Consider the following 72,089-nt stretch of genomic DNA (forward strand, 5'->3'; position numbering starts at 1 on the left):
CTTTGACAGTTTTCTATCTTGAGCAGCTAACCACTCTTCTGAAACTTAGTTTGTTGATCTGTAAAACAGGTTTTATTATTCAGAAGCATTTAAGAGAGTGTATAGCATAGAAAAACACTTAATACATATTATTAAAACATCTGTCTTACACTAAGCAGCTATATGACAGCCCCATTTATATCTATCTCTTGCACACATATAATCCATGACTATACTGGAAGACTGACTCAGCTCTAACATTTAACCATTGGTGATAGCGCCTTGCTACTTAATTAGTGATAAAGAGCTCTTTCCTACTAAACAGGAGTACAAATTTTAGACTTTAATTGAAAAGCACCCTACCAAGCAAACAGATCTGGGGTCAAATGAAAGCAGTCACATTTCTGTTAGCTCCTCTTAGGTCTAGAATCACCCAGAGCCACAATAAGTACATTATAGTAAAGACTTTTTGAAATTCTACAGGAAAGAATCTGTCTTAACTCTGTTTAATTCTGACTTTCCCACACTTATTTGACCATTGAGCCATTTTTATCATTGAAGTACTTACTAATATTCAATGGGACTATGGTACCTAGGGCCTTACTTAGGTTAAAACTATGGAACAGGGCTGCAGTCATCTTAAAACTTGACTGGGGCTGGAGGATCTACTTCCACACGGCTGTTGGAAGAGGCCTTGATTCCTTGTCACATGGGCCTCTCTACTAGGTTGCCTGGGTGTCTTCAGGACATGGCAACTGTCTTCCTTCACAATGAGTGATCCCAGAGAGACAGCAAGGCAGAAGCCACAATGTTCTTCATGATGTAGTTTTAAAGTGACCTGCATGGTCACTTCTGGCATAGTCTATTCCAAGCAAGTCGCTAAGTCCAGCCCATGCTCAAGGGGAGAGGCATGAGGCTCCAGCTCTTGAAGAAAGGAGTGTCAGGGGAGTTGTGGACATATTTTAAAACCATCATACCGCCCTTTTGAATGCGGGTAGAGAAACTCAGAACCCTGCCTGCTTGGTCATCTCCTTGTTCCTCACTGCGTCTTTAAGATTTCACTCTGGAAATCCCAGCCTCCCTCAAAAATTAGCCTAGATAATTTTTAATTTAGAAAACGTTGTAAGTAAATATGATATACATCATCTATTTTCATACAGATAATAATTTTTGTAAATTCTGATAAAATTTTACTGAGAAAGACTTCATTCCTTTAAATACCCCGTGAAATAGAACCTGAGAGTTCGAGTTCTGTTTAGTTATCAATTTAATAAACAATTCTACTAACCACGAGTTTGTGGAATTCTGAGACAATTGATAAATGTAGGAGATGTGATTTATGAATGGCTCCTTATGCTAAGCATTGAAACAAGAAAACATTCCCTAAGCCAGGTTAGGCCCTTGTATTTGTAGATAAAATTGCGCTAATAACAACTTTTTTTTTTAATTTTCACAAGATTATTGCATATCTCTATGCAATTCTTCTAAAAATGTAAAGGTACCAATGGAACCTTTTGTATAAGAAATGTGACAGACAGACATTCTGCATTTTGGTCTCAATTGTGTGAACTTGAGCAATCACACCACTCTCATTAGCTTGATCTTCTTCTGTAAAAATAAAATAAATAAAATATATTGTTGAATTAGATGGTCTAAATGCCCTCTGCTGCAAATAGTCTTTGTTCCTAAAACTGCCGCTTCTAATTTAAAGTAAATTCTCATAAAATCTTAAAGCTACAAGTTATTTCTATTGCTAAGGTAACAAATAAAAGATAGATGTTTTAAATGAATAAAAATACATGAGGTAGTACTCAGGAAAGAGTATTTTTTAATTTGTCTATTACATGCAAAATACATAATCCAAGTGTTATACATGATTCCATGGAAACCACACAGCTATTCTTAATATTAATAGAAAGCTTTATCTTTTTTTTTTTTAAAGTTTGTTGATTTTATTTCAAAGCCACAGTGAGCACTAATTTATTTTTGTCAGATTTTTTTTTTCTCCCTAAAGCCCCAGTGCATGGTTGTATGTCATAGTTGTAAGTCCTTCTAGTTCTTCCATGTGAGCCAATGCCCCAGCGTGGCAACTGACAGGTGGTGTGGTTCTGCGACCAGGAAGCGAACCTTGGCTGCCAAAGCAGCAAGAACGCTGAAATCTAACCACTAGACCATCAAAGCTGACTCTTTTTTTTTGTCAGATTTTTAAAAATTGTTCTATTGAAGTCATACTGGCTTACACTATTGTGTAAATTTCAGGTATAATAAAATATAAATTTTATTATATTTATACAAGGTTCAAATAGATATTTTTCCCTTTTAAAATAAACTATCCTGATAATTGAAATGGCTTAATCTAAAGACCAAACAATAAAGCAAACTACCAGTGTGTAGATGAGTGATGGACATTTATGTCAAGAAGCAAAGAGATTCAAATTATGTATCCAGGGCTTAAAATAATACATTACAGGCAATCTTAGCTCACCATTTGTAACTAAATGAAACAAACAAACAATATGTGGATGTAGTGGTAGTTCAATACTAAGGAATTAGGACTTTGGGGTCTGATCCAATTATTGATTTGCTCAATAAACTTCCATCTCCTGAAATGAAAGGCTGAGAAAATAGGATGCTTTTCATGAGCAAATATATACCGTCCACTGTGTGCAGGGCGCCATGACCGAGCAGCACCAGTCAGCTAATCAGGCCTGTAACACAGGTCTGATGAAAAACCATTCTGTTTTGGCCATATTGTGGAAGTTTTTCAAAAACTAGCAGCTCTAGGGCCGGCCCGTGGCTTGGCAGTTGGGTGCGCGCGCTCCGCTGCTGGTGGCCCGGGTTCGGATCCTGGATGCGCACCGACGCGCCGCTTCTCCGGCCATGCTGGGGCCGTGTCCCACATACAGCGGCTGGAGGGATGTGCAGCTGTGACATACAACTATCTGCTGTGGCTTTGGGGGGGAAAATAAATAAATAAAATCTTTTAAAAAAAAAAAACTAGCAGCTCTAAAGAGAGAAAGCACTGATGTGTGAGCTCCCAATGGCACTTCTCAGTGTGGGGTAGGCAGGTATTGCGGTTGAAATAACCTTCCCTTCCCTGAACGGACCCTGTTGAACTCTTTTGCTGCATGTGGTTTCTTTACCTAATGACCTAAATAAGTTCTATTTTTGGACGTGATAGATCTTCACTTTTTTGGTTTGGATTCACTGTTTCTGTGAAATTTACCATGAAGTGTCAGGCCACCTAAAGACAATTAAAACTATATGAGAATAATATGTCTCTCTCTCATTTTTAGTGAACATATACTTAGCGCATAAATTGTGCCAGGCCTGATGCTAAAATATTTATGTCAGTTAACTCAATTTGTCCTTACACTAAGCCCCTGTGTTAACTCAGGTAGGTCAAGTGCTATTTATGGATGAGGAAACAGTGACTTAAAGAAGTTAGCAATTTGCCGCTCTTTGCTGCTAAGTGTTAGAGCATCCGCCTAAAACTGTTTAGCTACAGATCCACACTCTATGCTGTCCCAATTCCAGTCTTTCTTATTCAGAGATTCCTCTGGGTGTATTTTCAGCAAGATGTAGAGTTTTAGGTGTTTAAAAAATGAGTTGTAGGGGCCGGCCTGGTGGCGCAAGTGGTTAAGTGCACGCACTCCGCTGCGGTGGCCCAGGGTTCGCCAGTTCGGATCCAGGTGCGCACCAACGCACTGCTTGTCAAGCCGTGCTGTGGCGGCGTCCCATATAAAGTAGAGGAAGATGGGCATGGATGTTAGCCCAGGGCCAGTCTTCCTCAGCAAAAAGAGGAGGATTGGCAGATGTTAGCTCAGGGCCTATGTTCCTCACAAAAAAAAAAAAAAAAAAAGAATTGTAGCTGCTTTAAGAGAGAAAGTCTGTACAAACCATTCTCAGAAAAACAGAAAAACAATAACCATACTGACACACACACACAAACAGATATTCACTCACGCAAACACTGTTCATGTGTATGTATTCTGTGTAATAGCAGAACACAGAGCTGAGTCTACTTGGTCACACCTGTAATGCTTCTTCCATCTCTGAGTTCACTAATAAACCTTGTAAACTTGTTAGTGACCATCTACTAGGGGAGGCTGCATAATCACTTTTATATAATTACCAATACTATCTTAAATCATCTATAAAATATCTACATTGTCTATACCACCGTGAGTAATTAGCATAAGAAAATCAGTAAGAACAGGACAAGGATTTGAAACTATTTAGCAAATCTTTTGAGAATCCATGTTTCCTGGTAGATAAAATAGTCTTCCATAGACATCATGGAGTATGTTTTGGTATCCAGAAAATCGAGAGTTTTAGATTAAGTTTATAAAACTTAGACAATAGGTCTAAGGGTCAATGAACAAAAACCAATGATATCCCCAATCATTGTAGCTGATTTTGAGTGCAAGCCTTTATGGTACAGAGACTACAGGGCCCTAAACATTTGGGTACAAGTGATGGGTACCAAGTACAAGTACTGTATACAAATTTATAGATGATGGAAAAGTATCTATTCAGTACAGCTACACAGTGGGATACCAGGAGTATGTGATTTCCCAATTTATCTGACAGACTTAAAATTCTAAGAATATTTCAAATTCTCTACTATTAATTTCCCAAGAAGCCTTCCTTTCTATAAAATCGAATATCCACTTTATTCTTCATCAGACCCAGTCACAACCCAGTCTAATATGTCTCCTCTCAATCCTTTATTCATCTGCCTCCTTCTCTAGGCAATTCAAGTATAAATAGTGTACTTGCATGCTTCTTACTAAAGGCTTTTCTGCAGCCCTTTTCTCAAGGCTTCTCTTATTCCTCTGATGGCAATCACACCAATAAAAGATGACATCTGTGCCTCAGATCATTGTGAGCCATTTCAGGTAGGCCATGTGTTGTACCTTGACCTAACATCTCATTTCTGTTCCCACCATTGTGGCCAATTAAATGGGGGCCTTGTAAGGAGCCAGTTGACTGGTCGTGTGCCGGCTATCACCACAAGAGCTTAAGGGCCACAAATCTCTGTTATTACCAAGCTGTTGCTGCCAGAAACATGCTGATTCCTGACAAAAAGAATAGATTAGGATCAATCAAATCTCCCCCAGGCTTGTCAGTGGGATTTTTAACCACACCTTCTACCTCAAACTTTCCCCTTCACCTCCTTCCAGACACCTACGCAGCAGCAAGCTAACAAGGTGTCTGCCAAACCATATGTTCGCAATTAGTTAACTTCTTGCCTGTCGCTAGAGGCACCACTGATTCAGCAACAGCCCTCAAGGGTATTGGGCATCCAATAAGACACCACCAACTAGCATCAGCCCCTCCCCTCAGCGGTAGGAGAAGAGGCATACTTAATTCCAGCTGTGGCATTGTTAAGTGAATTAACTTTATCCTCAATTTAAAAAGCCAGCATGAAATCAAAGGAGATCCCAGAAAAGAAAAACAGAGAAAATGAAAAAAAAAAATGCTTGTAGGTTAACTCAACAAGTCTGATGAATGAAACTCAACTGGTTGGCCCCATTTAGCCAATCACTGCAAAGCAGGTTTCTGGCACCGTTGTTACTTCTGGTATAATTCTTCCTTTTATTTCCTATTTCTGTGGTTAAGGTCTCTTGTTACACACAGAGGGGATTGATGATATAATTGTTTATGAGCCAGTGGAACACATTTTTAGGTAGTCGTGAGGTTACCACCGGGCAATGAGAAATTAATGTTAGAAATAGCAGTGTACGTACGATGCTGGCTAAGAAATCTCATCTCAAGGTAAGAATGCTGCATATAAAATTAAATTTGCAATCTCCTGTTTGAGCCTATACATGTCTGAGTGTGTGGTTTTCTTTATGGGAAAGAGTTGGCAAAGAACATTTTTCAAAAATTTCTAGGGCAATGAGAATTCTGAAATCTTTTTTGTTCCCATTGACTAAAAAAGAAATGTCTAATATTTTGGAAAAAAAGTATATTTTCATTAAATTTATTTAAATAAGAATCACTGGTGAATTACTCGACTATCAACAAAATTATTATGCAGATGCTCCAATAAATTTATCAATATAACTTTGCTTAAAGGATTAAAAATTAATACTAAAGGCATGTATGATCCTGAATTTTAGTAGCCAAAATTGAGCAATATCATTTCTTGTTTTGAAACTTTCAAGACTATGGAGAGTAAATTTCTAAACTTGAAAAAATTTAAGGATATTTTTCCTATAACTTGAATGTTATAAACTTTATTTTAAATTTGCATAAATTAATGTAATTATAAGAAATATTAGTTAAGCAAAAAATATGAATTCTTAATTTATGCTCTTAAAATAAAAATTGGTGTAAAATTGTGAAGAACAAAATGCAATTGTGTAAAAAACAATATTTATGTTTACAAACAACACTCATGAAACCAAAAACGTAGATATAAACATGCAAGAAGATAGAAAATTTAAATTAAAAAAGTAAGATTAAAGAATTTCTGTCGAAAATAATTACAAAGGAGAAAGCAGGTTATTATTTTAAACAGTGCTAATCCTAGGATATTGTGATTTTGTTATTGTAGTTATTGTTATGAGGAAATCCTCTTGTGAAGTAATCTAAGAATTTTGGACGATATAAAGAAAAGGGGCAGGACAATCCAAGATCTAGGTATCTACCAAGGATAGGTCACTGTTTTAAGTATCAGCTTGAGATCTAATTTCATTGTCAATCACATAATCTCTGCTATTGTGTTAAATAACCATTGAGGTTGGCAAGGGACTCAGAGGTCTTGAGTAACAGACATTGTCATGATTATATGCGGCTTAAAGTGAATTAAGAAACAACTGATGTGGTTTGGGCCCAGGGAATTAGAAAACATAAGCCAAAGAGAAAATGCAGAAACCACAGATTGGTACAAGTTACAGGCAATTTTCTTAATAAACCACTTTATGATAATGTCAGACAAGACACATCCCTACCCTCAATGGAACAAACCAATTAAAAATCAGAGTCAAATTTTTACTTTCGTAGACAAGTTGCTATCATAAAAAAATAATTTTTTACAACCTAATTGTCACTAAGCAAGTAACCCTTAAAAAAAAAAGAACAATAAAATAACCTGCTAAAAAGTGCCCATAGATTAATAAACTCTTTTTTTAGTATCTCCAAATTTTCACCTTTGATGTATTTTAAATAAAATAAAGCATGATTCAACTAAAAATATAATATAGATTCTATAGCCAAGGATATTATTTATAATTCCATAGTAAGAGGTCTTTATTTTTTATTTTTTGGACTTTTTTATTTTATTTATTTATTTTTTTAATTTTTTGTTTATTGCAGTAACATTGGTTTATAACATTGTATAAATTTCAGGTGTACATCATTATACTTCTATTTCTGCATAGATTACATCATGTTCACCACCCAAATACTAATTACAACCCATCAAGCACCATGTCTGACTGGGCAAGAGAAACAATAGAAAAAATAAATAAATGGGACTACATCAAACTAAAAAGCTTCTGCACAGCAGAGGTCTTTATTATAGCTTTCAATGAGATTAACTTATAATGAGATTTAATTTATAATGAGTATTATATTATGGAACATGAAGATATGCAGACTCGCAATGGGAAATAATGTTGATTAGATTTTACAAATTGATTTTAAGGAATATTAAAATCTTGCCACCCTATTGCAATAAGAAATAGTGGACTGATGAAGAACAGAAAATGGTGATCTAATATGATGAACAAGATGCTTAACAAAAACTGAGTAGTGCAGATTGGAGGAAAACAAGAGGCTTATTGAAGATGCTGTGTTCCATATTAGTGATAAGCACTTGGCCGAGGACAGTGCAAATGGGAATGGATAGAAAGAGACAAACGAGGTATGTTGAAGACTGACTCGGATGGCTACAGCCAACAGCAGGAGGAATTCAAGATGAGAATACCAAATCGGCAAGCTTAGGTAGCAAAAAATATGACAGTGGCAAAAGTCATGTGAAGACAAGGAGCTCGGGAGTTGTTTTTTTGACAGAGAAAATGCTGAGTGTAGTTTTAGTCAAGTTAAATTTGAGGAATGATGTGCACAATAGGACTAAATGACAGGTCTGGGGTTCTGATGAGCAGATGCGCAACGTTTCAGTTTGGGGTTATGAATACGTTGAGAATTACTAGACGCAGGGGAATGGGTGTGCTCTGCAAGGGAGTGCATATAAACTAAGAGAGCCATAGGCCGGGCCCTAAGTGTTAACTCCCAGAGAAAAGGGGCAGAAGGAAAAAAAGTCAGAAAGGACAACATAGGAAGAGTGTTAAGAAAAGATTAAGGTGACAGAATCTATGAGACTGAATGTAATACTAAAATGCAAGAAAAGGTAAAAAGTGGAGCACAGAGGTCACATATAAAGAAAATAGCTAAAAATCCAATTAAACCCAATTAAAGATCACTGACATCTTTCAAATTCCATTTCTAAAGCATAGGAGCCAAAGTGCTCAAACAATATGAGATTCTTATAGACTGTCCCCTTAGCGCGTATCACTCCTTGAATTTAATATGGAAGCAGTAGTAAACAAACAGAGGCAACAGTGTATAATGTATTATTTAGTAGTTTACGACTATGCTTGTAAGTGGGATTGGTCACGAATTCTTTCTTATGCTAATCTTCTCCAGATTTTGATATGAAGGTTATACTAGCTTCATGAAATGAATTAAGACTTGTTCTCTCTTTTACTCTTCTCTACAACTATTTGTAATAATTGAGATTATTAGTTCTTCGAAAGTTTGATTAAAAACTCTTATATCTTATAAAACACCTGAGGCTAGTGTATATTTTGGAGGGAGATTTTTGACTATGTATTTAGTTTCTTTACAAGTTATCCAGATGGGGGCCGGCCCAGTGGCTCAGCGATGAAGTGCGCGCGCTCTGCTTCGGTGGCCCGGGGTTTGCTGGTTCAGATTCCGGGTGCGCACCGACATGCCGCTTGATAAGCCATGCTGTGGTGGCGTCCCCTATAAAATAGAGGAAGATGGGCACAAAAAAATAGTTATCATCACAATAATTTGAGTTATTTTCTTTTGAGTCATTTTGTTAATTCATATTTTTAGAAGACTGAGCATTTTTTCTGTTTCCAAAATTATTTGCATTAATAAAGTCATAATATGATTTTTTTAAAAACTCAATTATATCTGAACTTTTAGCTCCCTTCCTGTTTCTAACATTTAAATCTCTTTTTTCATAATCAGGAACCTATGTATGTCTATTGGATAAGTTTCCTTTAAAAACCTGTTGAGGTCATTGATTAACTCAATATTTTTTTCAGTTCTTTTTTGCAATTACTCCTATTCTTTGTTTATTGTTTCCTTTCTTCTACTTTTTTATTCTGTTTTCTCCTAGTTTCTTAGATTAAAAGGTTAATATTTTATTTTTCTTGTTTCCCAGTATTTTTATTTAAATTTATAAATCACCTTCTAAAACCTTTATTTCTCATAAATTTTTATATAAAATATTTTATCATATGTAGTTCTAAATATTTTGTAATATTCATTGTCATTTTTTCTTTAGCTCATTTATTATTTAGACATGTAGGCACAGGTTTTCCATTTTTTCAGTTGTATTGGCTTTGGTTTATCTGATTAATTTCTGATTTTATTAAAGAGCCAGTAAGTTACCAGAGACTACTCACTAATCTCTGAGTTCAGCAAGGCTAGAGAATGATATTTACTATCATAATAGTTTAAGACAAAAAAGTTTAGAAGCTTGGACCATGTAGCGGGGTGGGAATGGAAATAATTAGAGTATTAGGAAAGGCATATAGGATTGAGACTTCATGACTGACTGTAGAAGGTGAGGGTGAGGGAGGAGTCAACTATGACCTCCGTGATAGATTCTGGCTTGAGCGACAGGACGGATGGTGTCACCATTTACTGAGATGGAGAAGGCTGAGAATGACGGCAAAGATTGCGTTCAGTTTTGGATAGGTTGTGCCTGTCTTGCCTGTGACATATCCAGTGGGAGATAGCAAGAATGTAATAAATGTACAGACCTTGAGATCAAGAGAAAAACTCATGCTAATTATATAAGTTTTGAAGTCATCAAGATACAGAAAGTCATTGAAACCATGGCAGTGGATCAGTTTGCTCAGGAAAAATTCATAGAATAAGTAAAGGGACAAGACTGAAAGGCTGAACAATTCCAGTGATCTGCTAGAGGAGGAGTTGGCAATGGACACTCTGAAGTCACAGAGTGAGTGAAGAGGAAGAGTACTATGGTATTGTGGTGGACAAGAGAATGGAGCATTTGGAGAAAAAGCGAATCATGAGCAAAGAGATGTCGCTAACAATGAGGTTAAGAATAATTGAAAACTATATCGACACATATATTAAAGGAAATTGAATTATAAACCTATGATTTCCAAACTGACGTTCTCGTTAGTATTATTGGTAATAATACTAGTAGAGATTTTGATAGTTCAGGAAGTCTTATGAATTGTACTTATTTTTGTGTGTGTGTGTGAGGAAGGTTAGCCCTGAGCTAACCTTCAGGTTAACCTTTAACATCTGTTGCCAATCCTCCTCTTTTTGCTGAGGAAGATTGGCCTTGGGCTACCATCCGTGCCCATCTTCGTCTACTTTGTATGTGAGATGCCTGCCACAGCATGGCTTGAGAAATGGTGCATAGGTCTGTGGGATCCAAACCTGCGAACCCTGGGTCGCTGAAGCAGAGAGTGTGAACTTAACCACTACGCCACTGGGCCAGCCCCCAAATTGCACATATTTTATTGATAGGATTGATTAAGTCTAGTAAAAATTCTGATAACAAACTACCATGTAGTGAGTGCCTACCAAGCTCCTAATACAAAGCACCTTATGCAAACCAACCTTGAAAAATGTGTAGTTTCCATATGGAGCACAAAATGGTTTAAACAGGTAAATGCCCCCTTTAATAAAGAGATCAGTAAATCTCTCAATTTCGTTTCATGATTTATCATTTGCCAAGCACTTTTCACATTTTTTCATTTAATTGTCACTGTTTTGGAAGGAAAAATAAATCTCTCCTCTTCTCTTTGTATATCTACTTTAACCCATAGAGGATGACACTTCTGTCTACAATTCTAACTTCTTTCTTCACTCCCTTTCTGGTTTCTGCCCATAGGAAGAGGGGTTGGTCATTGACTGTTCTGAACATGAGTCAGTGACCAGCTCATGTTTTGCTGGTAGGCAAGGTTTCTTTCCTGGCAAATGCCCTGCTTTCTCTTTTCGTTCTTGAACTCAGGTGTGGCATTCTTGATGCTTCCTGCTCCCGTGTGTGAAGCACACTAGTCATGCAGCTGTCAGGGTCTACCCTTGCATGAAGGCCCTGCATTCATTCTCTCAGTTCTGTCTGTGCTACAAGGTGAGGCGGAGCAGCCATGAATAGTTATGTGACTAGCTGAGTAAATGGAGTTTGTGCCACAGCACTAGCCATTCTAGATTCAAAGGAATCTTACTTAGACATCCAGGCCTAAATCCTTCATCATATTTCACCGAGGAACCCTGCATTGGCATTATCACGTGAACACCCAAATTACACACCCACACACGCACGCACACAAACACTTTCCTCATTGGCATATTCTTTTTGTGTGTGTGTACACTCCTTTAATATGTAAACCCAGAGGAGAAGAAATGAAATTATTATTCATGTATTATAAATTTAAAAACTGAAGTCCCGAGGTCTTAGAACTTAACCAAGGTCAAACTATTAATAAAAAGCAGACCCAAGATTTAAATCCAGATCTTCTCAGTTTGTTGTAGTATTCTTGTACCCAAAAAATATTTTTTCACATACTTTGTAATTAGTTAAATTTGATTAATCAAAATGTACATAGCATTTTCCTTATATGAAATTGTTGTCAATTTGTATTCATCAATAACTCCCTTAAATATATCCTATCTATTTTACTAGCACTCAGTAATATATGGCTATATGGATTTCAGGAAAAAAAATAGTGCTCCCAACTAGAGGAACAGCATTTTGCCAGTGGAAGCAAGAGCAAGAGAGAGGGAGAGAAAAAACGTTGAATGTTAACATTATTTCCATACCTGAATAGGAAATGAAATATTACCAAATACATTAGTTAGCTTGTCATCTTTATACAAGCATTATCCAAGTGTGGGATTCTGGCTTACGTTCCCACATCAAAACTTTGATAGATCAGAAAAGACAGAGAAAGAGAACAAATGCAGAGTCACAGTTAATAAAGGGAACAAAACTATTTCCCAACCTTGGAATATTATAGTCACAAAAGGCAGCTGATAGTCTGATGTGAATGATGATGAGTTCACAGTAAAAATCCTTGAGACTTCTGAGAAGTATAAATATTCTAAAAGATAAAAAATGGAATATTTGGTATTAAAGAGTATAGAGCTAATAGAACAGAAAAAACAAATATTTAAAACACGGATATAAATATTCTTAGAAATATAAGGGAGGATGTTGGAAAACAAGAAGCAACAATCAGTTGGAGATACTGGTTTTAAAAAATATATAAACGACTGAAAGGATTGGTTGGCTAAGAGAACGGATACAGTGTAAAAAAGAACCAGAGGTTGGACGGAGACTTGTTAAAACTCTCATAGTAGGAATACCAGAAATGAAGGAAAAGAATGTAAAGGAAGGAATGAATGAAAAGAATAACTGAGAATTCCTCATAAAGAAGCCATAAGAGTTTCAAGACTTAAAGATAAGAAAATCCCAACACCTAAAAACTTACTGATGTATAAGAATATCAAAGATAAAATCTAACAGATTTCAAGAGAATAAGAAAATAGTCTGTAAAAGAAGCAAAGAATCAGATTAATGTCAGCTCTTCTTGATCTAAAGATATGTTGGACTGTTTCTTAATTTAAAAAATAATAATACAAATACAAATTAACTTCTCACCTCAATTCATATTATCCTTAGGATGATGGATAGATCTTTATTTGTTCTTCACAAACTTTCCAAACCTGATTTCTCTGGAATTTAAAAAATAAACTCATAGTACTTTTATTTTTAAATGGCTCTTTATCAAATTGTAGTTCTTTATTTTCTATAGCATGCTCTTCAAAAAGTACACAGGACCATCATAACTCTCCTTTTACAATATCGTCAAGCAAATAAATATCTTAGTTGCAAATAATGGCTTTCAGAATCCTACTCTCATAACTGCACTTCTCTTCCATTGGTTTCCAAAAGTGCTTCCTCATATTTTCATAAATCTAGAGATAGAGGATAGAAAACTCTTGATCTGGTTGGTTTTTAAAGCAAATTAAATTAGCCTTATGCCAGAAAGTATATTAATACAAAATGTTATAATTGCTGCAATATGTATTTCATTCACATTTACTTTAAAGTAAAAAGTGGAATCACATTTCTCAATCAGAATGTAGATTATCATTAAGAGACACTCATTGCTTGCTTAAATTTGGGAAAATTAGAAAAGTCTTCAGGAAGCCCCCTCTAGTGTCTGAAGGATGTAAAAACACACTGGCAAAGGATTTGAGAAAGACGAAGATGTGAGAATTTTAGAGTGTTTGGCTCAAAGGGACCATGGAGATCATCAACTCCCATACCCAATCTGTTTACAGACAGAGAAAATAAAGGTCCAGAGAGAAAATGCCTTGTCTAAGGTCATACTAAAAGACGATGTTATGTTAAGTAATAGAAATCAGGTCTCCTGACTCCCAGTTCACAGAACAATCTATTCTACCTTGTAGACTTGGATTTGGGCCAACCAGACCCAGCGTAGAATAAAAGCAAAGAATTTGGAGGATGTGGGATTTTTAAATGGAAGGGGTAAGAGATGAGGGAAGGGTCACTGGGATAAAGGAGAAAACAAGAAGGCTAGCAAAAAGGGCTAGGGAACCCTAGTTCTCTATTTAAAGAACAGGAACCCAGAGGTAGGGGTATCAGGATGATGGGTTAAGGTTTACAATACTTGAGAGCTTATTGACAGGTGATTGGAAATATTCTTAAAATGAGCATATATCCAAAAATATGAGTTCTATTTGTGGTTCTGAAGATAAGATCACTAGTGAAGTTTACCTACTAATTTCCCACTTACTAAAATTTGTCAGTTAGCTATCATTTTCTTATTCTTGTCACCTGTCTCAATAGAGCATAGTGACAATGCAAAACATGAAAATTTCATAGCAAGGCAATAAACCTTGGTTTCCTGCCCCACTCCAGCTCACGATAACGGACTGGCAGTGGAGTTGTTAGTTAAAAACGATCATGATGTATTATCCTTGAATGGAATGTTCAACTTTTGATCTCCCCATCCTTCCCCCAGAATGCGTAAAGGGCCTCTCTGGAGACAAACTTCAAGAACTACCTCTAAAGACATCAATTTGAAATAGCCTAGTTACTTTATCCTTAAGTGTGTGACTTTTGCCTGCATACTTTTGCCAAGAATTAGTTTGTGAAAAATATTTAACTATTTCTTTATAATGAATATTGAATGTGAGAATGTGCTGTAGGGATAGAGATGTGCAACAAGGAGCTCTTAGTCTGGTGGGGAAAACACAAAAGTATGGAAGAGAAGATGGGAACATACTGTGTCTAGCACCTTTCAGTTCTTAGCCTTTTCTATGTCTTAGCAATTGTGGAATGTGATGCTGGAGCACTTTGGAGATGTGGTCCCAAAATACATATTGCCAGGTAGTAAGGATACTTGACAGGTGCGTTTCTCCTCACCCACAATACCTGTTTAGTAGGTGAGTGAACAAGGAAAATAATGCTTGAGTGGGAACATGACAGACAGATAAAAATATTTTTGACAAGAAGCTTCCATTGGAACAAACAACGTTAAGTAAGCCTTGAATTAAGAAAGTGATGGATATGCTATGGGAATAGGATGTAAATGGATGAGAATTCTTGAATCTCTATGATATATTTCATGGCATAGAATAACAAAACTCCTCAAGGCTGGCTTAGTTACTCATTAATTTAGTCTTTTTGTGCCAGGTAAGAATGTCAGGGACTTGGAGATAAATAAAATGTGGTTGCTTCTGTTAACTCTATCTATAGCTCTCTCAGCATTTGTATCAAATTGCTGTGAAGTCCCTTTTAAAAATAAAAGGACTTTATAGGAATCTCATTGTCTTCTTTATCTTCAGTTTTCATTATCATTATCATAAATGAAGGTAAATACCTACTAAGCTAAAATATATTGGGAACGAAACTTGTGCCGTGCACCAGTCTCAGTACTTTTACAAGCATTGTATCATTTCATTTTTACAAAAAACTTTCATCAATGGGACAGTCCTATTGCACTACCAGTATAAGAGAAACAGCCAAAGTGTCAGGGCATTCCCAGGAAAGCTTCTCCATCATTTCTTTCAGCAAGTTGCTGTATTTAAAATCGTATATATGATTCTTGTTTTTTAGTGTGAAACATTTAAGTGAATCTCATAGAGCTATGCTTAGGAAAATTTTATAAATCTAATGGAAATACCATTAAACCTAAAATGTTGCAGACATTTTCCAACCAGTGAACAGCTCTACCTTGCTTCAAGGAACAGGATACCTATTAGTGCAGTAGTGGAATGGAAGGTGTGATGGGTGTACCCTGGTAGAAGAAGAGATACAGAGGAGATCTAAGTTCCAATTGCAATTCTACTCCTAAGGCAAATAATGCCTTCAAGATTCCAATTTTCTCTTTTTTAAAGCACAGTGGTGTAACCAGCTGATTTCTAAGGCATGTTATAAAAGCTCTAATTACATCAAATATAGTTGACAGTTTTCATCTCTTGCCACAACTTCCCTTTCTTCCCCTCATTCACCATCCTACCCAGAAGCATTCAGTTATTCATGAGAGGGACCCAAATCCAACAAGTTATTCTACAGATGAGTACCCCAAAAGGATGGCTACAGTAAGTCCTACACCATACTCAAGAGGAAATCAAAATACATTTAAGTAGCTTTGGAACATCTTTCATAACTCCACCTTGTCCCATTATCTGGCAACAATCCACTATCTTTCCAGTACTTTGCTCACTTATTCTTACTATGTTTGCTCTCTGACTTCAGTATTTACCTAGTTTCTTTTTTCTTTTTTTTTTTGGTGAGGAAAATTGGCCCTGAGCTAACACTTGTTGCCAATTTTCCTCTTTTTGCTTGAGGAAGAGTGGCCCTGAGCTAACATCTGTGCCCATCTTCCTCTATTTTTTGTATGTGGAACACCTCCACAGCATGGCTTGATGAGTGGTGTAGGTCCGTACCCAAGATCCAAACCCACAAACCTGGGCCACTGAAGCAGAGCACGCTGAACTTAACCACTACACCACCAGGCCGGCCCCCTCTAGTTTCTTGACTGTTCCATTCTCTCTAATTCTTTCCATCCTCTTGAGACACTTTTCCTTCAGGATGCAACACTTCTACCCACTCCTTTACAAAAACCTTCAAATCTGTCACTACATTGAAGTTCCTATAAAATTTCTCAACAAACCCTCAAATACAGATACAATCCAAACATCTTTTTTATCTTTGTCTACCCCTATGCTGCTGATCACGTAATTTAGTTCCTACACATCCATGGTCTTTCTTTTTGTCTGAAGCCTTGGTGCTGATGATCAGCTCCCTCTCTCTCTCTCTTCTGTGGCAATTTTCAACCTTCGTAGCTTTCCACAAGTCTGTATCTCTGTCTCTCGATGGATTTCTTGTCTCACTCTTTATAGAGAAAATAGGAATTATCAAGTAGGTACTTCAATTTTCTATCAAAAGGTGTGTCACATCAATATTCTTCCATATATTTTTATCACCACCACTCAGTCCCTTTTCCTGTCAAAGTCTAATTCCTATTCCTTCTCTGGGTGATGAATCCTATATCCTTTCTGTTTCCAAGAGTAATTATTTTATTAATAATTTTGCATTTGGGTACACTGTGTTCGTGATTGTAAAAGTCAATGTTATTAGGATATTAATTCTCCCAAAAATGATACATAGATACAATATAATCCCAACCAAAACCCCACTAGGCTTAGGTGAAAATTGACAAGTTGACACTGAAGATGCAAATGGCCAAGAATAGCCCAGATAGTCTTTTGAGAAGAACAAAGCCATAAGATTTCAAGACTTAGTATGAAATTGTAGTAATTACGACAGTGTGGTGCTGGAGAAGAAAAAAGTTGAATTGAAAATAATAGGAAGTAAAAGTAGACTCCAATACATGATCACCTGATTTATGACAATGGTGACACTGCAGTGCAGTGGAGAAAAAGAACAATTGTCTTAATAACATACTGGATTAATTAGATGTCTATGGGGAGAAACATGAATGTTAACCTCTGCCTCACACAGTACAAACGTTACATCCAGATAGACTGTGGATATAAATGTACAAGGTAAAACAATAAAACCTTCAGGAGAAAAGATATGAGACTATCTTTATGACTTTGGAATAGCCAAAGATTTTAAAAATAAGACACAAAAGAATTAATTGATCCATTGAACTATTTTAAAATTCAGAATTTCAAGACATCAAAAGATACTAATAAGAGTGCAAAGGCAACGTACATAGTAGGTGAAGATATTTTTGTTTATTAAGAAGTAAATACTCAATAAACTTTTTTTCTTGAGGTATAATTGACATATAACATCAATAAACTTTTGATAGGATTAATGTATAATAGATTAATTTTGGGTTCTCATTAAATATTTGATTACTTTGGAAAATATGTATTAAGTGCTTACTAAAAACAGGGACTATGCACTGGCGACTTTAAATACATTATTTCACTTATTCCTCACCACAACCATGCAAAATATGTGGTAATATATTTAATTTACACATAAAGAAATCAAGGCTCAGAAGGATTGTAATTTGCTCAAAATCTCACTTCTAGCAGGAGATAGAGCTGTGATTTAAGTCAGAGTCTGAGTTCAAAGTCCAAATTCTCTCTATAATCTGCCTCCGTTGACTTAATTCACTATATAGATGCGTGCAGATTTTATGTGATCTACTCCGCAGATATAGCACATCTTAAATTACAAATAGAAAGAGATTTGAGTATCATTTTTATACCACAAAACTCAGTGGGTTCTTGAATTTTAATAATCTAACAGCTAGGCGAGCTTGACGTAACTCTGAAGGAAAAGCAGGAGACGAAAGGAAATCTTTAGTGAAAAAGAAGAAAAGGGAACCCAAGAAAAGTCCCATGTAAGGAGACATGGAAATGAACAGACAGATTGTCTGGCCGACACCCAGCTGAGCAAGCAGTGAGGGATAAGCTGGGGAGAGACGGAAGACAAGACCCAGAGACGGCATACCAGACATAGGTTTATGGGGACTTACGGATAGGGAGTGTCCAGGGCCAGCTGGCTGGATAGAGCTGTGCATCCACTACTGTGGGCAGAGAGGGGGTTGCTAATAGAAGCAGGGGAATAAAGACTATGTGCTTACCAAGAGGGACTGTCCTTGGTATGACCAGCATTCCCAGGAACAGTAGCTTACGTGGAAAAACTCTGTGTTCCTTCAAGACATGCTGTTCTTTGAGATAAGTTAAGATCCAGGTTGGCCAAGCCCCAGGATTGTTACAAATCCCAGATGGTTGGTGTTCTACCCAGAAGGGGGCCCAGAAGGACATGTGGTTGTAATAGGGCATGTAGGTTAGTGCCGGGCAAGCATGACCCTACACAGATATTACATAGCCCAGAAACAGAAAAGAAGTATTTCTCTGTAATGGAAAGATTGCACTGGCCTAGAAATCTAGAAAGATGTATCCAAGAAAGGGCTCTGCTAGAATCTCAAGTATAAGCCTGGAAAAGTCCCATGGTCTCTCTGTTACTTAGTTTCCCTGTCTATAGAATGAGAGAAATGAACCAAAGTGTCTCAAATGTTTCCTCCATCTCTGGTATTAAATGACTCTCTGTGTAGCTACCAAGGGCTACAGACAGGGCAAGGAACACTCATAGCTTTTGCAAAGTGAATACCAAATTTGTTTACAACTAATGCTTTTCTTTTCCATTTATTTTTCAAAATTATTGATTAGCCACAATTAATTAAATGCTTTAAAGAGTTGAATTTATTTAAATTATGATGCCTTTTTTTTTTTCTGTGAACTTCATGTTTCACTTCTTCCAGGCATGTATTCTACATTAAATTGTAGTGAGTTCAATATTATTAAGCCAATGACACTTATTCAGTGCCCCAGGTGACTATCTTGGCCATTTTCATATATATACATTACACATAAGTTTCTTTTATGTAAGTAAATGCAACTGTGCAGATCTCTGGGCCACTCTTAAAAAATAAATAAATAAATAAAATTGTGGATCAGCCAAAATCCCATAGAGGGCAGTATGGTTTTGGCTGACTCAGTATTAAATCCTATTTCATTGTGAAGAGTATAATAACTCTTTTAACAGAGTGAAGGGCAGAGGACATCTGATTATAAAGTAATATGTAATCATTGTAAAATATCTGCCATATACCAAAGTAAAAATAATTTTAAATTTACCGATTATCCTCAAGTTCATACAGAACTATTTTGATGTTTATGTATACTATATAATTGCTATCAGATCATGTGGATTTTTTATTCCTATTTTCTTAACATCACATTTTAAGATTTTTCTGGTATATTTAATTCTTTATATGTTATTTTTAATGCATGGGTAAAATTCCTTTATAAGGATACATGTTAATTTAAACTTTTCAGCTCTTGATTAAATTTTAAGTAAATTTCATATTTTCACAATTAATTATATGAAAAATATATTTTAATTGGAATTTATGTATGAATTTCTGAATATTTCTTTATAATATGTTCTTAAAGTGGAATTAATGGGTAAATAGGTATTAACATGTAAATATACTTTACATCTATCACTAAGCTGCTTTACAGAAATGTACCAATTTACGCTGTGTGACTATAGTTTTGACAACATTGAATTATGCCCTTAATTTTATTTTTTACAAGAAAAATAATATCTTGTTTTAATTCATACCAAGGTTTTGGTACAAATAATAGTCCAGAACTAAAAATTCTAAATTATTTCAGAAATATCTAGGAATAGATAGTGGGCAAAATAGAGTGTAAAAGCATTTCAAAGGCCTCTTGAGAGGAGCAGAGGAAAATAAAGGAAGGGGAAGTGAAAATATTTTTAAAATATCATCTTATTGGAGTGGAACAAAAGAATGAGGAAATAGAATGCTTTCCTGAGGTAAATAATTGAGTCAATGAGTATGTTAGTATATCATTTAGAGTTTCAAAGCTTTGGTTAAACTCAGTCAACCTGGTTTCAATAATCCAGTTTCCACCTCTTACCTGTATAACATCGGATAAGCCTCAATTCCTCAGTAGTTAGGTATGAAAATTATACCTACTTTCTAGGGTTGTCATGAAGACTAAATTAGATAATATAGATCATTAACTATAATCTATAGAATAATACAGATTATTAACACTTAGAACAGGCACATAATATACACTCAATAAATATTATTAATATTATTTTCTTTTAACCAAATAGTAGTAGAGAAATGTGTCACAACATGAGCACCCAGAAAGGAAAGACAACCATTAAATAACGATAAAATATGGTACAATTTTCAAATTAACACAGTGACAAATGGGATGAATACCGACTTGATCAAACAAAAAAAATAAGGATTGAAAAACAAAGGTAGGAAAGTTAAAAATAGTAAACAAAATAAATACAAACAAAAAAATGAAATATATAAAATGTGGAACAAGGGAATTTTTAAAGCAATGAAACTATTCTGTATGATACTGTAATGGTGGATAAATGTCACTATATGTTTGTCAAAACCGATAGAATATACAACACAAAGAGTGAACCCTAATGTAAACTACGGAACTCAGTTAATAATAATGTGTCAATATGGCTCATCAACTGTAGCAAGTGTATTACCCTAATGCAAGATGTTAATAATCAGGGAAACTTGGAGGGGAGAGAATAAGGGGGTATATGAGAACTCTGTACTTTCTGCTCAACTTTTCTGTAAAGCTAAAACTGCTCAAAAAATAAAGCCTCTTAATTTAAAAAATAGTGTAGAAACTTCTGCTGGATTATTTACATTATTTAGTAACAACAGATTTTGTCAGCTATACAACAGAATAAATTTATGTTAGCATTAATATGTTAATTGCTTTTTATTAATATTTCCTTAAGGTATCAGCAACACCTTAAAATTTACGTTTAAAAAACTATTTATAGATTATTTCATTATTCCAGTAATTCCAAGATGTAAACAAATGCAGGTATTATTTATACCTTATGAATTAAAAAAATGGTTAGGTACCTGCCCTATGGCTTTTGGCCCGCTCGCTTCGGCGGCCTTTTTTTTAGTTTCTGGGCGCAGACCTATACCACTCGTTGGCAGCCATCCTGTGGCAGCGACTCACATACAAAATAGAGAAAGACTGGCACAGATGTTAGCTCAGGGTGCATCTTCCTCAGCAAAAACAAAAGATAACAAAATAAATTCAAAAAATTTTTAAAAAGTAGTTAACTTCACAGAACAAGCAAGTTGTTAAATAAGAGTAAAGACTAATTGTTCTGATTTCTTGAATCTTGGAAAGATCCATATAATAAAAATAAAATGAACATTATTCTGCAAAAAATGCTAAAAATAGCAAACCAAATGAATAAAAACATAAAGCAAAATGAAAGATATAAAATGTTTTATCAGTCATTACATAAATTGGGAGTGGACTGGACTATACTCTCCTGTAAAAAGACTTGTGTTCTGAAACTGAATTTTTAAAAATTCAGCTCTTGGGGCTGGCCCCATGGCCTAGTGGTTAAGTTTGGTGAGCTCTGCTTTGGCAGCCCAGGTTTGAGGGTTCAGATCCTGGGCACTGACCCACAACTCGGCGGCCATGCTGTGGTGACAACCCACATATAAAATAGAGGAAGATTGGTACAGATGTTGGCTCAGGGCTAATCTTCCTCAAATAAAAAAAGATGAAGATTGGCAACAGATGTTATCTCAGAGCTAATCTTCCTCAGCAAAAAAAAAAAAATAGATCTACACTATTTATAAGAATCAGAATGAAAACAAAGTAATGATAATCTGGAAGTAAATGCAATAGAGAGAGAGAGGGAGGGAGGGATAGAGGGGAGAGAGGGAAGGAATAACAATATCAATATCAGAAGATGTGCTTTAGGGTTGAAAGCACTAAAGAGGGTATAAAGTGGGCTGACATGTATTGATAAGAGGCACGTTTTGTGAAGAATATGTGCAGTCACAGATCAATGTGACAAATAATACAGCAGCTAAATGTATAAAGAACTACATACTAGAATATTGGCAACTTGATGAAAATATAATTACAATAAGAACCTTTAATATGTTTTTTTGAAGTTTGAGTAAATCTAAGAACTTCATTTTAACATTAACTCATTTAATCCTTACCATAATAACCTCGTGACACATACACAATTATAATCTCTATTTGCAATTCAGGAAAAGTACAAAAGATAAATAAATCAAACAGGTTTTTTTTAAGAAATCCAATAAAAAATGATAAATCCCTCATAAGCCTGATGAGGGACAAAAGAATGAGAGTAAAATATAGAAGACTAGAGATAAGACTTAACTACAGATAAGACTTTTATTAAAAGAATAATAACATGCTGTAATATACAATTCTTTGGTACATTTGAAAACCTCAAGAAATGGATGATTTTTTGGCAAAATATATAAATGCCACACTGAATGAAAAATAAATGGAAATTTTGAAATGATTACTTATAATTGAAAAATATTGAAAGAATGGATAAGTTCACAGGTGATTATCACATATTGAAATTACAGGTACTTCAGGCATATTAAAGTGATACAGAAAATATCGGAAAATCCATAGACAGAGATACTGAAAAGGAATTTGATAAAATTGAGTAACCATCCTAATAATAAAACCAAATAAAATCAGAATGACAAGAAATGACTTCAATTTAATACTTGACTATGCAAATAAAACAATAAATGTTGTTATAAATAGCACAGCTTTAAAGTAATTTTATTTAAGGTCACAGACTGGATAGGGAGGTCTGATTTTGACATTAGTTTTTAATATTGGCTGGAGGTGTACTCAAAGCAATCAGGTAAGGAAACAAATGAGTATTAATATTGGAAAAGAAAGTTTCATTTCTTCCTGCTGTTGATATTACTGTATCAATCCCAGGAGAGTTTAGAAAAATCTATTAACATTAAAGTCTATTAAAAATCTATTTAAAAATCTACTAAAATCTATTAAAAGAGTTTGTAAGGAATCTGGATACAAGACCTACATAAAAAAACAATAGTTTTCTCTTTAGCTCTGAAGTATCTAGAAATGGAAAGAAAAAAGTGTATAATAGTGCACACACACATACCTGAAAATACTTAGAAATTCAAAGAGTGGAATAAATGAAATATGAAATATACATGAAATATATGAAATATACATATTTGAAATATATATGAAAAATATATATATAATCTTATGATGGACAGAAAATAATTTGAACAAATGAAAGACGTTGTATGCTGCTAGTTGAAACGTGAAGCATGGCAGCCAATTTAGAAAGAAGGAATCTAGGAACATCTATTAAAATTATAAAACTTTTGACCCAGCAAATACTCTCCTGGAAATCTATCCCTGAGAAATAAATTACCACTACATAAAGATATATGCATGGAAATAGTTTATTATGTAATGTTTATAGAAGCAAGAATATGGAAATAATCTGAATATCCATTGAGAGAGAAATTATTGAATATGTTATGTAATGTTATGTAACCAATATAATATTTTAGCCAATGTATTATTTTATAGCCAATAAAATAAAATGTATTAATGTTGTTTCCTTTTACTGGATGTCTACAAAGTATATCAGTGAGTGAGAAAAGAAATATTATATAAACAAATCCATATAATATCTTTCCATTCTTTTGTAAAATGATGTTAAACATAACCCTACATGGTATGTGTGCATGTATTATATCTAGATGTTTACTTGCATTTAGTTATATGGTCATGGCTAAATTACATAAGTGGGTCATGTGGGTGGGGGACAATATCCAGGACAAGACGAGACAAGTGATCACTATGACTATATAAGAACCAACCCCAAAACTCAGTGACTTAAAGCAGTGATTCTCAACTGGGGATGATTTTGCCCCCCACGGGACATTTTTTTTTTTTTTCTGAGGAAGATTCACCCTGAGCTAACATCTGTGCCAATCTTCCTCTATTTTGTATGTGTGTTGCCACCACAGCATGGCCACTGACAAGTGGTGTAGGTCCACGCCCAGGAACTGAACCCAGGCCACCAAAGCAGAGCATGATGAACTTAACCACTAGGCCACTGGGGCCAGCCTCCCAATGGACATTTTTTGATTGTCATGACTTGTGAGGGGGTTGCTACTGTCAGGAGGCCAGGGATGCTGTTAAACATCCTACAATGCACAGGACAGCCCTCCACAACAAAGAAATGTCCTGTCCAAAATGTCAGTAGGGCAAAGCTGAGTAATCCTGGCTGAAAGAAATGACAATATTTATTTTACTCACGAATCTGCAATTTGGGCGGAGCAGAGCTGAGTGAGGATAGCTCATTTCTGCTCCACTGGGTGTCAGGGTGGAAGGCAAGGCTGAGATCACGTGAAGTCTCTCTCATTCGCAAGGTTTGGTTTTGATACTGACTGTAAGCTGAGACCTGAGACTGTCAACTGGAACATCTATCTCATGTAGCCTCTTGGTGTGTCCTGGTCATTCTCATAACAGCATGGCTGAGATCCAAGGTTGAGCGTTGAGAGAGAGAGAGAGAGACAGGAGCCATATCACCTTGTGATGTTCATTTGGTTGAGGCACCCTCCAAGTCCCATGCAATTTCAAGAGGAAAGGAAGTAGACTCCCACCTCTTGATGGGAGTGGCAAGGTTCTAAAAACACATGTGGGAATGGAAATACTGCTCTGTCCATTTTTGAAAATTACAATCTGCCACACAAGCAACAATGAAAGACACACTTTTTTTGTGTGTGTGAGGAAGATCAGCCCTGAGCTAACATCTATTGCCAATCCTCCTCCTTTTTTTTTCCCCCCAAAGCCCCAGTAGATAGTTGTATGTCATAGATGCACATCCTTCTAGTTGCTGTATGTGGGATGCGGCCTCAGCATGGCTGGAGAAGCGGTATGTCGGTGCGCGCCCGGGATCTGAACTGGGGCCGCCAGTAGTGGAGCGCACACACTTAACCACTAAGCCACGGGGCCGGCCCCGAAAGACACACATTTTTAATATTACTTCTGTAACATCATCTATTAGTGTGTATGGACATTTTAGAATTCCTGGTAAAGTTAACAATTTTACACATTGGTAACCACTTGTTATTTTCTTCTGTGAATATTCATGTCTTTTGCGCATTTTTTATATTATAATTTTAGAGTTTCCTTACTTATTTGTATATGTTCTTTTATTATGTATTATCCTCTACCTCTTTTCAGAAGACACTTAAAACTTCTTAAATGAATGGAAAAAGACAAGAATCTGGCATAGAAAAAATAGAAGAGACAGAAGAAATTAAAGAAATGCAAACACATCAAACAAGACCAGAATAAGGGTAAAAATTAGTACCATAAAAGCCTTTACCTTCCTATAGGCAGGTCACAGATTAGACTCTACACTTATACATCCAATGAAAAGAGGGAAATTCTCAATGTACATATTCATTTTGATATAAAGAATAAAATTGATCAGGGAATGTTTGGGGAACCATGAGAAAAGAATACAATATTTAATGAAATACAACAATTTCAATGACATGACAAGCTTCACAGGAGCTCTTAGTGGACAACAAGAAACTAAACCTTTGTACATGTTGAATGCCTTTTCCTTTGTACATAAGACTTTTTAAATGCACTTGTACTAAAAATATCTTGAATTTCCCCTCCTTTAAAAATATGTATTCATGCTCAAAAAGTCCTCTTGCAACAAGAGTTCAGATTAATATTAAGAATATGGTGCTTTTTATGTTACAAATATCTTAGCATGGATAAGGATGCTTAAACAAGTGGCATGATATAACTACAATAACTGTAATTTAATTTCAGGATATTATGTAAGTTTTTCTCATGATATTTAGAATACCCAAAGAAAGACACCAGAAGTTTTTCACAGTTCTAAATTATTGAAAATAAAAACACAATAGCACAATACCTCATATTTAGACGGAGACTGCCTAATAAACACTGCAGAATTATTGTAATTGCTGATCATTCATAAAAGAACAACATTGATTAATAGCAAGATTGGATGAAAGTTGGGAGATCCAGTTTCTGGTTCTAGCTTTGCCCTTAACAATAGGTGGCCTTGGGCAACTTGATAAACCTTCTGGGTGTGTCTCAGGAGATGAGAGGCGATCAGATGGGATGATGTCTACAGCCCCTTTCTATTCTAAAAATTATGAATCCACAGATTGGGAATAACACAGATCAATGAAAAAGGATGTTTTTGTTTTGATTTTAAATGAGAACTAGTTCTGCACAAGAGTATAGGGACCTGTATTACCCAAGGCATTAACTGGTTGGAGGAGGTGCCTTGATGCTATAGACTCTTGAATTTGGAAGGCTGTTATTTTATCCAGTATTTGATGCTTTTGAGACAAATCTCACTTCACTCACCGAGTTAAAACCCTTCAATAACTTCCCACTGCTCTTAAGATAGAGCGTGCTGCCTGCATGACCTGGTCTCAACCTACCTCTCCGGCCCCATTACTTACTACTCTTTCTCTTTCTGATATGTGTTCAAGACTTTTGCGTGTGCTCTTTTGTCTTCCCTGTTGCATATTTCCCTCTTCTCCATCTGTTTAACTCCTACGCTTCCTTCAAGTTTTTGTTAAAATGTTATTTCCACAGAAACATATACCTTGACACCTCAGTCTACTCCCAGCTTTCTTCCCCCAGTTCCAATGGGTTAGGAACATGGGTTCAATACTCCCACAGCACCCTACAATTCCTCCTTTATTGCACTTATCACAGCACAATATTTCTCCCCTAGAGTATATACATCAAGACAGAGACTATGTCTGTTTTGTTCAGCCCTGTATCCCTAGTACTTATAAAATGCAGCATACAATGGAAGAGGTTCACTTACTTTTTGAATGAATGCCTGCTTGCATTCACTAAATAACTTCCCTGCTTTCTGGCCTTTGATGGAATACCTCTAAGGATGAAGAGCACACGACTGCTTAAGGAAAATCATTTCTTTTTCGACAACTCTGTTAAAAGTACCTTCAACTATTGAACAAAAATCTATGTTCCTGTAATTTCTACCTCATGTTTCTGTTTTGGCCTCTGACTATACAAAGAACAAGTGATTCTTGAGGGTCATCAAATATGTAGGACTTTCTCTGTTCCACACATACCTTGTCAGGTAGAATATAGTCACATTTCCAATGCAAAAGGGATAGTGCAAGCTGATGCCTGCAGGGACATGATTAACTGGAGAAGAGCAAAAGATGAGAGGCCAAACGTTATTCCACAAAGAGCAAAAGTGAAATACTTGACTTGTGGTTTATTAGCCTCAATAACGCAAAGAATTCAGTGAACCTGTTTTCACATTCTCCTTCTGTTCTTTTGGCACATTTTCTCCTTATATGCTTTTTATTTACTTATTAAATTTTGCAGTTTATGCAAGATATTGTCATCCACTTTGTGGATTTTTCAGTTTTTCGGAAATCTTAGTCTGTTTACAATCTGAAGTTCCCACAGGCATAATCAAAGCATCAGTGTGGGAGGAAACCTCACCTTGGTGACTTTTAACTTTTCCTTGAACCCTGATAAGTGAGCACTTAGTGTAACATGACCCTTGAGGGTCCTGCACTCCAAATTCTCTTTTTTCCCTAAAGCTTAAGCCCTTAAGACCTGGGCTGGACTCAATATATCCTCTCACTAAATGTGCTCCTCCTGTTTCCTATGACTAGTTCTAAGGACCGAGTGACCCTGGGAACGGAGGAAAAGATGCTCCAGGAATGGGGATTAGCTGTGCTCCTACTCTGCCATCAACATTCTCACCCACTGCTACCTCTTCCTGTCTTCCTAATCTTTCCTCATCCCAATGGAAGTTCTACTAAATCTCAGCAAAACTATCCCCATTCAGAAAGGGCAAGGAGTTCTCTGTCCCTTTAAAGGTATGCATGGAAATTAATTACAAAGACAGACTTCTAAGCTCAAAATCATGTTGAATTGTGAGCTCTTATCATTGGAAATAATTTTAAGGAGCATATCTTCTTGGTATTACCAGTTATAAAGGAAATATAAAAATTCTGAGATTACTGGTAATCCAGCTTCTTTGTGAATTCCTCTAGTGACCAAGAGCTCACTACTCACAGAGTCAAGTTCTATCTTTACATAGTACTGAGTGTTAGAAATGTCTTTCTTTTTTAAACTGAAATCTGGCAATTTTTTAATTCTACCTATTGGCACTAGTTCTATTTAATCTCTTTAATACTTTTGTTTTAATTTGAATATTGTAATCAGAACCTATTTAGTTTTCTTCTCATATATATTTCAAAAAGACTCAAACTTGCTTGTATTTTATGATTTTTTTTATCTTGTCAAAATCCCACTAAGTCTTTGTAGTTTTTGACATTTTAGAGCAATGCAGTATTTAAATAGTCTATTTTATTATAAAGTACTTTGTCTCCTCTCTGAAGATTTGTACAGTTTTTAAAATAGTTTTGTGTTTGTGGGGAAGAAAGAAGTAAAGCATTTTTCTGCCCCCACCTCACCCCTCACCCTGCAAATTTGGATAAAATTAGAAACACATGGAATACTTGTTTTAACCAACATACAGACAGACATTATCTGTGACTATTGCTCAAGTTGCTTTAATTTTAAATATGATGTTATTCCACAAAAATATATCACTGATAATCATCTGTATGATTTCGTATATGTTTGGATAACCTTTTTCTGATTATGAAAGCAAAATATGTTTCTTGTAAAATTTCAAGATTGTACAGGAAGGTGAAAATAGAATTATACTCACAGGTCTCTTACAAAACAATAAACATCATTAACATGTTCATATATTTTCCTCTGTTTTTTTTCATTTGTATAACTATACTTATATGCATTTTAACATAGTTTACATAATGTTGTTAGTCCATGTCTTTAACTTTTTCCAAAAAAATTTTCTATGGAAACACAATCCATACTATGGACATATTGTAATTTATTGAAAGAGTCTCTTATTATTAGGCATTTAGAAAGTTTTTACAAGTGTTTGTTATACTGACATGAAGAAAGTTGTACATTATTTTTGTTCAAATTTATTATTTTCATAAATTGATCTTTTTGTGCTTGCTGACTTAAAGGATATAGATATTTTAAAGTTCTTGAAATATATTTGCATATGGCTGAATTTCATATATATTTTTTTCTCCTGGTTACTATGTTTTATTACAAAGCATACAATTGTTTCTTCGTATGTGTAGGTATATGTGTGTATATATGTGTATATGTAAATAACACTCCTTTCTTTCTTTCCTGAGCTAAGAAACAAATAAGCAAGAGACGGAAAGGACAGGTACATGGAAATAAATGTTACCTTTATCACTTAAAAAAAAGAGCTTGATTGTCAAACATGACTTATATCTGTAGTTTTAATAAGGTTTCCTAATATGCATTTCTGAATAATATAGATTTACTTGCCCTATCATAGGTGACACTGGCCAGCCACACACAACTCCAGTTGAGACAGAGGCTTCCCTGAAAGCTTTCTTCATGGGGAAGCAGAGAAAGTATGTGTCATATAGATGCTGATACTAATGTGGGTAACACATTTCCTTCCCTCCTTCCAATCTCACCAATCAAATAAATCTGTCCTCATGGGAATTGTTGACCCTTTATAGAAAAGTGAAGAGTGGAGAGTAAGTCTGTTTCCCAACATCTTTGCATTTCCATCTGTAAGTATTTCAAGGCTGTAGGCTTCATGGATTCCTCCAGATATGAGCATAGGTATATATGCAAATACATAAACACGTACATTTATACACATCTAGATAGCTAGATAAATACTAACAAATACACAAAGAATAACTGCTAATAAAATTTTTTAAAAGATGCAAGTTATGCAATCTGCAACTTGAGTTTTTACCAATTGTGTTCTAGGACAATAAACCATCTTTTAGAGCTTAGTCAATTTGCTTGCTTGTCTTTTGGTGCCCTCTCACCTACAAATGACGCTACTGACATTTATTTGTGTGTTTACGATTGTTCGCTATGATTTGGTCACGTGGTGCCAATACTGCTGTTCCAGAGGTGGCCGCAGGAAGGCTTCTGGTTGAATGAAGCAAAAAAAGATGATCTGCACTGTCTTCACCATGGTCGTTTCTTTCCACATGCACAGAGGATTTTGGAGTTTTGCTTTATTACTGGCATGGTACTTTATTCATATTCTAATGCTTCTGTTCATTCATTCTAATGTCATTTAGCGTTATTATTTCATAGCAATTATAATTCTCTGTATTTTTCTCAGATTGTTTTTGAAAGTATAAATACTTCCATTGGCTAGAGGTTGGCATTATGCTTTCATTTTGTGAAAAAAAGAAATGTGGAAAACAGTTTGACTAGAAACACTCAAATTTTGTTATTACAAATTTCAAATAAGTTTCTTTGATTTAATTGTAAATAAGGTGATTTTGCCACAAATTATTGGGTTAATAAGAATTCAGTTAAATTTTATAGATTTTATGAATTACAAAAATATGGAATTATAACTTCACTGTAGCTTAACATTTCGTCTCTATATATATTTCTTTGTCTTCTTTTCATGAAAGATGTCACATTATTTCAGGTTCTCTGATAATTCCAGGACTAGAAGGAATCAGGTCATAGTTGTCCTGTTTTGCTATTATACTTTGAACTAAGCTTTTTAAAGAAACCAGGCAGGGACGTTCTTATTTCTCTTATCTTCAGGATAATGTTGGATGCCATAGTCAGTGTAAATTCACCTTTCAGGTCTTTCATGCCCAGTCAGCAATCCATCCACTAACCTCTAGATCAAAAATCCTTGAGAGAGGTTTCAGGAGCAATGAAGGCAGAGGGCTAGTTTATGAATATACTAGTGTTCCTGAGGTGGAAATTCATTTTATTTCAAAATATAGTTAGATTAGCCCATCTCTGATGTATGGTAATCATAATAACTCACTATTTTCATTATTTTCTAGTGTGGTTGGAATAAAGTAAGGAGGAATAGAGTTGTATTTGTTTTGTTTTGTTTGGAATTCCACATCTCTAATGTCATTGTAACGCCAAGTTAATTTCACTGTTTTGTATTTATGTTTATAGTAGTATTGAGATTATTTTATTCCAGTTTGGCCAGATGGGTTATCACAGAGCAGAGCTTCTCAACCAGTGCGCCAAGGCAAGATGAGTTAGATCCTGGGAGATATTGATGGCCCCTGTCCTCATGGTGGCCTGATAGGGCCTGGGAGAAATGGGATTCCCCTGCCTGTCAATAGCCAGGATAAGCCTCAAATATTTATTCCAGCTTGCCCACAAATATTATTTTTAAGTGCCATATTTTGAGAAAAGCCAGACAGCAATGCTACAGAGGGCAGAAAAGGTTTGCCTCACTTTGTGCAATGAATAGAAATCGGCATCCATTGGTTAGTTATCCCTCAAATTTGAAATAGATAGTTGTTATTGAAAGACATACCCTTAGACTTGAGAATATTCAAATTTGTGAATGTCATTGTAGTATATGATTTTCCATAATATAATACAGTCAAATACAACTGAAAAATTAAGCAGTCACTTAATGAGTCAATAAATAAAGGGCTAAAACTGGTTATAAAGCTATTGAAATTAATTCTGGCTGAAACATCCAATAAAATAGTATCATAAATCTCCCTCTCCCTCTCACCTCCTCAGTTCTATATACCACTAATCTGATTTAGGCCCAAATTGAACATTTCACTCTTTAATTTATCCAAGGCTTTTCTCTTTTCTGGCTAATAACATGATATCATTTTCTCAAACTTATTTTATTTCATTTCTGCTGCCAGAATTAACAGTTGCCTTCCTTTTATGTACCTATTGTTCATGTAGAAACAGTTTTTACCACTGCATAAGTTAGTGCATATGTGATGGTTGCTAGAAGCTATGCTGACACGTAGATGGTGCGGAGTAGGCAAGACCCTGTGCTCATCGACATGATTGATTTCTGCACATCATTCTGGAGTGGTGAAATTCAAAACTATGCCTCAACAAACTAAATGTGTCATGGTTCTCTGGATATGCTAAAATAAAATATGCAAATGTTAAATCTCCCAGTCTAAATTATCTACTGCACTTAATTTTTCCTAAGGGTTATGCTTTTCTTTACCTACTTGTGAAAGCAGAAATACTATCTTTTTATTGCCTGGAGATTCAGCTGTTGAAGCTATGGGAAAAGGCTACGTTTATAAAGAGAATTTTAAAATTGTTCTTTTATTCTATATGCTGCTGACTTCACTAATGAGGTAATTGAATAAAGTGTCCTCCAGGGGTGAAATAAAAGAACATTCCATATGCCAATCTATTTATCTCCTCGGCCCACCTCTGATCACACTCTACCCTTTTCTGTCTACAGACTTGGTTTGTGTGCAGGTCAAATTACCTTCTATTTTGTTATATCTTTGCCCTGACAGGAGGCAGTGCCCTGATTCAACAATTTGGGCTGTTATTAGCTACCTCCTTTTTGATACACAATACAAAAGGCAGTTTTTAACTGATTGTATTGTTCATAGAAGAAAAAACGTCTTCCTGGGTTGCAATTGCTAAGGAAGGTGCACATCTTTCTTTCATATGTATTAATAAAAAGTGGCCAAAGAATTTTACATTATTGCTTACTTGATTAATTTAAAAAAAATCATCAAACAAACAAAAAATAAGGCTTATACCTAAGCAGTAGATCTTAAATAAAAAGATGTGCTTAAATCAGATTTTAAGAATTTGGAAATTTTTCCATCAGTTTATGATTTCAAGACAGCTTTATCTTCTGATTTATGTTCAATTGTCAATAGCTCCTCACAGTTGAACTTTAGGATTTTCTGCCACCATATATACTCCCACTCCTACTAAGCTAAAGTAGTTAATGATTTATCAAGGATTTGTGCTTAAAATCCATCAAAGGCTTTTAAAAAATATTTCTAGCCTTCAAAAAAAAAACCTGTTTTATAAATGTAGATTTCATTTTCAGTTATTTTTAACAAGCAAGGCACAGCAGCATATATGTTCAAAGGCAGAGTCTTCCACAGCTAACAATAATAATTGCTACTAGTTATGATCTAGGCAGTGAATTAGGAATTTTCAAGCATTAATGATCAGGTTTTTAATAAACCTCTCTGATGGGTATTTCTTTCTTAATTTACCAGGGAAGCTAACTGAGGATTTAGAGACCATGATAACATAGCCCCAGGTGATTCAATCTCAGACAGTAGAGCAGGAATTTGAACCCAGGTACATTTGGATCCAAAGCCAATGCCCTTTATTTTCATATCATGTTTGCACAATTGCCCATTTTAAGTGTCAAAAAAACTGTACTTTCTAGAGGCTCATGTTTCATTTATGACAATTTCCAAAAATAAAACAACTTGATCCTCCTTTTGCTTCTCCTGCTGCTCGTCATAAAACTAATTGAAGTTTTCTTTACCCTGAACAAGATCATTGATTCCTACAGCCTAAATGGGTTTGATCTGTTTCCCTCATCATCTCAGGGTCATATTGTCAGGGCATCCTTGCCCCTTGTGCAGCGAGAGCAGAGAGGGACCACTCTCTCACATCATTCACTGATATGAGTCATGTCAAGTAACCCAGGCAGTATCTTCCAGGCAGTAATCCCCAAACCTGGTACTATTCACTTGAAAAAATGTTTGTGAATAAACAGTATTAGAGCTGGAAAAAGATACCCTATCAAGTCTGGTACTTTCCTCCTCTTCCTCTTCCATTCCTTCCTTAATTTTGGACACACAGCACTTAATGAGCATCTGCTATGTACTAGTTACTGCTAAGTGCTATGGGTGATAAGTACAAAAGAAGGCAGAATAAATACAGGTCAAAACTGGATTAGAGAAAGATCTATGCCAACCAGAACCAGAAGTTTTCTCAATGCCTATACCATGTCTGTATTAGTTTGCTAGGGCTGCCCTAACAAAATCTGCAGACTGAGTGGCTTAAACAACAGAAATTTATTTTCTCACAGTTCTGGAGGCTAGAAGTCCAAGATCAAGGCATCAGTAGGGTTATCAGTTTCTCCTCGACTTGCAAATGGCCATCTTCTTGCTGTGTCCTCACATGGCCTCTTCTCTTTGTAGGCCTTTCCTGGCGTCTCTTCCTCTCCTGATAAGCACACCAGTCTTATTGGATTGGGGCACCATCCTTAAGACCTCTTAACCTTAATCACCTTTTTAGAGGCCCTATCTCCAAACACAGTCACATTGAGGGTTAGGGATTCAACATAGGAATTTGCGGGGGAGCACAATTTAGTCCATAACAATCCCCATTACATAAATGGCTATAACGTGGGGTGGAAAAAAGTCAAAGAGAGTCAAAAACCATAGCTGGGAGCACAGATGCTGGAGTCAGAGGTTAAAATCCCAAGTTTGCCACTTCCTAATGGTGTTAACATTGTGTCAAATTTCTTAACCTCAGTGCTTCACTCTCCATCCTTTGACACAGGGACAATAAGAGTACCTACTTCCTAGGGTTATTGCCAGTTGAAATAAGAATGGCTGTTAGCGGTAGAGGAATGGTTTTGAAGATGGTATTACCCCTCTTTCTTCTCTAGATGTAACATCATGCTGTTGTGAGACTAAAATGCAAGAGAAAAGATGGTGGAAATCAAACACTTTAATTGAGAAGTATTAACACTGATTTTTCTTAATTGTAATAATTTATTCTATATAATAGTAGTTGTGAAGATAAGACCAACACAGGGACAGACACTTTTAAGTTCTTAAATTTGTAGTTTAATTCGTTCCTTGTTGAGCACCCATTACATGTTAGAAATTGTTCCAGGCACTTTGGGGACAGCAGTGAACAAAATGGACAGAAACCACTATTCTCCTGAAATGTACATTCTGGAATGGACATAGATCACCTCCACATTTAACACCCACTTCAGAAGCTGGGGAAAACGAGACACATCAAATAGAAGGAAAAAAAAAGGGAAATCAATTCACGACGTCATACAGCACGTTGATATTTATCAAGTGGCCAGAAAATAACAAGGAGCAGTATTAACTCTGGAGCCTGCTGGATGGGCTCCCCCAAGTGCTGCCCTGATCCCTGAGATGCCGATTTGAGCGTTTCCTGACCCCACGCCCCGGCACCCGGGCCGGCTTGTGCGCCCCGCCCTGCCCGGCCGCCGGGCGCCCCGCGCGAGTGGGAGCCGCGTTCGCGCCGTCGGGCCGGCGGAGCGGTCACCGCCAGCACCTGATGCCCGGCGCCCGGTCGGCGGGCCGCGGGCGGCACAGGCGCAGGGTTTGAAGCCGCGCTGCGCACCCGGAGGCGGAGTGCGCGGGCCCTGCCCGGGACCCACCGCCGCGGACCCCGATCCGCAGGTCCCAGGTCCCGGCGCGGCGGCCGCCGTGACTGCCGGTGACTTTGGCTTTGGCTGGATGTCGCCCGACCCGCGTCACCAGTTTGACAGCCTCGCGCCAAATCAGAGGGCGGCTCTCGCCGGGAGCCCCGGGCGCCACCCGGAGCTCCCGCGGATTAGAACTCGCCTCTCCTAGCTCCTCCCCTCAGTCCCATTTAAAGCTCCCACGGGCTTTACCGAAAAAATTAAGAGTGGGCTCAGTCTGCAGCGCCTTCTTCCACTGCAAGATGGTAAGTGAGGAGCTGGCGTTAGCTAGTCTGCTGGTGAAACCTGGGGGCTCTGAGAGCTAGTCAGCTTTCATTTAGAATTCTTCCACCGTGGAAGCAAGATTTCTCTGCTACCTGCCAATTACATCAGGTCTTCTCTGCTGCCCCATCTCCCTTTTCTTCTCTATCTTCTCTGGGCTTTCTCTTCTCTTCTCTTAATTCCTTCTGTCCGGCTCAATCTTTCTCTCATTCCTTTACCTTCTCTATTATTTCTACTTTCTGTACTTTCTCCCAACTTTCTCTCCCTCTTCATCTGGAATCGCCTTCATTCCACGTCTTCTTCCAGATTATGCACATATTTGCAAACACTTGGACTTGAACTAGTCTAGGGGTGTCTGGGGCTTGTTTTCTTCTCAGGTGTCAATTGCATAATAGCTCAGCTCTGATTCTGATAATATCTTCAGGGAAAGTGCCTACAAACATGCTTTTAAAATAAAAGAAAATAGCACTTGATACACCTTCTGCTGAATTTCTTTAGTCTGAACTCCCCAAGCTGGACCTGCTTCAAAACTGGACTTTTTCAAAACTAAACTGACCGGGAACATTAACAAAGGGTGACTTAATTGACTTAACTTTTTTTTCCCCTCTTCTTCTTGTTTTCTCTCTGTTTATGTTATGCCCAAGAAGGTTCTCAAGTCAACAAAAGACTTGCAGTGGTCAATAAAGAGTTTGTCCAAAGCTGGGCTCTGCTGAAATGAATGGCTTTTACCTGATTAAACATTGACAAATAATTAGGAATGGGCTGTTGTACAGATTAACCCAGGAAGGCTGCATACCCGCTCCTGCCTGGACATTTGGAAAAACTGTGTGTTTGAGGTTTGAGGAGTCGAGGGCAGGAGGATGTTCACTGGCTCAGAACACAGTGGAGAATGCATGCCAGGCATAGTGGTGGCGAGGTAACTTTGGAAGGACATTGAGACCTAGTGATGGAGAGACCTAGAGCTTGCTATCTTTGCTGACTAACTTATTTTAGCTTTGATTATATGTTTACTTGGAGTGACTTTATGCTCCTGTACTTGGAGTTAAGCAAAATTTATTTAGTTATCTCTGGAATATATATATATCTCAAACTATTCAGATCATTATAGGTTCCAGCAGCATTTAAAGCCAGAGGGAGGAATGGGGCAAGTTTATAATTCAGAAACTAAGAAACTAAAATAAGGAGGTTAGACTATATGTCAGGTTCTGTCTATTTCAGCCTTAGCATTCTGGGCTCTCTGCTTTTCAAGGATAGTAGAAATATAATTAAGATATTTGCTAGAAAGAGCCAAACAGTTCTCATATCTTTGAATCATTAAATAGAATTCCTTTTACTTAGATCCTGGGTAGCCTGTGAGATGACTCAGACATTGCAACAGAAAATACTCTTGTATATTTACAAATGTGGTCCATCCAATACTAGCCTGTTCTTTGCTGAGAGGGCCTAAGGAAAGTACTGGGTAAACCAAGAAGCTGATTCCCTTTTAGTAATTATGTTTTGATCACTCAAAATTGATCTGGGATCTATACCAACACCTTGACTATTTTTTATTCATTGCATGTAATTTCTATTTCTTGCTCCCACTCTTTCCTACCTCCAAATCCGCATCAACCCATCTCCTGGGACCCCTATACCCCTCATACTGAATTTCACAGAACACCATTCTGCCTTGCCAAGACCAGTACTTTGTAGGAGGCCAGAACTATAATTGCCCGTATTCCACTACAACGTCAGAATCTAGTGTTGACGTTTCCACGGAGACTTGGGTCTCTTTCTGGGCTGCTGGTCTCCTGGACAACAGAGAGCCCCAACCAGCACCACAGGCGCAGGGTAAGTTCTGCTCTTCTGCTTTCCTGGTAGATCTGAAGCCCTTTTCCAGCACCATAGTTGCAAAGCATCATGGGCTGGAACTCTGTTGAAGAAGGAATGATATGGAAAGTTTAAGAAACTCCAAAGACTCTTGCATTTTACAACTTAAGTAACCTGATATTTTGTACTTGTAAAATAGTGAAAATGGGATTCTTCCCCTTGTCTGATGGACAACATGAATTTCTTCCTACATCCCTTTATGGTTCTTGGAAATTTCCAACTCACTGAGGGAGTTTGAGTCTGGCTCAAAGTTTTATAAATCATACTCGTGGGATGCTTTTGGAATCAAGATACCAGTTGGATCATTTCCTAGAGGAAATTCTATGAACAGTGTCTTATAAGTGGAAAAAAATATTTGCTTTTTACCCAAAGAAGACTTCAACTTTGGAGGAAGCATAACATTGATGGAAATTAATTTTGACCTGAGGTTTCGTAACCGTATTTATAAATATTAAAGGATTTTCTGTATTAACACTCAAGTTTCTGGAAAAACTCTCAGACACCTCAGAATTAAATGTCTTTATTGTTGGTTCTGCCACATGATTTTTCTGACTTTGAGAAAAGATACAAACAGACAAAAAGTCCCAAAATATTGAAACACATTTATATGTCAGGAAGCAAGTAGTTCAGTTTTACCTTTCTACCACAGGCAACAGAGAAAACAGAATGCCCAGGGATATGAAACCAAACAGTGTATAAAATTTTATTCCTGTCTCCTTACTTATTATTCCACTTTAATCAAAAATATTTCAGTAATATTTCAGTTTAGGTAGAGGAAGGCAAGAGTAGGAACTGTACCAGATGGGAAAAAGAAAGTAAAAGTAAACCATTCAGCATGTGCAAGCATCTTTTTTATTGGTGGGTATAGTTTACTGTCAAACATGAAAAAAAATTTTTTTTTGAAAAAGCAAAAAAGACATACAGATGCTGACATTTGAAATACACGAGTTTGGGGTACAGTTTTGAGATTTTCATCAAAGTCTTCAGAAAAGCAAGGCCCAAATTATTTTAAAGTAGAAAGTGCTAGCACATAGAATTCTGAATAAATATTCTCCATCAGATTTAAGACAGGCAGACAGAGATTTTCATCTGGGGAAAAATGGTAGCCTCCAAAATTGCATTTCATTCTAGAGCCAAGCACTCAGAATTAAATGTCTTTATTGTTGGTTCTGCCACATGATTTTTTCTGAATTTGAGAAAAGATACAAAGAAACAAAAAGCCGCAAAATCTTGAAACACACTTATATGTCAGGAGGAAAACACTATATCATCAAGCACTAAAGCTTAGAAAATAAGATAAAAACTTGAAAAACATAGTGGAATTGCAACATTATGCTTAGTGAGGGGAAGGTCAATAAATATTTGAATGAATTAATAATGCAGATAGAACAGTCTTAATAAATTTAGTCAGCAGGAATACATATATTAGAGGGGAATGTGACCTCTTAACTCCTAAAAATTCACCTCTGTAACCACTTTGGCATATAATCTATAAATATTTGTCTTTCATAGCATGCTTGCTGGTTTTGAAAGCTTTAAATATTTTGTTTTCCTGGGTGGAGACAATAGCTATTTTTAGAAAGGTAATTGAACCTGTTAAACTTTCCAAAATCCTGTGGCGAGTTCTTTATTGCACATAAACTACAAGTGTGTTTTCTCAGTTTCCGTTTGTTTTCACATAGAATCATCAAGCGACTCAAATTTCCCTGTTCCTGACTTGCGTTCATGGGAAGAGGCTCAGCTTTCGTCTCAGCTCCATAGGAACAAACAGGTACGTGTAGATAATCAGAACACTGAGACTCGCCATGGTCCATGCTTTCCATTCTTAATATTGTCCTTCAATGTCACAGTGCTTCTTTTCCCTTGTTAAATTTATATGTTGACTTTCAGTTTAGAACCAAAGTGGATATCTGTCCACAAAGCGATCCAAGTTGGATGATCAATGTCACAGAAAACAATAACCACCACCACCAGAACCCTCTAGGAGGACCTGCAGTCAAGCCCTGCCTTTACACATTTTAATTGTATGACCTCTTGAAGCCTCCTTTTAATTGTCTATTGGAATAGGTGCTGCCTACCTCAGAGGGCTGTTGGAAAGATCAAATTATATGAGTGTGATCGTATTTTTAACCCATAAACATAGCTAATCACTTGGAGAAGGGATGATGATTATAAAAGTTTTTGCAAAGATTGCTTCATTTTCCATATTTTGTTGGCTGTTGTTCTTGAGAGAGTAATTTAATCTAGTAGACATACAAACAGATCAGTCTGAGGCTGAGGGAAGCCAACCCACCTCTTTTTCTTTCTTCTTTTTTTAATGTGCGAGGAAGGAGTCCAGTAAAACCTTTCTAAACACCTTTTTCTATATTTAAACAGTTGCCTGCAGCTCATTTTCCTACATACCTCCCCAATTCCCTTGTGGTTACAATTTTAAAAGTTATATAATCTCTTCAAACACTTTGCAATGGATAAAAAATTCAGGGCACACAACTGAACGATCAGGTGGTAGTGGGTGTAGGTTGCATTGAGGCCTCTGAGGGCGAGGGCTCCCTGAGGTTGAGTTCGTATAACAAACAGAATAATAATCAAGTTTAAGCAGGTTAAGGATCAGTGGCATTATTATAAGGTTACAAAGTCAATATAATGGAGCAGGCTTCACCATTGTCTGCTTTTTGCAGCTCCAGGATACTCTGGTGCAGAAGGAAGAAGAGCTTGCTAGGTTACATGAAGAGAATAACCACCTCAGACAATACCTGAATTCTGCTTTGGTTAAATGTCTTGAGGAAAAGGCCAAGGTATGTAACTATCCCCTTTATAAGGACAGAGCAGTGATTCGAGAAAGGAGACGATTTGGGTAAAACTCCTTGATTAAATGTAAGAAGTGTACTAAGCAATGTGCCTTGGAATGCATTGGATGGGTTGTTCTGAAGGAATTACAGCAGTTTTGCAAGAATTTTTATCTATCATTTCTCTGAAGTATCTAGATTGCAGATTTTAGCTATATATTACAAAAGGAGCTGTTTAAGAGTCAAAAGCCAGTCAAGGGAATTGCTGAGACAACAGAGGTTAATCAAAAAGACAGAGTTGGATGGATGGAACACTGGAGTGGGAATCAGAGCTGAGAGACTATCGGTTCTTTTAATTATCTGTTTGACTTTAGGTAAATCACTCTCTCACTTAGGGCCTCAGTTACCTTCATTTGTAAATGAACAGGCTAAAAGATCTTTTAAGAATCTTCCCAGCTCTAAAATGTTATGAGTACAGCTAGAGCCCAGATCTCTTGAGCAGCAATTAGATATAGACAATTACATTGGCTTTTAATGAACATTTTTTTCTTACACTTTTAAAATAAACTATTTCTAACTCAAGGATGAATAGTTTGCCCATCGTCCCCTTTTGTTGTTCTTTCTTTCTTTGGGTTTTGTATTTTTTATTATCTATTTGCCATTCTATTATCATTATTGCTTCTATCATCAATCTCTACCTTACTTCTAGACAAGCTACATTATTTGATATTATTTCATCTACATTGATGATGCTTCTTACTACTCTCATTGGACATAGTTCAGAGAAGAAAGGATACTATACTTAATTCCTTTACAATTCAGTTAGCTTCGTTAAAAAAGGGAGCACATCTCTAGTTATTATCCTAGGCTCCTAACTCCAGCCACCCTTCTGTTCAAAAAGGATAGTTGTTAAATTAGTAAGTTATATAAATTAGGCAGATTTTTCTCTCATTCTCAATTTTGCGAGATTTAGACTAATATAATACATATCACATGGCACTGCTATAAAGTTAATGAAATAGAGGAAGCAGTGTCACATAGTGTTTCAATCAGTGGTTCTGTCTAGATTCAGATGGCTTAGGTTTAAATCTAGGCTGCATGACCCTTAGCAAGTCACTAATGTGCCTGCCTGTGCCTCAGTTTCCTCGTTAAAGGAGATTTTAGTAGTACATATATGAAATGAGATCATGGATATAACCAATGTTCAATTCATAATACTTATCATTGTCATCATCATAATGATAATTACTTTCCTGAATTGAAATTTTAAAGACATCATTTACTCCTTTCAACTTTTAAATGACTATTAAAAAAAATTGGAGTTTCTAGCTGGTAACTTGTCATCATAGATTTTAATTTAGAAACGGAAGCTACTCCAATCAGATTTACTTGTGTGTGTATGTGTGTGAAAATAGAAATTTAATCAAGTTTTCTAAGGAATTAAGGTGACCGGTAAATATTTGAAGGCGGTATAATTAGACAGCAGTAAAGAAAATGACCTTAGTTGATTATCTGACTGTATATTTTCAAATATTACTTCCCCAGAAATTGCTATCATCAGATGAGTTCTCCAAAGCATGGGGAAAGTTCAGAAAGGGGAAGAGGAAACCCAAAGAGCAGAGATATTTTCCTCCTGAGATCCCCCATCGCAAAAATGCCAAGAGAAACCTCTCTAGTGAATTTGCTAACTGTGAAGAACAACCCGGGCCCCCTGTGGATCCCTGGGTCCTTCAGACACTTGGGTTAAAAGACCTTAACACCATTGATGACACCTTATCAGCTAACTACAGTGCCCTCTCCTCTCACCCCAGAAAACTCACCAGCATATTTCCACAGTTTCCCGATGATGCAGTTGATCATGAAAATATCCCCAGGGAGGATCTGCCAATTGACTACGAAGGTGACAGAACAACCCCCTCGCACAGCACTGCCAGCCGCAGCGAAGATTTTGCCTTCTTTTCTCAACTTTCAAATCCCCCAGGAGGGCTGCAAACTCTTCCTTACTATACTTCTGATGTGTCACCCAATAAGACAGAGATGGCCTTTTCCACATCCCTGAGCCCTCACTGTAATGTGAAAACTCATTCCTTCCACCAGGGACAAGCCTTTGTTCGTCGAGATGAAGAGGGAGGCTGGAAGTTTACCTGGGTCCCTAAGCAGGCTTAGTGACCCCTCTTCTATCACAAAGGACTGCCATGAACTCTGTTTACAAAGACCTCTCTTGCACTGGAACTTGACTATGTGGAATACGGAAGCTATTGCCCAGACTGTTTCCTGCCACTTTAAATGTCACTCTCAATTACCCACTTAAATCTGCAGAGAGTAGCTTCCAAGAATCCATAATGAAACATGCCTGCTTTTCTTTCACCTAAATTTGACTTGTTTACACACCAACACCTGCTGTTGACTTCTTCCCTTTGCCCTATACTTGAAAAGGTATTTTTCAACTGCCTGAATATTCCTTTGAGACCTACGTGTGCTGTCCTAACTATAACGGGTCTAACAGCTTTTCTTCCTTCCTCAAGCAGTTAGGTGTTGACAGACTTCACCCTTTCACTTTTCTCCCTCTCTTGCTCCTCCTTATTTCTGAAAACTGCCTTTAGAAGGAGCGCTATTCTTGCTCCAAGTACCTGTTATTGAGTGTTCAAATAGCTGAGGGTGAGGTAGAAACAAGTGTCTATGCCCATCACCCTTCCTGAAGACATAATGTAGATGTGAGTAATGTTATGTGTAGGGCAGTTCAGTGAGTTGAGTGTCCCATGGTAGAGTTGAAAAAGAGTGTCTTCTAACAGCTGTAACTCTACTGATAAGAAATATCACTGATAAATTAAAAAATTAAAGAGAATTAAAATTACTTCAAAATGCCCCATGGTGTATCAGTTTCTATAGGCACCTGGCATTGCATCTTTAAACAACATGGCTCAAGCAAGAACATTTTGAGGGACTTGTGGTAACGGAACAAGTCATCATCCTAAACCACTCAGATGCTGACAGACTTCTGTTCTGTGAAAGTATAGTCCAGCCTAGCTCTGACACTGTCTCACTTGTTCATTCAGTCACTCATATACTCATTTTTTCATTCATCAACCCAATCAAAATTCTTGTAGAACACCTACTATACTAGGCACTGTGCTATGCGGTGGTGATAAAACGTGAGCACTTTGGACACTGTGGCCACCCCATGAGACTTAGAGCCACTCATTTACTGTGACCTTGAGAAAGCTACTTCCCTGGTGTGGAGATTCAGTTCTCCCAGCTGGAGAATACAGAAGTTGGACTAGATAATTACTAGCATTCTATGAATTGAGGCTGGTTCCCATCAGCTTTACTCCAACACCGCCATCCCAGGTCACTATTCTCTTTAGCTTTGATAGGCGCTGCAGATATGTTGGGTGAACTTTATATACAGTTAAACAAAATGTGAGCCATTTGTAATTAATACTAGAAATCATTGCTCTGATCACAGTATTCTTTTTCTGGAATGAGCCTCTTTTGCAGGTTAATTCAGTCAGTCAAACTGTGTGAGTATAACTTGCATCTAAAAAATAGAAACATTAGGTTTTAAATAAGTGTGCATAGATTTAATGCAAATGTTGACATCAAAGATTTCTCTCTTTCTCAATTAAAAAAAATGTATTCTTAGTGCTCATGCTAGTTTTCCTTCTTTCCAACCCCCCAACCTCCCTATCCTTCCCAGAATAATTTACACATCAAAGATGCGCACCTATGTTATTTTGGACCAATCTTCAGTTACTGATACATTTCCCCATGTCGAATCTCTGTCTCATTTTTGTCTTTTCCACGTCACAATAAGTCACCTTGTACAATCAGTGCCTGAGAGCGTAAGGCTGCTGCTTCACATTCTTTGTCATGAAGACGTGTGGTCTGTTGCTGTTGCTGTTTGGTTTTTGCTTTATTTTGGTGATGTGAGCAAATAATCTATTTTATAAAATTTTGTTACCACCCAATTTTCTTTTTAAGCCATGAAGAGGAATCCAAGGTATCAAGTCACATTATTCTCTGGAGTATTTTCCTGACTTAGGAAGAGATAAAACACATTCTATGTTCTAAAAACAAAAACAAAAACAAAATGCCTTTTACGTTCTTGTATCTGTGCTCCTGGTGTGGGTGAAATTTCTCTCTTTTTAAAATAACAAATATAAGAATTAGAATTGGCTGTACTTTCATACATTAGGAATCAAGAGAGAAACATAACTATTTTGAAAGTCTACATGATTAAACTGTAAAACTAAATTGACTAGTCGACAAATATTTATTTTGCATTTTTATGTGCCTTATCAAATGTCATGTACCATGAGGCAGTACCCAGGCTTAGCATAATGCATTTGGTATGTAAAACAAAGCCACATAAAATGTAATAGCTTTTAAATGAAACTTGGTCTTAGCCTGGTTTTAAGAAATTACAGCACATTTGTGGTAAGTTATGATAGCTTGCTTTAGCTTATATGGAAGAAAATTACCACATCTTCTCACAGTCATATCTATAGACATTTGATATTCATTTGAATTATGTATAGAAATTTATTTTGTTGATGTTTAAAAAATTAGAAATTTCTCTCAACTGAGTATATGTGCTAACTTTTGGGGTGTTACCCTGCCTCTTCAGTAAACCACAGTTAATATTTTACTAATATAAAGTGAGAAATAAAAATTAAATACTTTTGTGATTTGATGAATATTTTTATATTGTGCATAACATTTGCTAATAATGGATTTTCTTCTCCTAGGTTTTAACTGTAATCCTGTTGATTTGCACCTCTTTTGTATGATCTATGGGGCCAGACTAATATCTTCAGCATTTAGGGCTTAGTGGTTCTTTCCCTTATCCAGAATACATTAATGAGGCTTTCGATGATAAGTGGCCTAAAGGATCAAGTGCTTTGTGTGTACAGCACTATTTTACCTAACCTCCCATAAAAATTAGAAGCCAGTATCAATTTTTAAATTTGATGACATTTTCAATGTCTTCTGATCATCTGAAATTAAATCATACTTGTATTTCACCAGTATCTGGAAAATAACACCAATTGGAAAACCTCACTTAGGCAGGTGACTTTTAATGCACGGGATTATTTAAGTCTGCAGTGATACTAACCTATAATTTTTAAAAATTTGAAGAAAAGAAACCAGTGAATCAAAGGAAAGAATTGCTCTATTTGATCTATTTCAAGAAGACAGAAATTTTTTTTAAAGTATGACAAATCAATTCAACAACCGACCTACATCATAGGTGTAGAGGAAAGTATAGAGTTACTACATCTAGTGATAAATTTTTGATAAGTTTACTTCTTGTCTGTAAAGTCGAGATACACAATTTTACATTTGTTTCAGTTACCAAAAGATTCACATAAGGTAAATATTAAATGCACCATTTTTCATTATTTTTCACTAAACCAAGTGAAATTGGCTTACAAGCTACAAATATATGGTATATTTCTTAACATATTTGTCATATGTTTATCTACGTTTTTTGTTACATGAACATAACCAGACATTCAGTTATAATTCTTACATTGGATATTCTATAAATGTAAAATGGAATTTAACACTTAATATTTTAAATGATCATGATTTGTTTATGATTTAAAATATTTCTAATTATATGGAAGAGTCAATTTTGTAATGAATTTATATCTAATAAATAAATGTCAAAAACTTATTTAACCCTACTTTTGGCCCTTATTTTAGAAACGTTTTTCAGTGAAGGGAGCAACAGACTAAGAAAAAGTTTTCTATACTCATTTCTGCTATAAATTTTATGTCATAGAAAATAATATGTATTTTAATTTCCAAATAGTGGTATGATTAATAAGTGAGGCACTTATTCAACAGGTATAGTCTGTGTCAGGCACTGCAGAAGATATAAAGATGAAATATGTGCTCAAGCTAACTTTGCTACAAATGAGAGAAACATAACTTAAATATGCTTAATCAAAGCAAGGGAATAATTAGCTCTCGTAATGGAAAAGTTTGTGCTTCAGATCTGGCTGGATCTAGGTGCTGAAGCCATTTTGTCAGGAATCTGGTTTGGGATCTAAAGGAAGGCTGATGACTAGGAATGGATCCTGGAATGGCATTAAGATAGTACTCACCACACAAAAGCATGCCAGAAACCAGGATAGGACGGGCAATGCGAGCTTGAGGAGCAGCAAGTTGCATCCCATAAGATATTCTCTAGTTTTGTGGCATTCTCATTTTCCTTCACAGTATAATCCCCCCAAAACAAATAAAACCTCAGTTAAATGTTCCAGACGGTCTCAGTTACACCATGAAGAATTATAAAAATATCAGGATGTCTGCATATGAAAATGTGAAGAGATTTTCCCTGAGGCCCCTATACAGGCCATGTATTCCTAAGGGAAAGATTAATATCAAGAGAAATTGTTTGAAACTTACGTATCAGGCCAGTAACCCATTACTACATGGAGATTCTCCTGTTACCAGTCATGGATAACCTGGATTTTATTTAGTTTCTCTACAGGGATATTTGATTTTTTTTTTTTTCTTGGAGAAAACTGCACCTCGACCTTACTCACTCTAAATGACCCTCGAATATGGATGTCATCATGACAGGTTTTGGGAAACATCTTACAGCATGAGCTATGTATCTTGATTCTCATTTTACAGATGAGAAAACTGGCTCTAAGTGTTTAATGGGTCACACTATAATAAGTAACTGAGGCCCAAGGTAAACCCTGGCACTGACTTTAGATCCAGTTCTCTCTCCAATATATCACATAACGATGGTGTTTGGGACCAGTTCATGTGCTCACAGTCTGCTGTCTATTACAGACTATTATGGGCCTCAGAGCTAGAGGTCTAGAAGTATGGAGGGAGTCTCAAATCTTTGTTTACATCATCAGAGTTCTAGTCTGAGTCCAGGCCTCTCTTAACTCCATAATTACTAAAAGGGATTGTTCACAAGAGACCTAATTCATCCTCTATCATTTCAGAAAGAGAAGTATATAAATGGAAGAGTACTGCAGAAATTTGGGATACAGAGAGTAGGATGGAAAAGGTAAACTACTCATGGTCACAAGTATTAACATGCTTCTTAAGTGAAAAAAGTCAGAAAAATTAAAAGGGAAATAAATCTCTCTCCCAATTCCTATATTGCTGCTAATACAAAGGCCTAACGTAGCAGTTTTTAAACAAGGCATGTGAATTCCCTCTCTTCCTCCCTTTGTACGGGACATAGATTTTATACCTGTTCTAGTAAGCTGTTATTCCCTTTCCTGTCAACCCTTTTACATATAACTCTAAGGGAAAGTAAAATAGTTGAAAAAGCATATTTACCATGCTGAACCTACTCCTTCTAACACATGGAGAGCATTTTATCCTCTCACTTTGGAAATCAGGGATTAAATGATACGTTTTCAGGGATACAGCAGATGTTCTTTTTTTCTCATCTCTTTTCAAGGTTTATAATCTGAAATAATAAGTCACAGAAAGGGTGTTTCAAGGTAATTTCTTATTTCAAGAGAGTCCTTAATACTCAGTGGCTGGTCCCCCTGGGACAAAGCCCAGGATCTCAGATCCATAACCAGGAGCTTTCTAAAGGTGATGTTCCCTCAGGGCCATCCAGTTTCTCTGAAGCTGAGAGCAGGAGAAGCCCTTTAATGAGCCTGCAGTGAGAAGTCAGAACCCATTGTTAAAATCAGGCAATAGGCCAAAACACACCATCATTTTGGTCTCCTGAGATTTGCCTCATCACAGGAGCCACAGAGTCATTCTTCTTCCATCCCTGGCCCACAGGGAAGTCCTTGTGGGCGGAACCTGGAAGTGGCATCTGCACAGTGCAACCCAAGGCCCCATCCCTCGGTAGGGCTCTGCGTGCACCCCAGGAATCCCAGCCTCCTTTGGGAGTAGAGCACCATGTCGCCAGAGACTTAGCCTTTCCTTCTCTTGCTTTAAAGGACCAGAAGTAGTCCACCTAGCCCATCCTATTGTCCTCACTCCAAATTTCTACAATAGTTTTAATTAATGTACTGCTTTCTTTTGAAATGATAGAGGGTGAATTATGTTTCTTGTGAGCCATCCTGTTAGCAAGAATGGAAGAAAAAAGGCTAGAGATGCAGAATAGCCCTCTGAGGAATGTAAATAAATCCTTCCAATGGCCTTGGAATGGGCTTCTAGAAGATTGTTTAATGTCTATGGTAACTATTAGGATTTATTCGTGTCAGTAGATCAGCGTACAGACAGAGATTCACACTCCCCTTCCCCACAGTGCAGTGATGTTGTGGAAAAGGAAAGTACTCTAGTCAAAAAAGTGGGTTCCTTCACGCACAGCTGTATGACCTCAGGAATTAATTTAACCTTCCTCAGCCTCAGCGTAGTCATCTGTAAAATAAAGATAATGTTCGCCCTATCTATCTTATAAGTTTGTGAGATAATCTCGTAACGTTTAAGAACCATGGGTAAGTTAAGTTCTGTCATTTATCACAACCGTCACGCAGAGTAAAAGTCCATTTCAATTTAATTCTTGAGTGAAAAACTTCATGCTTCTTAAAATACATTTTAAAACCAGTTAAACATATTTCTACTGATTCAAACCAATAAATACTCACTGTTTTCCTATTATGTTAAAAGCACAATTTTATGTTCCAGGGACTATGGTCCATGTCTTAAAAGAGTTTACAATTGGTGAGTAGAGGGAAACTAGGAAAGGATTCATTGAAGGCTGGAGGTCAGAGACAGTCATTGGATATAAAGTTAGAATTGCATCAGTGGAGGTAGATGGAGGAGGAAAAAAGGGGAAGAAAAGCTCAACATGGCAATATGTAAGACCTATCCAGAGAATGATGACTAGCCCAGCTGGCTCAGGGTAGATTTTTATAAAATAAAGTATCTATTCTGGCAATCCAGCAGAAATTTCTATAGAATAAGACGCACTACAGCCTCTACAAATATTCAATTAATAATAGAAGGGAGGTACACATATGGAACCCAAAAGAGTAAGGACAATAACTTAGATATGTTTGCACTCTTAAAATAAAGCAATTTGGGGGCCGGCCCAGTGGCACAAGCGGTTGAGTGCACGTGCTCCACTGCAGCGGCCCAGGGTTCGCCAGTTCGGATCCCGGGCGCGCACCGACGCACCGCTTGGCAAGGCATGCTGTGGCGGTGTCCCATATAAAGTGGAGGAAGGTGGGCATGGATGTTAGCCCACGGCCAGTCTTCCTCAGCAAAAAGAGGAGAATTGGCAGATGTTAGCTTGGGGCCGATCTTCCTCACACACACACAAAAAAATAAAGCTATTTGGTTCTCACCTTTCATGCCTATTTATATTGATAGTAGTCTAGTAACTAGTAAAGGAGTCTAACTTTTTAAGACTTCTTTTAAAATAGTCTCAATTTCTCAAGACTGAGTCAGGCAGACCCTTCACAGACAAAGGTATGAGGATGTAGGTAGTAGAAATTACCAGCTGTTCTTGACTCATATCCACCAGCTTTTGTTTCAAAATCCTAGGTTCTTTTTTAAACATGCTATTCTAAGATTTCTTTGAAGATCTTAAATGATTCACATATAACCTGAGGACTAGGGAGAGCATATGGTAGTGATCATGATATTTTTGGAATCTTCAGTAGGAAGAGTTCCTACCTCAACTGCTTTCCCATTAGAAGAAGGGTGAGGAAATTTCCCCCTTGGAGCCAAATGGAGGTATCAGGAGAATCATGTAAAGATTAGAAGAAACAACAAGAAAGGGAGTGTGAACTTCTGGTCTTCAGATGCTGGCTGCAGCAATATGACCTTGGATGGCAGAGCAACAAAGGAGGAGGCAGCAGAGCAACCTGAACTCCCAATGTTGTTCAAGGAAAGGAGATTCTTGTGGTTGATGAAACACTGCAGAAGTTGCTGGGTTTGAGACAATTTTAAATTTACTCCACTCATCTTCCAGGCAATTGGCATGAGAAGCAAGAGACTCTAGGGTAGGCATCTGGTGGTATGAGCTAACATTAGAGGAAGGGGGCTACTAGAGGTGGTTAAGCCAAAGCTGTGTGGAAGTTCTACCCTAGAAAGACCTCACAAATGTTTTCCACAGGAGCGTGATCCTACAATTTATTGTCCAAGTTGTGACTTTTTTAGAATGACAAATACTAAACTGGAAGGAATATTGGGAAAATAGACATAACCCTAGATTATTGTAAGCAATTCAGACATGTGTCCAAAATATATAGCAAAATCAGTATTTGGATGTCTGCCACATAGAGGAAAACAGCTGCCAGTCATATTACTCAGGAAAGTAGCAACTATGAATAACAATAGGCTAAACCTTATCTAGTTAGGTAGATACGTAGATACGTACTCAAATTTAAAAAAGGGGAAGCAGGAGGTAAGTGAAGAATAGACCTCCTCCCTATTCTAAAGTGCCTTGTACCACAAGGTTAACCTACGTTGGGGGAGAGGAGTCGGTTAGGTTATAAGATTATCAATCCAGTCAGTTATAAGATAAAGTCTGAAATTCACCAAAACTTAGTTTTATGAATAAAAGTGACCTAAAATGTATAAGATTTACCCAAAAATAGAAAAGGTAATTCAGCACAGCAAGACTGAAATCAGCAAAAGGGAAAAATAAAGTCAGTCTATCTTAATACTTCAGTGAGTTGATTTCACCCAATAAAATACATTTTAATATAAATAAAGCAAAAAAAAAAATAAGCAAGTGGTTGTGGAGAGTGAAAAATAAGTTGAACAGAGAAACAGAGTAACCTTTTTGAAATGAACCGGGTGGGGCTCACTTGTAGCTGGTAACCAAAGGTATAGCAAAAATATTCAAGTTACTATGAATCTTTGTTCTGCAATAATCAGGTGCTTATATGCATTTCACAAATTACCAAATAAATACATAAAGAGTAAGAAAGAAATAATCAAATTTTCCATAAATTACTTCAGTTAATATATTTGTAGACACATTTACATGTTTTATATTAAAAGTGTGCATTGAAAAATATGTCATAAAATGTTATATATATATATATACACATATATAATATGTATATATGCATGTATATGCAATATTATAACCTCTTTTTTCATGCAACACTAACATTTTGTCAGGTTATTAAATTTTTTGTACAATATGATTTTCAATTAATACTTAATATGGTTATTGTGTGAATATACTATAACATTTAACTAATTATCTATTCTCAGATATGAAGGTTGTTTTCTTTTTTTTTTAATTTTTAATTATTTATTTTTCCCCCAAAGCCCCAGTAGATAGTTGTATGTCATAGTTGCACATCCTTCCAGTTGCTGTATGTGGGATGCAGCCTCAGCATGGCCGGAGAAGCAGTGCGTCGGTGTGCGCCCGGGATCCGAACCCCGGCCACCAGCATCGGAGTGGTGGAGTGAGTGCACTTAACCGCTAAACCACGGGGCCACCCTGAAGGTTGTTTTCAATTTTCTTTATTATATACAATGTAACAATTTACACCTATGGATACATATTTTCCCTATTTAATTCTGGGAACTGTGGTCACTTTGTGAAAAAATATTTACACTTTTAAGAATTTGGACATAAATAGTAAAATAAGCCCCAGGTCTTATTCTCAATTTATGCAAACAATAAAGAATTATTCTATGTTGGAGTCACAATGACTAAGAAATCCCCATCTAAACTGTCAACAGCCTCTAGTTTTGAAGGACCAGAAAGAAATTCTTCAGAATCCTGTCCTTGAAGAATTTGTTGTCTCATGATGCAAGATCTCATGTTTAATATTAAACATTTGAGAATCTGCATTGGTTATGGCTCTCATATATTGAAAGAACACTCAAGAAAATTCTGATGGACATGGAAAATTTCAGGTATTGACTTAGAAGTTTAACTTAATAAAAGTACTTCAATAATAGGTTGAAGTAATTTTCTCTCAATACTAACTTTTTTGTTAAAAGTTGTCATTGAGACTCCCTAAACCCTCTAGATGATTCTGTCAATAGATAAGAGTATTGAATTTTGATTTATGAGTGGTTAATTTAAAAAATAGTCTACATTCTTTTATGATTATAGACACAATCTATGCTCATTTTCTTCAAGGACCATATTCTATGGGACAATTTATTATCAAAGGAAGAGAGGAATCTCTTATACATTGTGGATATCCACAATTATTGTGGATAACAAAGTAAATTAATTTATCAACCCCACTTTTTCTTCTTTTCTCCTCCAAAAACTTAGAAAGTATAAAGAGTAGTGATTTTTTTTATTTTAAGTATATTCAAATTCACTTTATATATGAATATTTTGTTTCCTTTCTTGCTTTTTTTATTTGCTTAAAATATTAGAAAGTTATAGCTCATCTAGAAATCTGAAGCGATGTCAATTTGTTTTCTCCAATGCTTTTTCTATCGTCACTTACAGATTTTTTTTAGTCTAATGAAAGACACAGAGTGTCAAAAAATTGCTTTCATGCAAAATATTGATAATTTTTCAATACTATTAATCAGCCTCAAATTATAGTTTTGTAAAAATTCCCTCAATAATATACTGTATTTTTATATATGCATATGCATTTACAAACTTTACATTTCATTTTTATATACAAGGGAAATGAGTTATAAAATATATATTAAATGATAAAAAAACATAATTGTAACTTTATTACATGAAACAATTTAATAAAAATGTGTACATAGACAAAGCAAGAAACAGAAATGAGATAAACAATAAAAAATGTTTTGGGTGGGGAGCAGTGAAGGAAAGGAGAACTTTGGATAATATTTTTTTCCTCTCATTTGTATTTCTGTTAATATCAAAAAAAATTGAAGAAAAGTTAGAGAGACATAATAACCAAAGATAATGAACAGAGGTCATGGTTATAAACATGTGATGGATTTCCATTCCCCCACAGCAATGAATCAAGTATGTGCAACGGAAAGCAAAAAAAAAAAGTTATGTGACTGAGTTAGACATTTAGATAAATAGTTGAGTCATTTTGCTCCTAAGTGAAATGATGACTTTTAAGCCATGGGAAGTAAGCATTCCAGATCCTTAGTTAATTAGGTCATTCTATTAACTATCCAATTATGCATTCCTAATTCATAATTATTTTTGAATAAAATAATACCACTATTAAAATTACTATCAAAATCTTTATTAAATTATAAATATTACTTATGTTAATCAATTAAAGCAAAAACCAGCCAGTATCTGTAATACACAATGATCAAAAACCCATGTGTACATGTGTGTGGATAAAAAGAATGTGGGATGAGACAAAACATGTTGAAGAGAGGAGGACTCAAGTTTACTTTGCTGTGCAGGGGGGAGACTGGGACACAATTTCCTTCCAGAATCTCGAAGGAAAAACAGAGCAGAAACTTTCATGCAATTTATGTCGTTACCATTCACCTTAATCTTTTAACATCTTCTGCTCTCTAAGAGAGGAGATTGTTAACAAATATCTGACAATCTGCTCTTCCGTCTCCTTTACCCTTCTCCCTTTCTCTTCTAGCTCGTCTATAACCAAGTTCTACAACCCTGCCTAGGAGTAATTTTCTCTCCCTGAAGTGTGGCTGTCAATCTTATTATCTTTTTGCAATATTATGTGTAATGTCAAAGCTGCATTTTAGCACTTTTTTCCCTTTGTATTAGACTTCCATGGCAGTTCCAACTTCCTACCCAGCCAGAGACAGATGGCTCAGCTTGTCTAGAGACAACATCAGGTGCATAAAATATGAAAGAAAAAAGCATATTACTCTCTATAAAATAATGTTAATATTGTTAAATATGAAAGAACTAAGAAAGTGCTCATTTCACATTTCTTATCCCATAGATTCCATAATCTGATCAACAGGCTTTGACGTCTATTGTAATCAACACTGAGGAATACTGACATATTGAATGACTTTGTGAACACTGAGTTCCCAATTCTGCAAAAGCCAGTTAAAGCAACCTTCACCTTGTGTCTAGACTCAATTAATACTTTAGAATATCAATTGATAAGTTCCAAAAAAGGCTTATTTCTTCACAATTTAGAATGGATTATCATTTTCCCCTTAAGAGTTGTTAGCTGAAACTTGAGTTACACACATTATTTAACCTCTTTAGGACTTCAGCTCACTTGTAATATTGGCAAAATAATAGTGCCTAAGTCAAGTTTCGCGGAAATATTGAATGAGTTCTATTGAAATATTTAGAATCGCTTCTGACACATAGTAAGCACACAGAAGTGCTAATTATCATTATGACTATCATAGTCATCTGTAAAGAAAAGCATCAACATAGAATATGAAAGCTTAGAAGTATAAATTATGAGAACTAGAAAAGATTTTCAAAGCCATTTAGAACAACTGTATATAGCTCCTATAAGAAGTACAAATAGAAGGCAGGAAGTTTAGAAAGAGACAAAGACTGCGTGAGTGGGAAGCATGGTCAACTAAATTGCATTGACTCTTGCCTTTGGTATCACTATGCTCTCAGGTTGGTCTCTATCTCTGTTATCACTGCCGACACCCATATATATTGTCCCTTAAGGTGTGTTACTTACTTAAATCTATGATCTCTGATAAGGCTCTTGCTTTACCTTAGCATTGTGAGGGAAAGCTAACAATTTATTTTTATAAAAAGTTTTTACTATTTTTTCAATCACAGATGCTTACGAGAGAAATATTAGAAGACAAAGATAAGCAAAAAGAACAACCATAGCTCTGACGCACTATGCACATTTCTGTATACTTATCTTTTCTTCTACACACAAACGTATATTTTTTACAAAAAATCAAACTATTGTATTTATTTTCTTTTTGTTACGTAAATTTTCATACTTAAAGAATAACTTAAGTAGAAGTCTTTGTCCACATAGAAAGAGAGGTAGGAATTTTGGATTAGATGGTCTTTATGTTTTCTTCAGCCTAAAGGCCCTACGATTGAATTTTTAAAAAGGTGCATATTAAGGTAAAGCTGCCTGAAGACTTTAGTGGATACTTACAGAGTGATTGTAGTTGATTATTACATCTCTTTGACAATCACTTTTAAATTCATATTTATTAGTATGGAGAAACAATAATTGCTCTGTTGAATCTAAGGTGTACGAATGTACAAAAATGTTCTTAATCCCATTGCTCTGACCAAGGTGCTGAAATCGGCCCCTGAAATTGCATCCCGACTGTCAAGAAGCATAAGCAAGTGGTAATTGTTTTTTTATGTATTTAATTCCATCCAAACGAAGTATATAGCAAGGTACTAAACAATTTCTCAACATCACCTCTCCCAAAGAAAAGCAGGCTACTGTAACCAAATTTATAGTTGAAGATTAAGATTAAAGCCATGCCATAGCCCATTTAAAAATACTGAATGTCTGGAAAACAAGTGAACTTGTATGACACCTTTAAGAGACCATAACACAAATAGATACAGACAACAGAAATTACAGATAGCTATTTTCAGGATATAAGTTAGATTTACTGTAATCTTAATGTCATTATTAAATAAGGCAGTGAATTTACAGAAATATATTGTGTTGCATTTCCTCACTTTTATCACTGAATTTAGTTATTAAACTTAGGCAAGAGGCAAGGATCCACTTCTGTGTCAATGTCTTTGCCCTCCCTGGAATTTCCCTTCTCTCAATTTCTGTTGAAATCTTTTCTATCCCTCAAGTCTCTTCTCATTATTTACATGGTTTACCATCTAAGTGTCATTAAATAGGTTTGACATATATATCTTAAGGGAGACAAATCAGTTCCACAGCTGGTCATTCAGCTATTATGTTGTCAACCTCCATCTGTATCTCATTCACTCAGTCAAAATTATCTAGTGACTACCACGCACCAGGCTACACATTGAGGGAAAAAGGAAAAGCAACGAGTATGGGGGATAAGACAAATACAAATACGGATAATACACGTTTTAACACGGTACATTCCGTAAGAGAATACAAATACTAGTGGTGTAGAGACTAAATACAGAAAGAGTTTATTTCTAGCTTGGGAGAGGCAGTTATTGGAAAAGAATGAATAAGGACTGAAGAGGTGGAATTTGATCTGAGCCCTGAAGGATTGTTAAAATTTTGACTAATGGAGATTGGAAGGACATTTGAGAGGAAAGGAAATAGTGAGAAAAAGATCATGCAGAAAGAAATTTAGGGTGCATGAAGTAAAGTGATGGCAAATAAAACTGGGAAATTAGGTGATAATAAAGTACAGAGAGACTTCTATCCACCCAGAAAAATTTTACTGAGTTTAGACTTATCCATTAGAAAACAAGGGTTCATGCAGGCTTTTGAGGAGGAGAATTATCCACTCATAACTATATTTTAGGAAAATAAAGATAGCACTAAATATAGGGGGCAATAAGGAGGAAGTAGAACAATAAGGCATTATGTGAATACTCTTCTATTGGCGGTAATAATAGAGAGGAAAGTCAGAAAAGACAGCAGTGCACTATTAACAACTCCTCTAACATACTGTAATTCCCTTGAAGAAAATACTTAAATATTTCAATGTAATCATAATTTTCAAATAAACTGGAAAATATTTATTATGGGAGTTATTTAAACAAATGCAATGTTAATTGAGTGCTTAACATGAGATATCAAATTTGCTCAATTTAGGAAATAAATATGTCTATGATACATCCCCTTGTCCTCAAGAAGCTTATATCCTGGTTTGGGACACAAATGTTTAAACAGATAACTTATATATCACTATATAATGCCATAGTTTAAAAACATATTGAGAGGATTTAGCAATATGATGTGGAGGAAAGAGCACTGTATTGAGATTCTGGAAGTCTGAGTTCTAATTCTGGTTGTTACTTACAGTCTGTGTAACCTTGTGTCCCGAGTCAGCTTCTTTAGGAAATAGATTCTAATACAGAGATTTACATACAGGAGATTTTCATGGGAGTTTTCTCAGGAACAACACATCTAAAGGAAATATGTGCAGGTTGATAAAAGAGAAACAATGAATGGTGCTGCAGTCAAAACAAAGCCCTCAGCCAAACACATGGAGAGCTCTGGAGCTGAGATGGCCCTTCAGAATTGAAGCAAGGGGCTGAATTTTTGTACACTGCCCTTAGAAGTCGGATTAACCTTGGGTGGGACAGCTTCCTTCAGCTGAAGTCAATTTCTGGAGAGCTGGGGGAATGGAGCGCCTTGATCCTGAAAGGGGTTTTGGGTCGTGTATCACTTACAGCATTCCTTATGATGCATTCCTTGCACCACTCAGATCTGCTTGCCTCCATAGCAAGTTCATCCCATCTGGAAACATCTCCTACAGTATTCTGGTTGATCTTTGGTCTTTTTTCCTCGAGAAACTTAGAAGAAGAATTTTAGAACCACAGTGCCCATATAGTAGCTCATCTTGTGACTGCAACTGATACTCATTACATCTCTTGTTTATTAAAATTGTTTATTATCCATTCTAGCTGCACCTAAACTTCTCCTAGCACCTCTGCTTGTCTAGGTGACTCACCTTGTAGAGAGCCAGACTGTTATCTTTGTGGGGGATGGTATGAGACCCTGATCGCCACCATCTTTTCACCATGGTCAGCTATGGCTGATGCACTTGTCCATTTACCATCAAAATGGGAAAGAAAGTACTAAGAGTTGCTCCAGTGGGTCAAACAGATGTCAAGCATTTCCTCCTTATCACCACTGTGTAACTGTAGCTAACTCTCCTCCTGATGACCAGGATGAACTTCCCATGCCAGTGTTTCCTTTCCTTATCTGTTAGTTTCTTGGCATAAGGAGCCCAAATGACTTGGCAATAACCATAGCTTAAAGTTCTATGAGACCAGTTTGCACTCCCACCAGCAGTGTATGAGAGTTCCTTTCTCTCCACATCCTCTCCAACACACGCTGTTTCCTGTCTTGTTAATTATAGCCATTCTGACGGGCATGAGGTGATATCTCACTGTAGTGCAAACTGGTGCAGCCACTATGGAAAACAGTATGGAGATTCCTCAAAAAATCAAGGATAGAACTACCATATGATCCAGCTATTCCACTGCTGGGTATTTCTCCAAAGAACTTGAAAACACCAATGCATAAAGATACATGCACCCCTGTGTTCATTGCAACTTTATTCACAATAGCCAAGACTTGGAAGCAACCTAAGTGCCCATCAAGGGACGAATGGATAAAGAAGATGTGGTATATATACACAATGGAATACTACTTAGCCATGAGAAACGATGAAACCCAGGCATTTGTGACAACATGGATGGACATTGAGGGTATTATGTAAAGTGAAATAAGTCAGAGGGAGAAGGTCAAATACCATATGATTTCCTTCATTAAGTAGTAGATAATAACAACAATAAGCAAACACATAGAGACAGAGATTGGATTGGTGGTTACCAGAGGGGAAAGGGGGAGGGAGGAGGGTGAAAGGGATAATTCGGCACATGTGTGTGGTGATGGGTTGTAATTAGCATTTGGGTGGTGAACATGATGTAATCTATGCAGAAATAGAAGTATAATGATGTACACCTGAAATTTATACAATGTTATAAACCAATGTTACTGCAATAAACAAAAAATTAAAAATTAAAAATAAAAAAATAAAAAGTAAAAAAAAAAAAAAGTTCTATGGGACTCTTATTGTATCTCTGGTGCAAGTATTCCTCATCTAAGAAGAGGACATCCAGAAACAGAGACTAAAGCACAAATTCTCCAAGTGAGTCAATGGGAGTGAGGGTAAGTGGGCCACTCTTACCTCTTCTTCTTTGATCTGGGACCCATATATTCTACCTAATGGGGACCCAGCGCCATAAAATGGGTCACTGATTTAGGGTATAAACCACATCCTGTGGGGTAAAATATCATCCTTGCGGGTTATCACCTCCAGTTTCATGCTTCATCTGCATCTACTCTGTAAAGTTGTTGAATTCTGGGTAGGAGGGTATGTGATGAGTCATATGCCAACTTCCATGCCTCCGTTGTTGTAAAGTAGTTTCCTTTTTCTGAGGTGATATTATGCAGTATTCCAAGTGGTAGATCAAAACTCTATACGCCCTTAGATAGTGGCGCTGACCAAGGTCCTGTGTATTAGAAGGCAGGCATGTAACTTAAATATGTATCTACCTCAGTCAAAATGAATTGCTGCCATTTTATGATGAAAAGGGTCCAATGTAGTCGTCTTAAAACCAAGTAACTAATTGATCTCCTTGAGGGATGGGGCAGGGGCTCTGTGTTGGTCTCTGTTGATGGAAGGTTGATATTAAGCCATAGCTAGAGCTGGATCAGATTTGGGTAGTTGAAGACCATGTTTGTGGGCCTATGTATACATAGCCTCCATCTTCACCATCAAAGCTGCTCCATTTGTGAGCCCACTGTGTTGTACTGCAGTGTCAATGGGGCCTCTCACATGGTAGATTTTCTCTGGTAGATGTTAACTTGAAATAAAAAGATCTTCGCACTTCATATCCACTCCCATGGTTGTCTTGTCCAGGAATAGGATTAGGGGACAGACTCAGAGATTTCCATTTTACCTTCCTCATTTCAATAGCTCTGGTCCCACAGGCCAAGAAATCACTATGGGGTTCTCCCAGCAACCAAAAAAAGTTCATTCCAATTATGAATTTAAGGACCAAAGAAGTAAGTTCTGGGATGTCTCTGGACCCAATGGACTCAATGTCAGCTGACATTGGGCCAGAACTCCATTTATTATCAGACACTCTTATGCACCAACTTTAACAGCAGGACCATGATAATGATTCAGGCTCTTAAGTGTTAATATTAACTTGAACTCTGTGTTCCACAGTTTTCAAAATGTCAGAGCACTCACATTTTCACGGTATACAGTTATCTGATTAAATAGCCATAAGTTCTTTGAGAGATTGGGGGAATCATAACTGTATACACATGCCATGACGTTCAAAGTCATTTCTCATGGGGACTCAGCCTCTCCATTAATCAATGGATTAATTGATGGGGTTTGAAAATTGGCTCAGATCTGGACACTGGGCAAGGGATTGGGATATTTTATTGAAGTGGGTGCTTGTACTTTTGTTGGCTGACCACCTATCTTTCCCATACGAACACTATGTCCTTTGAATCATTTCCATAGTTCTTGATCTGCACACTGATGTTGACACTCATTATCATAATGACTTCAAACTTTTTGTCATCTGTTCTCTCTTATTTTAGGATCTTATTATCCCTATTGCTATCAGTGAGCCCAGTTCTTAGCATTTCCTATCATCTACCCTGGACTACAAAGGATGGCCATCACTGAGCTTTTCAAACACACTACTTCCTCTTCAATAGTGCATTGCTAACCACTTTGGTAAACAGAGTCATAGGGGCTCTCTTTTGTAACATAATCAGCTGCTGTGTTTTCTGGCCTTGCTTAGTAAATCCACTCTAGCACCCCCACACCTCTAGGCATTCCTTCACCATCTGCCTTAGCATTTCTGGAATTTCTACCTCACTTAGGTGTGGGTCATCATTTTTTTCCAGCTTCCAAAAGCCATTTTAACAGTGTATCAGTGCCATATTTCAGAGTTCTTCCTAAAGTATAAATCTTGTATTACTTATTCTTATGGACCTTGTGCCCCTCTTTGATTCAATGCTTTTAGGATCCATTTTACTATGTGTACCCAAGATATCCTTATGTATATTTTAAGAGAATAGGTGAGGCATTCAAGGCATAGAAAGAGGGTTTATAAATGATAACTATCTCTTAAGACTTAACATATATCTATTGGCATTTTAGGTTAACCTGATGTTTCCCATTTACATATGTCCTTATCCTTATTGAATGTAGACACGTGAAACTTGGTCCCATTTATTTATAGATCACCACTTCCAATGTATATAACTTTGGGCATGCACATACACACACACACATTCACACATATGTGTATACCTAGACATTCTCCCTCAAACTGGAGCAAGGAGTAGCAACAGGTTTAAACTAGGTCAAAGGATGAGAGGGAGAGGAGTTCCAACCCTTTAATAGTTAAGTGACCCCAGTTACGCATGAATGAGAAGAGTGAATTCAACCTCCAAGTAGGTCAGCAGACAGTACCATGAAAGATCAGAACAATCTGGTCATGGATCACCTTTTCCAGCACTGGTCCATTACCTTCCATTTTAGTTCATGAACATTACCCATTATATCAAGCCTGGGTTGTCTAAGATGAAATAGTCCCATGCTGCCAGAAATAAGGTGGGTAGAAGAAGACAGAGAAATCGCTAATTCAAGATTGGAACTCTTTGGAACCTAACCTACCGAGACCAAGTTAGAGCATCATGAAGTCACATGGTCACAAGATAAAAACAGTAATTATTGCAGAGATGACAAATATTGCCAATTTTAAAACAGCTTTTAAATATGAAATAAACAAAGCTGATTGTGACTAGGTGTTTAAAAAGCAAATAGTAAAATAAGTGCTACTAAATGATAATCTCTTCTGAGAAACTCTAAACTTATTTTTTTATGATTATCAGAGTTTTGGGGGTTCACATTACTGCTGACGCTGTGGCCGAAATACTGTATTTTAATGGAATCTAAATATTCAAATATGTCTTCGTCTTTCATAACTGGGCATTTTATCTATCATATTTAATTATATAGGGTATGGTCTTCTCTCTGTCTTTCCCCATCTCTGCATTTTAAGGAAATAAATGTTGACTCCTCAGCATAAATCTCCCTCCAAAAACTATTTTTTTTTCACATGGTTTGGTTGGAAGAATTAGTCCTTATAGAGGTTTGGTAAGGACACTTGAAAATAGAAGAACACTGATTTCATTAAATGAAGAAAAGAGAAGAGTGCTTTTTAAATCTCTGCAATTAATTTCACTTTAAGTGGCTCCATTAGAGGAAAGTTTTCATGAAAGATAGAGGGAGGCTGGCATAACTAAGACTGCCGCCATCAGCAGGACCATATATTAAGTTGAACCATTTGAAATTTCCATTTCTATAGGACAAATATGGTCTAATATTGGCAATTTCATATAATTTAATTTACCTAAATAGGCATCTCTGATGTACTTTAATGGAAAAATATCTGTAAAAGTGCTTAGCAAATTAAACTGGTAAACAAATTATGTAAGCAAAGAGCTAGAAGTAGCTACTTCACATTTGCTACCATATAATTGAAATTAATATTTCTTTTCTGAGAATGTTTGCCTTGATTGTAAAACAATGCTGTTTAATTTCAAAATTGACAGCTAATTCAGGTCATTTGTAACCATTAAATACACTTTGGAATTTAGTACAAATGTAAGGCTAGTAATCATTAAAAAATGCCAATCTAACCAAGAACAATGTGCTCGTTACTTAAAAACTCTGTTTCAGATTTTATTGAATTAAAAAGCTTTCCTCTCCATACAAAAGCTAACATCTCAGGGCCAGCCTGGTGGTGTAGTGGTTAAGTTTGTGTGCTCCGCTTTGGTGGCTGGGGGTTCGCAGGTTCAGATCCTAGGCGCAGATCTATCAAGCCATGTTGTGGTGGCGTCCCATATACAAAGTAGAGGAAGACTAGCACAGATGTTAGCTCAAGGACCATCTCTTCAAGCAAAAAGAGGAAGACAGGCAGTGGATGTTAGCTCAGGGCCAATCTTCCTCACCAGAAAGAAAACAAAAGTTAACATCTCCACTTGGAGACCTTCAATAGACTCTGTAGTATTCCAAATGTATTAGATGGTGAAGTTATAGTTACTTACAGTCTTGAGTAATAAAGCAAAGCCTCTAACTCAGATGGCCTTCTTATTTTTGTGAATCATTGCAGACATTCTTGGAACAATACTTTAGAGTAATATAAATATTTGTTGCTTATCTTGAAACCACTCCATGGAAAAAGCTGTTATTTACATGTATATTTAACCAGGTCAGTGCATACCAGTGTACAGTGATCTATTTTTATTCCAATGAGTGCAATCAAACGTAACAATGAAAGAAGGAGACGCTTCCAAGGCCAATAACTAAGTGACTTCAGGGGCTAAAATCCAGTGTCTGGAATTACTAATGTCCTCTTGTGCTGCAGTAAATTATAAAAGTAATTGTTCAAGAATGACTGTCTTGCAAATGATTGTTTCCTAGATCACTGTGCCAATATATAACAAAGAAATATATGCCAAATGCATCTCCAGATCTAGATAGCAAAGAACTTCCTCATACTCCCCTAGTGTCTAGGACAGTGATGAAAACAGTCATTAGGTTTTCAGAAATGGTTTCTTAAAAGAATGAAAGAATAAATACTTTATTAATTAATTAATGGATTCTTTACTGAAATTAACTTTTATATTTTACACAAATATTATCAGAAGCTTTTATCCTGATGTGAATGTGGAAATCAAGACAAAATTATTGGTAAGACTTGGTCCAGTTTACATGACTTGTAAGCAGGATGATTTAAATCCAAGTTTAACGGTATGAAGATCCAGGTTTTATTCATTGCACCATGCTACCTACCTCCTGTGATACTGTCAAGGAGAGTGCCTTTTTTTTTTACCCTTAGGCAGAAAACTAACCTTTCTTGCCCAATGTAATATATTAAATTTATTACAAATGCTTAGGAAACTAGAGGTGCTAGCACAAGATGAATAGCGGCATAGTCAGTGTGGAACAGCCTCTCTCCAAACATGGAATAGCAATTTTCTTACTGATTTCTCTTTTACAGAGTTTTTTTTTTTTTTTTGTGAGGAAGATCAGCCCTGAGCTAACATCCATGCTTATCCTCCTCTTTTTGCTGAGGAAGACCGGCTCTGAGCTAACATCTATTGCCAATCCTTCTTTTTTTTTTCCCCAAAGCCCCAGTAGATAGTTGTATGTCATAGCTGCACATCCTTCTAGTTGCTGTATGTGGCACGCGGCCTCAGCATGGCTGGAGAAGCGGTGCGTCGGTGCGCGCCCGGGATCTGAACCCGGGCCGCCAGTAGCGGAGCGCACGCACTTAACCGCTAAGCCACAGGGCCGGCCCTCTTTTACAGACTTTGAGGTCATTATATTATAGTACCTCATATGTATGCAACACCTTACCATTTATCAAACACTATCAAATATATACAATATAATTGGATACTCAGAGGACGTATAATGTACTGGAATTCACACACAATTTGGAATGAAAGGATAAAGGTTTGAGTCCTGTTTCTGTTTTTTTCTCTTTAGATAACTGAACAAGTAAACACTCTGAATCTTAACTTCCACATCTGTAAATAGGGTTGATAAAACCTGTACCATTAGTGTTGCTGCGGGAATTGAGAGAATGCATGTAAAAAAGCAATTTATAAAAACAATTTAAGTGTTATAAAGTCTAATTAGAGATGAACAAGCTCCAACTCTGGAAATTAATTTACTTGATCAAAGTCCACAGCTACAAATCCAGTTTCCAAGATGTGGGTTACAACAACACCATTATTTATCATTTTTATTATTCTTATGAACCCCTTACAAGAACATGTATAGTGTTCTTACGAACCCCTTATAAGAACACATATAGTGTTCTTCACAGCTAAGTCTATTATCCCTTAGTGAGGATATTTTATTATGAACATGATATTTTAACATTTTGCTCAAGGCCTCAAGTTCCCATCTTTTAATGATCATTACGGAGCTCTGTGAATGGTGTGTATTCATGAAAGGAACAAGGACCAGCTACCCAGATTTTCCTTCACTGACTGGGGAGTGCATCATTAGTATAGGCAAATGTGAATGGTCAGATTCAGGGATTAATTCTCAAGAAAACTTCCTTTCCAAACACTATCATCAATTTACACGATCAATCCTTTTTCATCTGAGCCAATATATGTATGTCTGTACCTACTTTTAAATTGAATTTCCTAGCTCTGTGCAAGCCGTTCTAACTGGTTCTCACAATCATTCAGATATTTGTTAATACCCATTCTATGCAGAATTCTATGCGAAATGCAGTGAAGAATACCAAGAGGGACCTTGGTATTCTTTTAGAATAAAACCTTGATCTCTGGAGATTTGAGGGGAACAGATAGCTGTTATTCTTTGGTAGTTTGATAAACAGCAAGAAGTGCCTCTGGTCCTTGAGAAGATTAAATCTTAAACACCTTTAAACTACTTCCTCTTTTCAGCTAGCTTTATTTGAAAACAATCGGATGTTATTGTTGATCAATTTATTAATAATTCCACATGGCAGTTTCAATTTTTAGACTTTCCTATATTTTCTTACAGATTGTAACCAGATGCAGGCTTTCCCTCCTAGAAACCTTTTCTTTTGCCTTTCAAATTAAACTAGATTCTCCTGATTTTATTTCCCATGGAACCCTGAACATTTTCTTTATGGAAATTCCTACAGTTTTTAATGACTAATTTATTTTGTGTCTATCACCCTCATCAGAATGTGAGTCTTTGAGAATAGACAAGTTCTCAATATTATTCATCTTTTTTTGGCTGAGGTCCTATGACAGTAATTGGGATATAGTATTGTTTGACAACTGTGTTAAACGACTGTATGGACCATTCAAAGTGTTCATCTCAGTGGTCTCCCTTTCCATTAACATTCCTTACTTCATTTTGCTAGGAAAGGCTTCAAGGAAGATCTGATATTTTAGCCAACAAAATAAACACTTCACTCTGTGCTCATCGGAGTTGGCTACAAAACAGGAAAAGTTGTTTAGTATACCAATTTTTCACAAAAATTACGAGGGAAAAGTTACAGGCTTTGAAACTAAACAAACTCCACCTTTCCTTGTATATTTTCTTATACCATGTAGAAATCTTCCCAGTTTGATTTCATCCTGAATCTGAGCTATAACTAAACCTACTCATACGTATGGCATGCTCTTTCTCTTTTGGTGTTGCTGGCAGAAACTTCAAAGATTTTAGAGACTTGTCCCATCAGGAGGACATATGTGATTCTTTTTGTGAGGATAAAGTCTGATGGGGACAGTTGGGAATGGCATCTCAAAACATGGTACTAGAATTGGAATGATCAGGGATTTGGGTAAAAACACTATTTTTCAATGTACGGAAGATAAATACGGAAGTCTGGTGGCCTAGAGGATTACTCTCTCCTCTGAATGACTCTGCATTCCTTCTTTTTTTTTTTCTTTCTTTCTTATTTTTTTCTTCTGAGCCGCTATGGATCTTTTTGGAATGTGCTGTTCATTTCAGCATGGATGCACTCAGCAGTTTGTGGCCCGCTGGGCTGTTTTACCTCACTGCCGGGTCGTGCTTGCCAGCTTTTGTTGAGAAATAACAGGAGGTCATACACAGTGTCAAGAAAACATTGGCATAGTTAGAGAAACAGGTATTGTATTAGTTGCAATGAATTCAGACCTCTGATGGTAGGATTAATGAAATCCGTGTCTGGCACTCTCTGCAGCTTGGTGAAGCTTACAATGAGCATAGCCTGGACACCAGAGAGGCTTAGCAAGCCCCCTGACCCTAGGCCTGCTGCATCAAGCCAGATTGGCGCAAGGTACTTGGGAAGTAAGTGCAGGCCTCCTAAAACATCTGCCTAGAAAAGGAGGGGCAGACAGAGATGAGGAAAAAGAAAGAAAGAGAGAGAGAGAAAGTGAAGGAAGGAGGGAAGGAAGGAGGAAAGGAAGGAAAAAAGGAAGGAAGGAAGGAAGGAAGGAAGGAAAGGGAAGACTATAGACAAAATTACATAAAATATCTATCCTTAGCAATTCCAAATTGATTTAAAATAAATATTAATAGTAGCAATCTTTTATTAACTGCTTTATTACAGATCAGTCATTGGTCCAAAAGTTTTACATGTGTGAATGAATGTAATCTCACAATCACACAATGATGTAGGCACTACTTATATCCCCCTTTTACAGATGAGAAAGTGGGGCACAGAGAGACGAAGTAAACTGCCCAAGAGTTCACAGCTAGCAAAGGGTGGATCCAGCATTTGAACTCAGAAAATCTGACTGCAGAGTCTGTGTTCTTAGACACTGGGCATGACTGCTTCTCTCCGTTGGCTGTTATCCAGACTTTAATGGTAACACACAAACATGGCTTGGTGGGCAGAGTGAGTGAAAAGTGGGAAAGAATCTTAGAAATACGGAATGGCAGAACTGTAGTAGATCTCAGAAAGCAGGTGCTTTTAGGGGAATATTGGAGTGAAAGAATGTACCCATCGCATGCTTTGATATGGGCAATTGATTTTTTTCCTACCTTTTATGTGTCATGCCAGGGAAGCACAGCTTTAAGCCTTCCTTCTGCTCAATACAAACCATCTGCCCTTTAGTCCTTCCCTTTTCTTACAGAATCTGGAGATTATACTGCCTTTAGCTATCATTTACCTAAATTCCTGAATGTATGAGTAGGGAGGGGCAGAGAGGGGAAGGACACAGTTATACAGAAAAACGGTGGGGATTAGAGAATCCAGGTCTCCTAAATCCTAGGTGAGTGTTCTTTGTATTCCACACACAGAGAAATTTTAAACTAAACAGATTATTACAAAACCATGATGAAAGGGAAAGACCAACACGGAAACAGGCTCCAAGAGAGATGGACAGAAATGCTTTCCCTTTCAGGGCGCCATAAATAATAGTTATAAAACTCTTTATGTTGCTTTATTTCATGTTTAATTCACCTGCACACAATAGCCATCCCTATGTCATTTTCCTTCTTTGTTTAGTGTTTCTGGACTTTAGGAGATGGACTTTAGGAGAATCCATGTAGCATCTACACGTGCAAATCTAGCCCTGTTACATTTCGGGTTATATGTGTAACTTCTATATGGCTACGTTACTTCCCTCTCTGCCATTCCCAGCCTGAAACTTGAGCGCCCACTAGCTGTCTTACAAATCTTCAGTTGTTTCTGAAGAAGATCATTTAAAAGACAAAATGGATAAAGACTGACCCTTGAACACACTTGTATTAATATGCTAAAGTCCCTGTCCTCTAACGGGGCCAGCAGGATCCAGACACGGAATAATCGAATGTAAAAGTTCAATTTCTTTTCCCCAAAACTGTCTGTTAAACACCACGGTAAAAACGTGGGGAAAGATCATTCCACTTCTGAATTGCATCTTGGACAACATGCTTTTGAAGACAACATTTTTAAAATGTTAAATGATTTTATTCTTTAGTATGCACAAATGCTGCTAATGTGTGTATACAGAATGAATGAAAAATTGTGATGTTGAAATATCCTTAAAAAGTTAGGTAAAGTAACACATAGAGACTTCTGTATAAGTTTAGTATGTATGATGTATAAAATATAAAATAAATGGCAAATATGCGGGACTGGAAGACCTCATTCAAAAGTTTAAAAAGTGATTTTCTTATCCCTTTTCCATATAACCAAGCTCAATATTCTCAAAAGAACACCATCATGCAGTGGCTCTAAAACTTATTAGGTAAAGTACAAAAGACCATCTTCTGTATATGAATGGCAGTTCAGTGTATTATTATAAAATGATTAATGGTATAATTGAATAAATGTTTGTATGAAAATGAAATATATAAAAACTAAGAATTACCTTGAGTTGATCTTGCTGACATCTGTGGTGAATACTTCAGCATTTATTTATCAGTTTGTGCTGCTTCTTTTTCATGTATTGCATTTGTATTTGTATTATTGCCTTTTCAGGATTATCCACTCTATTTTATTAGATTCAGCAACTTTACCAATATTAAAATTATTTGTGTTATTTATTATTACTGTCGCAAAATATAATATCTACTAAAGCAAATCTACCTTCATTACAATTTCTTTTCTAAATATTATTACTTATTTTGCTTGTTGATTTATTTATTTATTTTTTTGGTGAGGAAGATCAGCCCTGAGCTAACATCTGTTGCAAATCCTCCTCTTTTTGCTGAGGAAGGTTGGCCCTGAGCTAATATCTGTGCCCATCTTCCTCCACTTTATGTTCAGGACGCCTGACACAGCATGGCTTGATAAGCGGTGTGCGGGTCTGCGCCTGGGGTCCGAACCTGCGAACCCTGGGCCACCAAAACAGAGCATGTAAACTTAACCACTATGCCACGGGGCCGGCCTCCTGCTTGTTTATTTTTAAATCATCTTTTTGAAGTTAAAAATTTTGCTAGTATTTTTATTTAAATTGCATTAAGCTTTAATTAATTTGGAAAGATTACTATCTTTACAACATTTAGAATTTTCCTCTAGGTCAGAACAAAATATCTTTTTTAGATATCATTCTGTAATGTGTTTTAGTTTCTTCACACTTTTTAAGATATTATTCCTAGTTTTAATTTTTTACTAATAGTATGAACAGGAATATTATTTGCTTTATCTTCCTTCTGGTTATTGTTTTTTAGAGCTATACTCATATCATTTGCACTTAATAATATTTCTGTCTCTTCACTTCCAGTGTTAATATATTTTACATTTGTTACTTATTGTATTGCTTAAATATTGCAGAACAATTTTCAAGCACAAAGGCAATAGATGGCTTCTTGTTTTCATTCTCAATTTAGTAAAAACACACCTAGTGTTTTATCCATTAAGTATACGTACTAACTGGCTACTTCTTTAAAATAAGTATACTTATGTTGAAGAAATAATTGATCATTCTTATATTTTAATTTTTCATAGAGAATAGATTTTTATTGACTTTGTAATTTGATCTTATTAAATCTACTTATTAATTCCGGTAGTTTTTTCCTATGTTTCTTACTTTTTCTGTCAACAATTATGCCATACTAATAATGACAGATTTGCTTTTACTCATTTATGCCTTTTATTTATGTCTTTTATTTCTTTTTATTGACTAATTGCATTGCCTGGAAATTCCAGTAAAATGTTAAATAGAGGTGGTGAGAACAGACAGCCTTGTCTTTTCCCTGAACGTAACGGGAAAGAATTCCACGTTGCACCATTTTAGGTATGATGCGTGTATGATGTTAGCGTATTTTGTTGTAGATGTTCTCCATTAGATTGAGAAACTTTCTTTCTATTTCTTGTTTGTTGAAAGTTTCAATCGTGGAGCGGTGTTGAATTTTGTCAAAAATCTTTTTGGCATCTATTGGGATGATTATATTATTTTTCTCTTTTATTCTCTTAATGAGATGAGTTATACTGGTTGATTTTTTCAATGATAAAACAGTTTTGTATTTCTGGAATAAAACTTACTTGGTCATAATATATAGTCTTTTTCATATATTGTTGAATTTGGTTTGCTAATAATTTGTTGAAGATTTCTGTGTCTATGTTCGTGAGAAACATTGGTCTTTTTCTTTTTTTGTAATGTCCTTACTAGAGTTTGGTATCAAGATTATTCTGTCTTCATAAAACAAGTCTGGACATGTTCTCTTTTCCTTATTTTCTGAAAGATGGACATGTTCTCTTTTTCTTATTTTCTGAAAGAGTTTGTATAATATTGGTTTTATTTCTTCTTTTCATGTTTGGTATGATTACCAGTGAAACTACCTAAGATTGGGGTTTCCTTAATGGGATTTTTTTAAAACTTACACATTTAATTCATTTAATAAATATAGAAATATTCAGATTTGATATTTTTCTTGATCGGCAGGCAGAATTCTAAGATAGCCTTCATCCTTCCCCTTGGTGTATGCGTCTTGTATGATTCCCTCTCCTTCAGTGCCAGGCTGGACTTGTGACTATGATGGGATTCCACTCATGCAATTAACTTACTAAGCAGTTGACTTTAAGTAATTGAAAGGGAGATTATTGTAGATGAAACTGACCTAATCAGGTGAGCACTTAAAAGAGGGATTGGTCCCATCTTGAAGGGAATGGCATTTAGATGCTCATAATATCTTTTTTATCTTTCTTTTAATGTTTGTATAATCTGTAGTTGTGACTTTATTCCCTTTATTAGTGGTTTGCGTTTTGCTCTATTTTTTCTCAAACAGCCTACCTAGAGATTTACAAGTAGTTTCAAAAAAGTCAGTGTTTTATTTTATTGATTTTTTTCTCTATTAGTTGTCTGTTTTACACTCTTTTCTGTAGTATTTCCTTTCTTCTACTTATTTATATTGTATTTACCCTTGTTTTTATAGACTCAAGTTGGAACCTTAGGTTACTGGTTTAATACATTAACACATTTTTTTTTTCTTTTTTAAAGTAAGAATTTCATGCTATCAATTTTCTTTGACAATCTTGGGTGCATCCAATAAATTTTGATATGGCGTGTTTTTATTATAGTTTAATTTAAAATATTTTCTTGTTTTGTTTTTGATAATGTGTTAATTAGAGTTTATTGCTAAATTTCCAGGTATTGGGGGCTTTTCTAGATATATGGCTATTATTAATGCATAATTTACTTCTTTTTTGATCACAGAACATATTCTATATGATTTCAATCTTTTCAAATTTAATGAGACTTGTTTTATGATCCAGCCTATAGCCTACTTTGATGAATGCTATCTGTGCACTTTAAATAAATATGTAGACATTTACAGCTTCTACTGAGGATCTAGAAAGCTGTGAAGAGTATTACTCCTACCCTTATAAAAATGGTAAATAGTTTCCAGACAAGTTTCAGATTCATAACTTCTTGAATCCTTCAGAGAGCTGATGTTTTAGGGCAACGAACTAACCCAAGATCTAAGAAAAGATAAGCAGCTCCAAGAAGATTTCCTGAAGAAGACACTGCCAGACTCTAGGGAGAAAAATCCAGTTAAAATTAATAACATAGATTTGCTAAAAGTTGACTGTGACCTAGCAAGAGAATATAGAACCCTTTGAAGGAAATTTACACCCACTCACAGGT

The 72,089-nt window shown here is 36.3% G+C and overlaps 1 protein-coding gene across 1 annotated transcript; it reads left to right on the plus strand.

Annotated features, from left to right (window-relative positions):
- Positions 1–35,808: 35,808 nt before the first annotated feature.
- On the plus strand, positions 35,809–42,648 carry GMNC (geminin coiled-coil domain containing). Its single transcript, XM_058555611.1, has 5 exons — positions 35,809–35,844; positions 37,483–37,657; positions 39,379–39,467; positions 40,375–40,491; positions 42,028–42,648. The coding sequence occupies exons 1-5, from the start codon at positions 35,809–35,811 to the stop codon at positions 42,646–42,648; spliced, it is 1,038 nt and encodes a 345-aa protein (XP_058411594.1).
- The last annotated feature ends 29,441 nt before the right edge of the window (positions 42,649–72,089 follow it).

The sequence above is a fragment of the Diceros bicornis genome, chromosome 15, assembly GCF_020826845.1.
Source record: "Diceros bicornis minor isolate mBicDic1 chromosome 15, mDicBic1.mat.cur, whole genome shotgun sequence".
Taxonomy (NCBI): Eukaryota; Metazoa; Chordata; class Mammalia; order Perissodactyla; family Rhinocerotidae; genus Diceros; species Diceros bicornis.

What these genes read in the sequence shown, in the direction of transcription:
- GMNC (XM_058555611.1), top strand. Translation starts at nt 35,809, where the DNA reads ATGGTAAGTGAGGAGCTGGCGTTAGCTAGTCTGCTG. An exon ending in TGGCGTTAGCTAGTCTGCTG is followed by an intron (nt 35,845 to 37,482) that starts GTGAAACCTGGG and finishes TGAATTTCACAG; the next exon opens with AACACCATTCTGCCTTGCCA. An exon ending in GTCTTGAGGAAAAGGCCAAG is followed by an intron (nt 40,492 to 42,027) that starts GTATGTAACTAT and finishes TTACTTCCCCAG; the next exon opens with AAATTGCTATCATCAGATGA.